The sequence below is a fragment of the Apodemus sylvaticus genome, chromosome 5 (assembly GCF_947179515.1).
Source record: "Apodemus sylvaticus chromosome 5, mApoSyl1.1, whole genome shotgun sequence".
Lineage (NCBI taxonomy): Eukaryota > Metazoa > Chordata > Mammalia > Rodentia > Muridae > Apodemus > Apodemus sylvaticus.
Window position 1 is genome coordinate 5,422,246 of NC_067476.1, and position 69,073 is coordinate 5,491,318.

Sequence of the window (69,073 nt, forward strand, 5' to 3'; positions counted from 1 at the left end):
TAACCTCTCTGAGCTGCAAAGGCCTCAATGGGAGAATGGAGCCATCCACCTCACAGGGCTGCTTTGCGCATGCCCTGGCCTCAGTCAGACCTGGCAAACAAGCATCACTCTGCATCTAGGAGGTTCTCAGGAGCTGTTTCTCTAGGGTATCAGAATGGAGGGACCCAGAGGATCTCAGAGCAAGCACCTCACTGGCCAGAGGGAGGGTCTGCTGGCAGCTACATCCTGTCCCCATAGCAAGGATATTTCTCTCCAGCCGCCCCACCTGACTGCATCTCCTCTTCTAACTCTGAGAGAGCAGCTAGACTGACGTACAGACCACTTAAGGCTTTTTCTGTCTCCTACGAACCTCCCTTGAAGCCTGTCCCTGGTTCAGCCCCCAGGAACTCATCAGGGGGGCTTCACTGTATTTCAAGAAGGGGTTCAGCTCTAAGCTAGAAGAGCCCTCTGGCTCTCAGGAGCCTGGAGTACACACAGGGTGAAGGCTTCCCACAAGCTTAACTCAAGGATGGATTCTACCTGGCACCCCAGAGACTCACCCATCCCTACTCACGGCTGCTTTGGGGATACTTTGAACTATGCCCTAATCATTACGGCAGGGCCACCTCTGCTGAGGTGGACAGCTGGCCACCAGAGGCCTGAGTGGGAGTGCCACAGCCTGGACATCTCTACCAGCTATTCTTGAGGCCACAGTAGCTCTTACTCACACGCTCCCATGTGTGCCCCGCCCACCCCACCCCCGTGCTCTCAGCAGGGGGGAATGTGGGCGCAGGATGCAGGGGTTTTGCTGTCTCTGTCCATAGAAAAACCTTTCTCACATCTTTCTGAAGCCTTTGGGAGTCACGTGTTCCAGAGCCTTCTCCCAGAGCCCCTAACCCTCTCTATGCCCTCCCTATTTCAAGGCCAGAGCCCCCCCCCCCCATCAGCTCACCATCACTGTAAGACACTTCCCTCCCTCTAAAGGCTTCCCACAGTACTGTGCAGCTGTCCACACAGCCTGCAGAGCCACCCGGGGACACTTTCTACTGATCTCACCCTTCCAACCTGCCTTCCCAGGCTCTGGGCTGTGGGATCAAGGTAGGGGGTGGACAGAACTTCCTGTGTGGTTGGAGTGCTGTCTTGTCTGGGGAACCCATCAGTTCTCTGTGTCTAGGTTTTAAGAGGAGGACAGAGGAGGTACCATGAGGACCCCCTCGGGACTACAAAGGGCATAGGGGAACCATGTGCCAGTGGGTTTGTGAAGAAGGACCAGTGGGGTTTGGGCTTCCTTAGGCTCTAGATGTGAGGAGCCCAGCAGGATGCCAGGTCTGGGAGCTGTGCCCAGGCTGGACTTGACACAGGTTAGTGGATGGGGTGGCAGCAGCCCAGTGGTTTGGGAGATCTTGCCATATGCCTGCTTCATAGATGTCCTGTGTCTCTGCTGCAAGGCCCATGTAGGATCAGCTCATGCCTGGTGTGCTACAGGTTATGGGGCTGACAGTGACAGAAGGGCTGGTGAAGGCAGCTGTGTTTCAGTGTTCAGGGAGGGATGAGAGATAAGGTAGCACTAGAGGAGGCTCAGACCACCCTCGAGGGAACTTCTTACTCTCTGGGTCTGAGTCTAATTTGTGAGTCGCCTGGCAGCTGCGTGGGGGTTTCTCAATTTTGGCATAATCAGGAGGAGGCTGCGGGACAGAGCTGTTCTCAGACTCTTCCTAGGGACTCCTGCGCTCGGAGGCTGAGCCAGGGCACCTTCTGACAGGTGCAAGGAGTCAGGCCACAGCTGTGCATAGAACCTGCGTTTCGGGGGCAATTAACTCCCCAGCAGCCGAAACCTGGAGGAAGATGAACCAGCCTCTGCCCAGGCCTGCTCAGGCCCAGCCCAGCATCACCTGGGCAGCCCCACCCCGCGTGCTGGAGCCCACAGGTGACTAGAAAGGCCTTGGCTTGCAGGGCTGAGTGACGCAGGGAGTTCATGAGAAAGAGGGTTGAGGCTGAGAGGGGATTCACTTTCTTGTGGAAAAAGACAATCAAGCAACAAGTTCTGAAATAAAAAATGGAAAAAGCTGGCAGGGCCTCACCTGCAATGGGGACAGTTAGGTTCTGTGAGACCTGTTAGAGGCCCGAGACAGGCTGCCAGGCCAAAGGGATGTCCTGTCTTTCTTTCTTCCCTCTGCATTTGCCAGCTTCCCCACATCAACAGAACCTGATGCTTGTAAGCCTTTGGCCAAGCCAGTTCTGCATGCTGCAGGCAGTACCTGTCTCCAGACTTGGCTTGGGTGGCAAGTGTCAGTGTGCAGGCTGGCCCACACAGTGCCCTTGCCTCCTACACCTCCTCTGAAGTATACAGGTGGCCCCAAGGCCAATTACCCGAAGAGATCACTCAGCAGAATGGGGCCTTGTGGGCAGAACTATGGTTGACCCCTGCTCTACAGGACCTGTACTGGTGGGTACCCACTATTTGGTAATTGGGCCAAACCTGGACCAGCCTCAATTCATCTCCTGTTTCTTCGCCCTGGGAAGAAATTGCCTAACAGAACAGAACAAAGCAAAACAAAACCCACAAGAAAACCACAAAGAAACAACAACGAAAAACCAGGCTAGTCCTCTGTTACATGGCCAGCATGAGGGCGACCCCACTCAAGTCACTTTGGCATTGGGATCAGGTTCTGAATTATGTTCCAGCCTCCATGGCAGGGGCCAGGCTGCTGGCTACTAAGCAGCTGGACACACAGGCCCTGGACACGGGGACCATAGCATTAGGCAAGAGCAAAGGCCTCGCCAGACTGTCCTGGCTCTCCTCAGCTCTGCTGTCTTAGACCAGACAGATCTGACTGTGTGGTAAGAGAGAAGCTGTCGGTGCCAGGACAGAAACAGCTGTCTAGGTAGAGAGCAGACACTCGGTTAAAGGATGTGTTAACCAGAGGAGGCAACCCTTAAACACTTGGGGAGTACCTGGTGTATACAGAATGCAAGAAGTTAGGGAGACAGACACCCGAGGAGACAAACACCTCTGTGGGGAAGGTTGCCGTCCAGAAGACCTTTCTGACAGCTGAGGACTGTTTCTGGGGTCTTCAGAGACTAAGCAACCCTCTGTGTGACGGGAGCAGAGCTGGTCCTATCTGCCCTGGTGGCTTCTCATGAGGGCAGACGAACCTTCCTAGTGTGTGCATCTGTCTCTGTGTTCTGGGACAGGTCTGAGAGACATTGTGCTTGGGCGTTCTCTGGGGACCCAGGTGATCTAGGGGGCTGAACCCATCTCACAAAGCCTGCAGCTCCAATGATTTACTACACACATGGGCTCCCTGGATGGGCAGGATCACGGCAACTGGGCCTCTGCTTGCCCCTGGCTAAGGCCTCAGCAGAGCGAAGAGGAAGCAGATGTGCGTTCTGGGCAAGAAGGATGTTGTGTAGATGACCCATGAGCTTGTGCAATGAATGTGGGCCCGGAAAGCTGGCTGCCTGTGGCTGCGCTGCACGCGAGGGGCGTCCGCCGGTCATCAGGAGTAACCCGAGGGCCAGGGTGTCTCCATCAAGCCACAGGCTTGCCACGCCTCGGCTCTGCACCTACCCTTGTTGTGACTCCTGTGCCACCTACTCTAGAGCCTGGGGGACAAGACCACACTCCTCACCACATATGTAGACACCGTCTTCCCTGCCAAACCTGGCTGAGTCCTTGGTGTCTCTCAGAACAAAGCTAGAGGCTTGGGTCAGAGCCAAACTCTGGTCTGAATGATGGTCTGTCCAAATCCTGCTCTCAGAAGCCTCTGTGGGAACTGAAGCAGGTCCTTCCTCCCTGTTGTTGGGTGAGCACTGAAGCACCCTGGGTAGAGTAGGCAGGAAAGGTGTCAAGCAAGACGCCCTAGGATGTGAAGGGAGAGCCTGGGGAGCGTGGCTAGAGCCTGAAGGTGTAGCCTGGGGAGCCTGGAGCAGGGGCAAGCACGGTCGGTCATCACTGAGCTTGGCATCTTCCCTGACTAGCGAGATAAGCTGGGAGGAGCTACCCCGCCCCCGTGCCTACGGGGAGGTCTGGACTGTGTTGAGCACGGTGCAACAGCAGTAATAAACATAAGATGTTTTGTGGGAGCCCTGCCCCTCCTCCACAGAGAGGTTCCGGAAGGCAGGTAGGTGCCCAAGGGCCCGGTTGTCTCCGGGAGAAATAGTGTCCTGAGGGACAACCCTGAAAGTTCAGGAGAGAGAAGGGGGAGGGGTAATTGATTATTATGGTGTCCCTGATTAAGCATAGAACAGAGCCAGGGCTCCACTCTGGTCACCGCTATCAGAGTCCCTGTGCATGACCTCAGCCAGCCAGGCTAGCACGGGGAGGAGTGTGGGTTCCCCCTGTCCTCCAGGCGGCATTATCTGGGGCTCCCTTGCCCTGCCAGAGATAATTGTTTATGGCTAGAGCAGATGCTGGGAACTTGTCACAGGGCCAAGGAGAGAGATCTCATGGACATGGTCAGGGGCTGTGGGCCTGGCCAGGGAATCTCAGAGATCTCTAGGAGATGATTCAGCCATAGTGGCTCTTTGAGAGAAATGGAGGCCAGGAAAAGGGAAGTGACGTAGCCTGGGGTGGCAGGTACATTTGTGAGGGCTACACGGGGTCCTCCTCCTCTCATCCTGTGGCCACATCACTGCAGGCTCTGCTGGTTGCTCTCTGGAAAGGGGGAAATGGGATGGAGGGACAGCCAGCCAGTTCCCAAGAGTGCTCCTGCCTGCAGCGTTCCAGGGCACACTCCTCCACGGGGGTCCTGGCTCTGAAACCTCTTTGCAGGCCAAGCATATGATTCATGACTGGAGACCAGGAAAGAGACACCTGCTTCCCCACCATTATCAAAGGGACACTGGCAAAGGCATCCTAGGAGCAGATGAGGAGTTGCCTCCCCAGGTTGCGGGGGGGAGGGGGTGTCTCAGAGAAACTGGGGCTCTCTGGGATACCACAGAGCCCCTCTTCCCACACCACGGCCTTCAGTCACCCCCACCCTCCTTGGTCCCACCCAGTGCCAACAGCCAGCCTCCTCGCTCCTCTTGCAACATCATAAGAAGGCTGTGGCGGAAACCCTCGTCACTTTCAGGCCCCAACCTGCTGCCCGCCTGGGGCTCCCAGGCTCCTCTCCCACGGGGGAGGGGGTATCAGCCCAGAGACCCTGTGGAGACATGTCCCTAGGTTGCAGGTCCCTGAGAGAGTGGTGGTGGGCACTGCATGCCTCAGCTGCCTCAGAAAGAATGTCCTGTGCCAGGACCTAGGTAGCCAGAGCCCTCACCATGGCCACTGGGTCCTGCTGCCTTGGCTCTCTGCCCGAAGCCCCCATCAGAGGCCTAGGCATGGCACTGGCAGCCTGGCCCACTTCTGGGGAATGTGTGTGAGGAGAGGGACACACTGAGATTGTCTCCTCTCCCAGGTCCCCAGTTGCTCCCTACATCTTTGAGTAGTAGAATCCTCTCTCTCAGAGACCCCGGGTGCCTAAGAGTGCTATGAGTTTTGCCTAGGCATGTCTGGAAATCGAGGAGTCTCTTTGGAGTATTGACTGAGCTGGAGAGAAAGGTAGTTTTGGGTAGACTCACAGGTGTGTGGCCTGGGGCCTCCGCGTAGCCAAGCCCCAAGCAGCCCCTTCCTTGCTTGCTTCTCCCTGGCTGCAGGCAGGTGGGCAGTGCCCTCACGCCCTAGGCTTCCTGTTCACCACAGAGGCTGCCTGCGGGGAGGGGGGAGCTGGGGGAGTGGCAGGATTTTCCTTCCTCTGCACAGATGAAGTAGAGGTAGTAAATTGGGGACAAACAAGGAAGGTAATCTCCCTGCAGGACACCGCTAGAGGTGAGAGAGAGGAGCCTTGGTGTAAGGGACTGACCTTAGACAGAGGCTCCTGGAGGTAGCATCCTCCTCTCTATGCCAAGACAATGTGTCTCTGGCTATTCTGGATGTGCCTAGCCAAGCTCTCCCGTGCCATTATGCAAGCTGTACACTGCTCACAGGACTCAGCACTGCAGCAGCCGGGCTAACCCCAAGGCCTCCTTCAACGGTGCACACTGGAACTTAAACCAATGTATACCTATTACGCACCTACAGTTCTTCTGCGGTTCCCTGCTCGCCTCTTTCCTTGGCCTCTTTCTTGCCCCATAAGTGTTTGGTCATGGTACGGACCCTGTCTGACCTCTCTGCTGCACTCACTGTTCTGGGGTTTTGCTGTGTCTAGTAGACGGCTGAGTAGGGCCTCTCCAGGACCTCTGCCCTTAGCGTCCAGGTCACAGACACAGGGAAACTTGCAGGGGTGGGAGGTGGGGAGAGAAGGGTTCAGAATAGGTGAACAAAGAGGGGTAACAAACATCCCAGGGGAGGCCCTGGTCAGGGCCAGGAAGGTCTCTTGCAGCAAGTGACAGTTGACACCTACCTGCCCCTTCCTGCCTTGTAGGGCACCCAGGCTGCACCTTCATGGCTACAGCCCCCTTTCTCATGCTTCCCCCCAGCCTCTGCTCCTCAGGATGTATCTTTTCAGCCACTGTAAACAGAGCCTGACTCTGTGGTCCAGGGCATAGCTACCTCTTCTAAGAGCCTTCCTAGGACTCCTGGGCCTTGACTCAACTCCTTCAAGTCCTGTGACCTGGAGAGGCTCTGAGACTACATCAGGGTACAGAGGCTGGATGTCCTGGGCAAGCTACGTGTTAGTGCCAAGGTCAGTGCCTGAAGACCACTATTTAGCTCCTCTAGCGGTAAGATGCCTCTCAGGGCAGCTGCTGTGTCAAGCAAGGCACATGCCCGGGCAATACTCACTGCAACTAGATGCTAGAGACGGATCTCCTGGCCCCTAGAGCTCGCTCCTACCCCCAGGGAGTCCTCTCACTGTCTTTCAGTTATTGAGTGGCCCCTAAGGGACCAGAGATCACACTATGGCCCCAGAGACCGTGTATCAGTGTGCCAAGCCCTGAGTGTCCCCAGTGCAGCAGTTCTTCGCCTCCATCCCGAGCAGTCACAGTGGCCCTAGAAGACTCTAGACTCAACTCTCCATCCTCACACTAGGAGACAGTAGCCTCAGAGGTATGTAGACTCCATAACTCTGAGTTCCAAAGCCCTGGCCAGGCACCTGTGGCCTTTACTGATCGTGTGGTCAAAGTTACCAGTTCTATCTAGCTCTTGACAGAAGCAGTTACTGAGTGCCAGCTGTGTACTGTGCAATGCCACTGTGGGCAGAGAGAATGGGGTGGATACGGCTGCGGCCTGGTCACCTTGGGAGTATAGAGGGAGGGTCCCTCTCCAGCCCCAGTGGTGCCCTGGACAGCCAGCCAGGGAGCAGTTGGGGCTGGACAACTTCTTTGTGGCTTCCCAAAGGACACTTGCTGGTACTCACACCTGGCCACCTGCCACTCCTCCTCCTCTGCTCAGTATGTTCTCACGCTCGGAGCTGGCACAGAGACCAGGCCACGCTGAGACTTGTTGTCCTGGTCTTGGGAAGGTAGGCGAGGCTCTCCTCTGGGCCTGGGGGCAGGAGCTGTGGCAAGTCTGGACACGGCAGGAATAGAGAAGTTGTAACACGGGCCAAACAGCTCTAGGAGGCCCCTGAGAAACACACCGCCCAGCCCCCAGGCCAGCTAGGGCATAAGCTCCTGTCTGTCCTCCCCAAAGCTAGTCTAGAGGCCTGGACCAGGGTCCTGGCTCTCTCTGTTCCTATTCCCACCTCTTGAAGCCAGGGTGATGAAGTTGGTTAGGACACATATATATGGGGCCTTGCTCAGATGCATACTTTATCACAGACAGTGGCACCATCATTGTAGGCCCCAGTGAGACTCTGGAGAGAAACGCAATCATGGGAATGGCCACCTGGGCACACAGATCTTGTCTCCACACCAGGTGGTCATCTCTTTGGGACAGAAAAGCTGGAATCTTAAAGTCCTATCACTAACAGACTGGGGAATGGTGGTCATGGGTTCTGCTTCTCTGATCTTATCTAATATTGGACTCAGTCCCTGGATATGTCTAGCTACACTGGTGGATCCCCTTGGCCCCACAGAACCAAGAACTGTCTTGCTGCCTGGCCTTGGGTTTGCACCTCCTATGTGCCTTCTGAAAGCTAGCTGCACTCCTTTGGTAACAGAGCTGAGGGGAGTGAAAATCCAGTCCAGGTCAGGCCAGGGCCTGTAGTTTTAAGGACATACTCCTCTCTGGGAGTTCCCAGGCTAACCGAAGTCCCTCTAGGAACAAATAAAGCCCCTGTACATCCCTGACCTGTCAGAGCTGCCCCAGCAGAGAGCCCTTGGATAGATTCTGTCCTAGTTGTCACCTGTCCTTACTCTTATCATTTTGGGAAACTGAGACCCAAGGAAGCACAGTCCCACACTCAACCTCAAGAACTACTACTTCCCTTAGGGCAAGTTACTTGGACTTTTAGCTTTTGGAATCAGACCTCCCAAACACTCCATTGTCTGATCCTTGCTAGGGAAGGAGGACGACGGACCCCTGAGGAGGGGGTTTTCTGCAGGTGCCAGTGGCAGCACCTAGGAGAGTAAGACACAGGCTCTCTAGAAGGCAGCCCCCCAACATTTCCCACCCACTGGCACCTTCCCAGGCAAGCGTGGGAATGTGGCTGGCAGGAACAGGCCTCTCCCCCGGGAATCAGCACCTGGGTGGTGGCCAAGAACACTCTGATCTGAAGAGGAAGCACAGTTCAGTTGCCCAACATGACCCGAGACCACTGGAAAGTGAGGAAGCCTTGGGTGGGTGCACACTGTCCGAGACCACTGGGAAATGAAGAAGCTTTGGGTAGATACACACTGTCAGGCTCAGGCCCAGACTGAGCCCCAATCCAAGCCTTGGGATGATAGTCAGAACCTGGATCCCAATCATAGTGTGAGTTCTGATCCTAGCCACAGATGGAGACCTTGCACAGGCACAGACCACCCTAGCCATGAGCACCCCTGCTGATCACTGATCCCAGATACAGATCGACTAAGGTGATTTATACACTGAGGCCTGATTCTATCTGCCTAACAATTTTTGACCCCAGCCACAGACAAATCCATTATATCAGGTACAAGTTTGTCTTTGATCCTCGTCTCAGCCTGAGCCCCTCAATAACAGTCCAAGCTGAGCCCTGATTCTAACCCAAGCTGAGCCCTAATCAAAGCCATAGACAAGTCTCTGATCCTAGCTACAAACTGAGCCATGGCCCTAGCCATAAACTGAGTCCTGACCCCAACCACACACACTGACATAGTGCTGACTAAACCTCGATCCCAGCCACACACACTAAACTTCACAAAGCACAGAATGAGACACCGACCAGGACCTCAACCTGAGCACCACTCCTGACTTTAAGCAAACTGATTCAGACTCCTAACAGCTTGCTTTCTCTTTGCAAGTCTCCAGCTCTAGCTGTGCATGTCTCAGCCCTGTGTCCCCTCATCTCCTAGACTGTAGCCAATGTGGGTTAGTTGACTCAGCAGAGCGAGCAGTGGAACACAGAAGGTGAAAACCATCCCCACTGGGCTCTGAACCTTCCCTGGGTGTCCTGTTCATTTTCAAAGTAAATTACGGCAACTAGTATAGAGTTAAGGGCAGATCTGCAGAAAGGCTGAGGAGCAGGGGTGGGGGTGGAGGGGTAGGGGTTGGGGGATGAGTGTAGGTGGGGGAGGGGGGAGAGCTGCACGGGGCTACCAGGTCTTCTGAATACTTGCTGTATCCTGGCCTTTCTGGGCTAGCACCAAGGAGTAAAGAGCATTCACTGGGCTTTGCCCAGGCTAGTCCACCCTGTGCTCAAGTATGTACAACTGTGGATGGTTTGCTGAGCTCTGACTGGGTCAGTTACATGCTAGAGACAGGTCCAGACATGTGAGGCAGGGTGCCTGGGAGGGGTGCTCTCCAAATGGGGGTGGCCAGAAGAAATAAAGACAGCAGAGGGCAGAAGCATCATAGGGACTCAGCCAACAGACAGCACCAGCCCCCACACCCACCCTGTGCCTATCCATCTCCCTACACCTGTCCGAGTCCCGGCTAGCAATCTTGTACTTACTTAGGGAGGAAGCTGCTGTCAGGGATGAACTACTCCTCTAATCTCTGCACCTTATCTGCCTCCTATTTGCCCAGTGAGAGTTTAAACACAGGGCCTGGAGGTCAAGGGGAGTGGGGAGGGACAGCTGATGTTTGCCCAGCTACTCTCAGCCGTGATATAAATAGCCTGGGGCTTCTTGGCTGTCAGCGGTTGCAGGGTCCCCTACAGGCACTGCCTAGCACTTGGGCACCAGATGCCAGGTGGCAGGCCTGAGGTACTGACATTCCTCAGCTCTGTGTTTGGCTTGTGATAGAGGCCCTGACAGCGGCAAGGCTGGAAGAGCCTTTTCTCATAGGAGAGCCCCCTGCTCCCTAAGGGTACCCCCCAGGTTGTCAGGGACCACACCTGAGCCATGGGAAAGCCCCGAGGTTGTGTTGTTCATGCTTAGAGCCGAGCTCAGGGAGTCCAGGGCTGGGCTAGCTTCGGACAGGGGCTCTGGCTCTCTCTCTACAACTGGTTAGACTTGGGGAGTGACAGGAAGTAGAGTCCTGCCCTGGGTCAGAGCCCTTCCACAGAATGCCAGACTCCACCTGACAGAGAAACCTGCCACTGATTATCCAGAAGTTGTCACTGCCAAGGGCAACGAGTAACTAAAGAGCCAAGCCTCAGGGTTCTGCCTATAAAATGAGATGCTTTGGAAGCTGGGCAGAGTGGGGCACACCTTTAATCCCGAGGCAGAACAGGTGGATCTCTGAAAGTTCAAGGCCAGTTCAGTCTACATAGTGAGTTCCTGGACAACCAGAGTTACATAGTGAGACTGTGTCTGGAAAAAACAACAAAACAACAACAAACCCACAAACAAACAAACAAACAAACAAGCCAGGGAAATGGTTCAGTGGATAGAGTGTTGCTGAGGAAGCATGGGAACCCAAATTTGGATTGCCAGTAACAGGGTAGAAGTGGAGCCCATCAGTAAGTCCAATACTAGGGACAGACAGACAGGCAGACCCTAGCGCTCTGCTGGCCAGTTAGCCTAGCCAAAATGCTGAGTTCCTGGTTTGGTGAGAGTCTCTGTCTCAAAACATAAGGTAGAGAGCAATAGAGAAAGACACCTAATGTTGACCTCTGACCCTCACATATACATACATGAGTGAGCACCACTGTGCATACATATATACACATGCATATTGTACGTACACACACACACACACACACACACACACGCACACTAGTTCTCTCATGGTGCCTCGTCCTAGCCTTGTGGAAGAAGATGGTCACTGTCAAACCTTCAGTACCCCTCAACTATATGAAGAACTATACGTTTTGCAGAGCCCTGGGGCCACCCTACAAGCCACAAGCAAGAGAGCGCGAGGGCCTCAGTAAGGCACTCAGACCTGTGGCTGCCACGGCCTTGGAGACCTGGCCCTATTCCCAGTACAATGTCCATCCTAGAGAGTGGCATCAAGGTCGTCAGGCCGGGATGACAGCGCCCTAGGGCTGCTGAATGTGGCACACAGTCATCTCCACTTTCCACCATAGAAAGTCAAACATGGAGTCCCAGCACTCAGGAGGCAGAGGCCGGCAGATCTCTATAAGTTTGAGGCCAGCCTGATCTACAGAATGAGTTCCAGGACAGTAATGCTTTACAGAGAAACCCTGTCTCAAAAACCAAAACCAAAACCAACCAACTAACCAAACCAAAACCAACCAAACCAACAAAGCTCATTGTCCTATCTACTGGGAGGATGAAGACCTTTCTCAGCGTTAGACTGTCCCAGACAAGGTCCACCTCACTCTGAAGGGGCACAGTGACTGTGAAGAGCCCCAGGGGGACCCTTGGGAAGGACTTCAATCACAATCATGTAGAGCTGTGTCTCCTTGGAAAGAAAAAAAGGGGGGCTCTGGATTGACAAATGGCGGGGTAACAGAGAGGAACTGGCCACTGTCAGAAGCATGTGCAGTCATGTTCAGAACACATTCAAGGGTGTTACACGGGGCTTTCGTCCCAAGATGAGGTCTGTGTATGATCACTTCCCCCACCAATGCCCTTATTCCGGAGAATGGATCTTTGGTTGAAATCTGAAATTTCTTGGATGAAAACAATGCAAGGGCAGGGCCTGATGGAGGGAGCTGCTTGTTCTTTTCCTCAGACCCAGAAGGATGAATTAATCCTCGAAAGAAATGATAGTGAACTTGTTTCAAATTCGGCGGCTTTGACTCAGCAAGTCATAACAGTTAAAAACAAGGACATCAGAAAGTGCTTGGATGACATCTCCGTCTGAAGAGGGGACAGCACAGCAGCAGATGAGTGAGACCCAAGTCACCCAGCTCCAGAAACAAGACGCTGATTACCAGTGTGATTTGGGGTATCTTTTGGCACAATAAATGACTTATATTTAAAAAAGAAGAAAGGAAGGAAGGAAGGAAGGAAAAAAAGAAGACAGAAAGATAAAAGAAAGCCAAACCAGCAAAAGCAACTCTATTAACACTATAAGTAAAACATTTTCTTACCTCCAAAGGTTACTTTTCTACCTTGTTTTAAAAGAAATTAAGATAATTTATATGATGCTATAAGAGCATCCGGCTATTGTTAATGATTTTCAGCTATAGTTGCAGACAGGTGCCTAGCATAACTGTCATCAGAGAAGCTTCACCCAGCAACTGATGGAAACAGATGCAGAGACCCACAGTCAGACATCGGTAGAGCTCAGGGATCCTGTGGAAGAGGGAGAGGAAGGATTGTAGGAGCCAGAGGGGTCAAGGGCACCATAAGAAAACCTACAGAATCAACTAACATGCATCCACAGGAGCTCACAGAGTTTGAACTTCCTACATGGAACTGACCTAGGCCCTCTGCAAACATACAACAGTTGTGTATCTTGGTCTTCATGTACTCCTAACAGTGGGAGCAGGGGCTGTCTCTGACTCTCTGGCCTGCCTTTGAGACCCTTTCCCCCTACTGGACTGCCTCATCAGGTCTAAATAGGAGAGGATGTTCCTAGTCTTTCTGCAACTTGATAACCACGGGAGGCCTCCCTTTTGCTGAAGAAAAATGGGAGGAGGAGTGTATGAGGGGAATGCAGAGGACTGGGAGGAGAGGAGGGAGGGAAATTTCAGTAGGGATGTCAATTTAATTAATTAATTAATTAATTAAATTGATAAACCACATGCTATGTATGTCTATTGGGTCATGTGACCTGGGTCTGGCTGGGCATGCTGGATGTCAGAGAACAGAGAGGTCTGTCAGGATATAAGGGTAGGAAATTGAGGGTAACCTGAGTAGCAGGGGACAGAGGGGCCCAGTGGCCTTTGTGACCCTGGACATTCAGTGAGTTTAAGCCCCGGTCTGGTCTGAACCTAACAGCACGTCAGACTGGACAGGAGGTCTGGGGATAGTGAGGAACTGAGGCCATAGCCTGGGGCCTCGGGGAGAGGCTGCTGGGGTATAGAAGGCTATGTGTGTGCCTGGTCCTGTGCTTCCACAGGCTCACTGAGCAGAGTTCACTAGACAGATCAAGAGGACAGGCTTCAGTCTGCGCAGCAAAGATAGCCTTGGAGAGCTTACTTAAAAGCCAAGGAAGGAGGCGTGGGCTGAGGGACAGCGTCTTCACCAGCATCTCACGCTGAGGTCCGGGTAGAGCTGTACCTGCACCGACAAGGCCTCTGTACATGTTTCTCCCCTCTGGCCACCTGGGCTGCCTGCCCAGCCACCACACTAGGGAAGCCTCACCTCATTCTCTACTTCACTTGTGATTAACAGCTCTTCCCATCCCAGGGAGACTGTGGCTACCAGTGACACCTGCTCTCTCCCTGTTCCCACAGCCCTTGCCCTCCACAGTCTGTCTTGACACCTGACTGGGACTTGTCATCCTCCACTGGCTTCTGAAGGCTCTTGGGGACACTGAGGCTGCAGCCCCGGGGCTGCGGACCTGCCTTCAGTCCTGTGAATGCCAGGTGAGCAGCTTGAAGCCTGCAGCTAGGCACCCCGAAGTTACAACTGTACCCTGAAACCTAGACACCACAGATCTCTCGATAAAGCCTGTATGTAGGCTGCCCTCCCCAGCCTTTGTGCCCGAGTGCAGAGTACAGAGCCCTGAGCGGCCTTCCAGTGCTGTGAGGGAGGACACAGCATCGTGCCTCTGTATGGGCAGGCTCGGGTGTGGCCTGCCTCTTGTTAGGGACCCTGGAGACGGTTAGGGACAGTGAGAGTCAGTCCCCACTGGACACTGCACCCACCCACTGCCTGTTCTGCACCCTGGCTTCTCTGACAACAGTTACCTGTTGCTCTGGGCCAGCTGGGAGCCACACTTGGCTGTCACCGGGGCCAGGGATGGAGCTGAGCTGAGGCACTAAGGCGGAACAGGGATGGGCCTGTGACGGGACAGACCTTGGCAGCGTCCCAGCCCACTTTTCTGGGCACACAACGGCCTGCTGACCATACGCTGCTGCTCTGATTCTTCGGGGGCAAGGGCTGGAAGCGGCTGACACAGTCCCCCTACCCACTTTGGCACAGTGGAACACCCTGCAGGCAGGCTGTGCATGTCCTTGTGCCCCATTGCCCTCTCAGATCCCCCCCCCTCAACTGGGATGCAAGCATCCCAGCTGCTGCAAGCCAAAGGAGTCACAGCTCAGGGCCCAGGCTTTGCGGGCTGAGAGGAGGTACTCTGTGAGGGGCTAACAAGGGGGTGTCAGAGCAACATCAGCCCTAGAGGATGAAGGGCGCTCCAACTCCTGCTGGCCTGAGGAGCGCCAACACACGTGCCCTGTCCTCAGCCTTGTGTGCCTTGCCTAAGGCCTCTCCGTTCCACAGTAGTAGCTCTGGTGTGGACCCACCTGTGGGCCTGTGCTGACTTCCAGTCAGGACCATCAAGTTTGTTGTCTCTGAGAATGGGGAGCATCATCTGAGGGGAGGCTGGGGAGGAGGCCTGGACTAAGGGTGGGGAACCCTCCTTGCCTCTTTCAGGAGTGCTCCCTCCTTCCCCTCCACTAATCACATCTTCTCCCCTTCCCCACAAACCTTCCTAGTCCTCAAGCGGCTGATACCCCTTGGTAGGCCATGAGGATGCCGAAGGGTTTTCAGAGGCCTGGATGTTGAGGACCATCAGGTCTGGGGTGGGAGGGGAGCTGAGGAAGGTACGGAGTCCGACGAGACCAACCACCTGGAAGAGTGGATCACACGTTCCCATGAACACGGCCCTGTCCGTGACCATTTCTAAAGTCACACTGTCCCCTTGTGGTCACCCGTGGTTCTGCATCATCTGGGTTTCCTCCCAGACCAGAAGTGTGATCCATACAAGATGCTGAGAGCTGGCTGGCAAGAACTCTGGCCACTTGGGCTCTACAGGGGCCAAGGAAGGGAGGGAGCTGGGGAGCCCCATGCTCTAATCGCTGGGGTCTGGATCCAGAGCCTGTGTTTCTTGCCTGGAAACCTACGCTTCCTTCATGTACCCCAGTGTTGACAGAAGAGGACTCAGGACTTCTGCAGAGAAGCAGGGCCAGGATCGACCGAGGTAGGTAGGGACCTGCTCCTTCCCATGATCCAGGCCTGTGGCAAAGGTATGGCAAGGCTGTCACCTCCAAGGACTGTAGACGAAGAGATTAAGTACCAATAAAGCAGAAGAAAAATGAGTAGATAGAATTAAAATTAGAATGGACCAACAGGGGGCTGGAGAGGGGAGGACCTGGGTTCAAATCCCAGAGCCCACATGGCAGCTTACAGCTGTCTGTTACTCCAGTTCTGAGGACCCGGCACCCTCACACAGACATACATGCAGGAAAAACACCAATGCACATAAAAATAAACAAGTCACCCGGGCAGTGGTGGTGCATGCCTGTAATCCCAGCACTCTGGGAGGCAGAGGCAGGCAGATTTCTGAGTTCGAGGCCAGCCTGGTCTACAGAATGAGTTCCAGGACAGCCAGGGCTATACAGAGAAACCCTGTCTTGGAAAAAAACCAAATCCAAAAAACAATACAAAACAAAAATCCCAAAAAACCCCAAGTCTTTAAAAAATGAATAAATAAATAAAATGGACCAACCAGAAAGTTCTGGAAAGACTTGTAAAAAGATAGCTCTCAAAACAGAATAAGCCAGGTGTCTTAGTCAGGGTTTCTATTCCTGCACGAACATCATAATCAAGAAGCAAGTTGGGATTCCACTTCCACACAGCTGTTCATCACCAAAAGAAGTCAGGACTGGAACTCAAGCAGGTCAGGAAGCAGAAGCTGATGCAGAGGCCATGGAAGGATGTTCCTTACTAGCTTGATTCCCCTGGCCTGCTCAGCCTGCTTTCTTATAGAACCCAAGACTGCCAGCCCAGGGATGGCACCACCCACAAGGGGCCCTCCCCACCCCCCTTGATCACTAATGGAGAAAATGCCCCACAGCTGGATCTCATGGAGGCATTTCCTCAAGGGAGGCTCCTTTCTCTGTGATAACTCCAGCTTGTCTCAAGTTGACACACAAAACCAGCCAGTACCCCAGGGAAAAGACATACTTCACCAAAGTCAGGCTCCAAAGACAGAGCATTGGCTCACACTCAGCAGACACTGGGAAAGCAGTATTTCAGTCAGGAGCCACCATGGGGTCAGCACTCAGGAGGGAAGGGCGAGAGGAGAGCTCGTGGTTAGTCTGGGGGCCTTATGGGATGAGGAGAAAAAGTGGAGACAGGGAAAATAATGTATCAGAGTTCTAAAATACCCGATCATCAAAAGTTTGGCAACTCAGATGACATAAAAATTCTTCAAAGGGCCCAGTGGTGGTGGCGCACGCCTTTAATCCCAGCACTTGGGAGGCAGAGGTAGGCAGATTTCTGAGTTTGAGGCCAGCCTGGTCTACAGAGTGAGTTCCGGGACAGCCAGGGCTACACAGAGAAACCCTGTCTCGAAAAACCAAAACAAACAAACAAACAAACAAACAAACAAAATCCTCGAAGGACAAAAATCACTATCACAAGAAAAAAAGCAACAGAAAAACTAAATTGAACTGTTCAATTTATAGTCAAAAGCCCTTGCACAAGATTGGGGACGAGGCCTAGTTGGTACAGTGCCTGCCTGGCATGAATGAAGCACTAGGTTTGACTCCCAGTGCCACATCACACAAAACCAAAACCAAAACAAGCAGAGGACAGGGTGAGATGACTCAGAGGTTAAAGGTGCTTGCCACTGAGATCTCCGATCTAAGTCTAACACAGTTGGAAGGATCCTGTTCCATCCCTGAGACCCACAGGATGGGAAATTAGAACTGACTCTCAGAAGTTGACCTCTGACCTCCATACACACACACACACACACACACACACCACACACACACACACCACACACACACACACACACACACACACACACACACACACGATAAATTTGATTGATGTAATGGCATAGCCCTGCAATCCCAATGTCAGTCCAAAGGGAGGACCAAGTGTGGGCTACAAGACCCTGTGCCAAAACAGGTGGGCATAGGATGGTCGCACCGAAGAGAGGGGGCTGTAACAGTTGCGAGAGTATTTCAGTCAGGGGCCACCGTGCCTTGCTTGGGAAATACAGCGAAGCCGGCCTTGGAGAGCAGGAGAGCTGGCCCAGCCCCTCACAGGCTGCGGCACTTGGGAGTGTGGACCCTGAACCTTGACTGTGCAGCACAGTGGAGCTGGCTCTGGAGATGTGGGTGCAGGTGAGGTGGCCCGAGGGCATGAGCTCAGGAGAGCTGACCTGGCCTCCTGCCTATGGTGGCATTGGCTGGCTTAGCCAGAGCAGTGCTGGAGAGCTCACTCTGGTGGTGTGGGTTAGGGGAGAGCTGCCCAGATCCAGAGCCCTTAATCGACCCTCCCCCAAATCTATATCATCTGTGAAAGGTTGGGACTATGAAGGGACCGGTCCTGCTGCTGTTCCAAAGCCGCAGGATCTCCAGGGCACAGGGCAGCAACAGGGCTGCTAGGAGGAGTCCCCATGAAGATCCATTACTGATGGTGTCACAAAGCCAGAGATGCTGAACCGGACCAATGACTCATTGCAGTGGCCATTTGCAAGTGAAGATGTGTGAACAGAGGATATCCTGTGGTACACACTGTGACATGCTACAGCTTTTACAGTGAGATGTTTTCTAGGCTTTATCTGTTGTTGTTGTTTTCTTGCTTGTGTGTTTTTATTGGGGGGAGAGGTTTCAGGGTGGATATCAGGAAATAGAGAGATGAGAAGGACTGGGGTGCATGATGTGAAACTCACAAAAAAAAATCAGTAAAAAGTTAAAAGAAATCTTAAAGTGGGTTGGTGGCACACATCTTTAATCCCAGCCCTTGGGAGGCACAGGCTGGCAGATCTGTGTGATTCTAAGGCCAGCCTGGTCTACAGAGCAAGTTCAGGACAGCCAGATCCTGTCTTAAAATTAAAACAAGAATGATGAAAGAGAAACAATAGGAGAGAGAGAGAGAGAGAGAGAGAGAGAGAGAGAGAGAGAGAGAGAGAGAGAGAGAGAGAGAGAATATCAGGCAGTAGTGGTTCATGAATTTAATAAATCCTAGCACTCAGGAGGCAGAGACAGATGGATCTCTGTGAGTTTGAGGCCAACCTGGCCTACAGAGTGAGTTCTATGACAGTCCGGCTACACAGAGAAACCTTGTCTCAAAAAACAAAAGCAAGCCGGGCGGTGGTGGCGCACACCTTTAGTCCCAGCACTTGGGAGGCAGAGGCAGTTAGATCTCGGAGGTGGAGGCCAGCCTGGTCTACAGAGCTAGTCCCAGGTTAGCTAGGGATGCAGAGAAAAACCCTCTCTTGAAAACAACCAAACCAAAAACAACAACAACAACAAAACTGAAATTTCTATATTAACACCAATAAAGCACTGGGAATGTAAAGCATCTACAGGGGCTAAGGAAGTGGTTTAGCAGATGAAGGTATCTGTTCTTCGTACACAAAGAGGACCTGAGTTCCAATTCCCAGCACCAACATGAAACTTGGACATGGCTACAGATAGCCCATGTGGATATGGAGAGCCTGAGATATGTGGTTACAGATAGCCTGAGATATGTGGACCAATGAACTTGATGGCCAGGCAACCTAGAAGAAGTGAGGAGTGTCTGATTCAGAGAAAGAGTGTCTCAAAGCCACATGACAGAGAAAGATGGCCTGCTCTGGCCCCTACATGTGAATGCATTTGATACATCTGCATACTAATATGCATGCACTCCCTCACCCGCCTGTTGCTATATAAAAAATAAAACAAAAATGTTAATGAAACATTTATAACAACATCCATGCCAAACCCCAGAAATGGTTGGATGTCTGTCAACTGGCTGCAGATCAGTATCTTGGGGGTCACTACTGTAATTAGCTGTATAATAAAGGAGACAGTGCTGTATACAAACCAGTGGGTGCCAGGAGTACCCCATTAATATAATTATTCCTATGAGGGAGTGGTTGACCCTGGACCTAGCATTCAGGTGGACAAGACAGTTAGGAAATGACTGTCCTCACTGCCACAGAAACTAGAGACTAGCCAGAGAGAGGGCAGGGACCCACGCACTAGCACCCGGGGCGCGGTCAGACTCAGACTTGACTTCAGGCAGATGGCAATACATTTAAACTTGTGTCACTACACAGGCCACACCCAGTAATGCAGTGACTTCCTTTTCTAGGGACAGGTTGGGATGGTAGCTTACCACGGAGCAGTCTAGCAAGGCTCTGCCTGGGCATCAAGGCTGACAATGGTGACAGTCTGCACTGGTGTGTGATATGGGTGGCCTCTGCAGGTCAACACCAGAGTCACAGCAGTTGTAGGCCACCAAGGGGAGTTAAAACACCCACCCGGCTGGCCTCTGAGCGGGCAGGGCCACCAAAGCACTGAATGTCTGAGATGCTGTCACAGTCAAGAGGTCCCAAGTGAGGCATAAAACATGAGGTGTTCTGGGACAGAGATGGAATGTCGGTCAGGTCAAAACAGGGAACCCTGGGTAAGTCTGGGCATGCAGGCAGTGTTTCTCACTTTGTTATCTGAGATGGAGCCTGTCGATGGAACATGGGCTCAACAGACACGGCCAGCATGACTGGCCACTGAGCCTCAGGTATCCTTCTGTGTCTGCCTTTCTAGTATTGGGGTTAGAAATACTCTGTACTTTGTACTGTGCAATTTTTGTGTATGCTTTGTGAATCGTGAAAATCTGATTCAGGGCCTAAAGCCTTCACAGCAAACACTTTACCAGCAAAATCCATTTTCTGTGTGTTGGTTTTTGTTTTGGAACTTTGTTTGTTGGTTGGTTGGTTTGATTTTGTTTTTGTTTTTTGAGACAGAGTCCCTATATGTAGCCCTGGCTACCCTGGAACTTGCTGTGTAGACCAGGCTGGCCTTGAACTCAGAGACCTGCCAGCCTCTGCCTCCCAAGTGCTGAGATTAAAGGCCAGCACCACTACCACCACTACCAGCTTCCAGTTTTTTGATTTTGCTTTAAATTAAAAAGATTTGTGCATATCATTTAAGAATTTCCCCAAGATGCAAAGCAAAGCATCGTACATTGCTCCGTCCCAGGAAGTGAGCATCGAGTGGTGTCACCATTCTTCTCGCCGTTCCCTCTTGAAGCCTTGGAAGGGCAGGGAGCTCACCCACAAGTCACACCACATTCAGCAGAACTGCTGCTCCCGGAGGATGAACATTTGCAACTCCATTTTCCACGAGCATTCATGCGTCAAGTTGATGCTCCCTAACTCCCGTGTACTCAGTATTTGACACCTATTATTCTGGACAAAACTGTGGGATGTTTCCAGGTGACACTCAGGGACCTCGTCTAGTCAGCTGAAGGCCAGAACAGAGTGGAGAGAGAACAGGCTTGGAGATATGGCTCAGTACAAGTGAGTGTAGGGGGGGTGGTGCTGATGCTAAGGTCCTGTTTCACAATTGGTTCTTGATGCATCAATAAAGATGCTAGTAGCCAATGAGCTGGGTGGAATAGGCAGGATTTCAGGGTCCCTGCAGGTAAACTAGAGACGCAGGGAAAATAGAATTTTGTCAGGCTTTCGAGGGAGCAAAGGTGACCAGCCATGTGAGATCTCAGACAGAGCAGCCATAGGCCATTTCTCCAGGCAGGAGACTGGAAGCACCCAGCAACTGAGCCATTAGGCAGGTTGAAACTTATATTAGTGTGTGTGTGTGTGTGTGTCTGTGTGTGTGTGTATGTGTGTGTATGTGTGTGTGTGCTTCATCCTTAGATCTGAGGGAATCTTGGTGGGGGCAAGTAGCGTGGCTTATTCCTGGAGGTTACAGCAGGATTGCAAAACCTACACACTAGACAAGAGTGCTTGCTTACTATGTGAAAGGCCTAGTTGGGCTCTCTCTTTTTTTTTTTTTTTCGAGACAGGGTTTCTCTGTGTAGCCCTGGCTGTCCTGGAACTCACTCTGTAGACCAGGCTGGCCTCGAACTCAGAAATCTGCCTGACTCTGCCTCCCAAGTGCTGGGATCACAGGCATGCACCACCACCACCCAGCCTAGTTGGGCTCTTAGCACTGGGGTGGGAGGGTCAGTGGAGAGCGGCTGGCTGTGGTGGTCACCATGCAGCTGGAACACTACCTGCGCTGTGCTGACTGTCACCCCCAGTCATAAGTTGGGATGGGGAGGCGCTGGAGGGCAGGACAGCAGAAGTGTGTGAGCAGGGGGAGGTGTGAGGAGAGAGATGTGAACCTTAAGACCTCATTCTCCACCCTCTGGTCAGCAGCTGACTGGGAATTTCAAAGACTAGCGTGATGAGCCAAAGCAGTGCCAGAATCTGGGCGTCCAGACTCCCCGTTCCAGCCCATTCTCACCCAGACCCCTGCCTAGAAGCAGAAGTCGCAGCCTCCTCCAGACAAACACTCCTCAGCCTGTGACCTGGAGACTCTGCCCTGGCTCTCCCCATGACACTTAAAACCCACACTGGGAGTCATTGCTGCTCTAACCATGGAAGTAGATGGCTTAGATTCTAGGTTCGAGAAGCATCTGCATCACTGTAGCCCCAGAAAAATTAAAAGGAAACAAAACATAAGGGGCTGGAGAGATGTGTTGTGGCTGCTTTTCCAGAGAACCTGGGTTCAATTCCCAGCACCTACATAGTGTACCACCTGTATCTCTAGTCCCAAAGGATACAATGCACATACATACACATACATACATACATACATACATACATACATATGAAACACGCACACACAAAATAAATTAAGAAACTAACCAAAACCTCATAAGAATCCGAGCACCGGACCCTCCTGTCTCCTGACACCGATGTGGCTTCTGTGTCTAGTCAGGATGGCAGTGTCACAGAGTCAGGTCACAGAGTGAGCAGACCCAAAAACTGGAAATACAAGAGGCAAGCGGCACTCCTAGGCCTTGCTTGGAACCCCCTTTATCAGGGTTCCCACTGCTGTGACGAAACACCATGACCAAAAGTGATTTGGCGAGGAAAGGGTTTATTTGGCTCACGTGTCCTGAATCACGGGCCAGTGAGGGAAGCTGAGGCAGGAACCCAAACCTGGCAAGAGCCTAGAGGCAGGAGCTGGTGCAGAGGACATAAGGGATTGTTGCTTACTGACTTGCTCCTAGTGGCTTACTCAGTCTGCTTCCTTATAAAAACCATTAGACCAGGTGGCACCTCCCGCAGTAGGCTGGGCGCTCCCATAGAATCCTAATTAGGGAATGCCCTACAGCCCAATCCTTGTTTATTTGATTGGTTTTGTTTTGAGACAAAACCAGGGTTTGAGAGAAATCAGGGTTTCTCTGTGTAGCCCTGGCTGTCCTGGAACTCACTCTGTAGACCAGGCTGGCCTTGAACTCAGAAATCCACCTGCCTCTGCCTCCCAAGTGCTGGGATTAAAGGGGTGCACCACCATTGCCCAGCTACAGCCCAATCTTAGGGGGACATTTTCTCAGTTGAGGTTCTCTTCTTTTAGATGACTCTAGCTTGTGTCAAACTGACATAAAACCTCTATTGTGCTGGTTCATCCCTCAAATGCTGAAATCCAGCCCAGGCCAGCTGCTCCCTTGGAGGAAGCAGAACCCTAAGAGACCTCCTGTGGGCAGGGCCTGGCAGGTTTTCAGGGAAGTGCTGTCTCCAGGTTAGCTCCCTGGGGAGGTGCCCACCTTTCAGAACAGAAGCTGTCAATTAGGATGTTGTGTCATAACCTAATAGTGAGGTCCTCCATCTTTGCTTCTCAGGGACCTTTTGAAGGAAGTTATGCAAAGTTGCCTCAAGCTATTAGCTGGCAGTGTGTTGCTTGTGCTTCCCACACTCAGTGGTCTGGAGTCCATCCATGACTGGTGCCAGAAGTTCTGAATTATTCCTGAGTCAGGATCTTTGCCTACATGTAGAAATACCGCCCCCATGTGGTTGGTTGGTGAACTGCTGCATAAGGGGGATCTGTTTGCTTTTTCCTGATGCTTACAGATCCCAGTCGCAGGAGTCATGAGACCAGACTCTGCCCAACTAAGTCCCTGGAGGGTTCAGGTATTGGTGACTTGGAGGCGATGGCCTCTGGGCAAGTAGGCTTAGGCTATGTGTCCTGGGTGGAGACTCAGAGATACCTGGGGTCTGAGCCCCAGTCTCAGTAAACCTAGTTCAGAGATGAAACCCCAAGTATTAGCCCAGTCCAGGGCTCCAGCAGGCAAGTCTGGTAGAGTGTCGTGTTGGGCCAGAGCAACAGTGGTCAGGAGCCAAAAGGTCAGGCCTCCACAGCACAGCCCTCACTTCCTGGGGGCCTGTGAAGTCAGCAGGGAAGTTAGAGGCCACTGGGACTCCCTCTGGTTCTGAGATTCGTGGAGGCAGGGCCTTCAACAGGCCAAGCCAGGCCAGAGCTAGCATGCGCACGAGTTCCAGACACGAGAATAGGCCTCTCCTTGGGCCACGTCCCATTCTTCTGTCACCACAGGCCCTGCACCACGGGGTCAGAGCAAGTACTACTACTCAGCAAAAACCACACTTGCTGGACAAGAAACCGTGGCACAGCTGGATCCAGCAGTTGTGACAGACCTGGTCAGCCACTGCAGGCTGTAGGCGGCAGGCTGGGTGTTACAGGGTAAAGAGGAGGTCACATTCCACGGCAGAACCAGGGTTCCAAAGTCTCTCCAGAATGACTGAGCCTGCAGCTATGCCCTGCTGGAGGAGGCTGTCGTCTCAGTACTCAGGAGAGGCGGGCCGTTTTCAGGCCAGCCTCAGCTACCTAGTGAGACTATATCTTAAAAAGAAAGGAAAAGAAATAGAAAGGGTGTGATGGCTCATCAGATAAAGGTCCTTGCTACCAAGTCCACAGACCTGCATTCCATCCCCATAGTGGAAGGAGAGAAATGTGTGGTCTTCTGACACAGGTACTATATAGCACATGTGTATGCATACACATGCATTTGTACAGACATACACACAACAAATAAACTGTCCTTGATCAAAGTGAAAAACGAAATAGAAAAAGGGGACTGGTGAGATGGCTCAGTGGTTAAGAGACTGCTCTTCCGAAAGGCCTGAGTTCAAATCCCAGCAACCACATGGTGGCTCACAACCATCCGTAATGAGATCTGACGCCCTCTTCTGGTGTGTCTGAAAGACAGCTACAGTGTACTTACATATAATAATAAATAACTCTTAAAAAAAAAAAAATAGAAAAAGGATGGGATTTATGCCAGGGTGGAAGACATGAGATCAGGCGGCTGATCCTGTTTTACAAGCCAGCAGCAGCAGCATTAGAGAGACAGTCCAAGAAGACTCTGAGCAATCGGCGGGGTTTCCAACCTACTGCCTAGTTTCCCAGGAGAGAGGGCTGGCGGTAGTGCGGGCGGGAGTGTGGTGTCCCCTGCCACAGCCTAGTCCGCCCAGTGCTGTGCCACGTCCACTAGAGGGCGCCAGGGGCCTCGGCTGGCACATCCCTCATTCTCAGCAGCTTCCGCTGAGGAGGGCAGAGCTCTGGCCTAAGTGTGGGCTGCGGGAGCTTGTAGGTGTGGAGCCCCCTTCCCAGGTTAGTGCAACCCGCAGAAGCCGCAGCTTCTCCAGGCCTCCCTTGTTTTCCTCATCTGACGAATGTGGATGGTGTTGGCTGAAATGATGCCCATGCACAGTGGGGATCTTTCCAGAGTGGCTGCCAGCTGCCCTTTCCCCTTCCCTGCTGGGAGTAGGTGTTCCCCTCACAGGCCTCCCCTTTCTCCTGCCCCTGGTAGCACAGGGGACAGACAGGAAGGCGGGCAGAGTAGAGCAGCATTTCCTCTTGGGCCAGGGGGAGCAAGTGCAGGCCCTGATAAGGCGCACATGGCCCTCCGCACGTCCGCCTTTTGTCCCAGCCCCACCAGCCTTTCCTGCTCATGTCTGCCAGGGCGGGAGGACTGTGGCCTGCCTGTGTCTCCCTTCCCTCTGCATCTCGCAGCCTGGGGTGCTAGAGAAGACATGGCAACTCCTGGGACCAGCACATACCACAGGCACAGCGACAGGCCTGGGTGGGGGAGGAGAGTGCCCACACTATAGGAGCTGCCCAGGCCCACGGAGAGCCGAGAGCACAAGGCTCTGTGTCCTCCTCTTGCATGGGGTCAGGTGTGGGAGATGACAGCCCTCCTACTCTCACTTGCCCTGACAGCATTAGGAACCCTGGCACTCCTGCGACTGACTCCACTCCAGGGTCCCTCTGTGGCTTTCTAGACTGGGCACCCAAAGAGACACAGGCCTGAGAGTAGCCCCTAGGCTGCTCTGTGTTCCCTGACACTCCACCCCAGCCCAGTGACAGATTAAGCAACTGACATCCTTGCCCTCGTGGTCCTCACAGTACTCAGTGACCAAGCAGTGACCACCTGGATCCCCCCCAGTAACATCAATGATTGCATTGTGATCCCTTTGTGAGCATCTAGCTATCACAGTGACCACCCAATGACAATCTAGCTGCCAGTAGTGACCACTCAATGGGTACTGAGTTGACAGAAGGACCTCAGAAGGACACGCTTCACAATAATTACTATCTGCCTATGACCACACTGACTACAGTGGCCATATTGTAAACATCCAGTGACAGAGTGATCACAAGGAACACATAGTGAACTCACAGTCCCCATGCAGTGACTACAGTGGCCATGCATCACTGTGTTCGACGGAAGGTTACTAGTGGTCATTACATGGTCATCGTCATTGTGGTCCTTCCATGATTGCTATGACTGTTGGTGATTACTGTGGTCACTTGGCAGTCACTGTGCTGCTGAAATTCTGTGATCACTGTGGCCACTGGATGATCATTGTGTGGTCACTGCATAGTTGATCATTGCATGATCATTGGATGGTAGCGGTCACTCTGTGGCCATTGTGTGGCTCCTGTGCCACTTTTGTGGTTATTGTGGTTACTTCGCAATCACTGTGTGGCCACTGTATAGTCAATGAGGTCACTTTGCGGTCATTATGTGGTCTCACCTGGTCTTTGGGTGGTAATTGGATCACCAGTGTAGGGCACTACATGATCACTACCTAGTCATTGTGTGTTCACTACACGCTCAGTGGACTGTGTGGTCACCCATTGAGTGGTCACTGTAGTCACTCTGTGACCATCACATGGCCACTGCGGTGACAACACAGTCACTGTCAGTACGTGATCACTATGGCCATCGAGATTATCATGTGATCACTGCACAGTCCTTGCAGTCACTATATAGTCACTGTATGATATATGACTGCCGCATGGTCACCATGCGGTCACTACGTGACTGGCGGCTGGTTGCTGAGTGACCACTTTGACAACTGCGGCCACTGTGAGAGTTCAGCTGTCAGGCTCTGCGTGAGTGAGGTCACGGAACTGTCTCCTCTGCCTGGCTCACTCTGCTGGTATGAGTGACGGGCTCTCTCTCTTCTGGGCGGTGCTCCAACGCAAGTGCATGTCCTCCCCATCCATCGTGGATGGACTGCTGGGCTGACAGCTGTCCTGGCTGCTGTCACAGTTCTACAGTGAACACGGGAGGGTGGATGTCCCTTCCAATGCTGACCTCGTGTTCTTTCCCACACCCTTTAAGGGGGCTGCTGATCTCACAGGGTTTCTCCTTTGATGTCGAGAGCAGCCCACACTTCTTCCAGGATGCTTTTACCATCTTTAAGGGTCTTTTGGTAGAATAAATGTACTCACAATGTGATCGCATAGTCACTCGTTCCAAAACCTTTTCCTCCCTCAAGCTGAAAATTTCCCCATTAACAGCCATCCCCTATGACCAACTCCTGTGGCCACTGAGAAACTATGTTTCCCACACCGGACCCTCCAGGTACATGTGTGTGTCCTACACCACTGACTTCCTCCCCTGGGTGCTTCCTGGGCAACTCCCCCATGCTATAGTATAAACCAGAACCCATCCCCCACCCTCCAAGGTCTCACTATGTAGCTGAAACTGGCTATATAGAGCAGGCTGGCCTCAAACTCACAGAGATCCACCTGCCTCCCCAGTGCTGGGATTAAAAGCTTGCACTGCCACACCTGGGCTCTTCCTTAAGTTTTACTTACTTGTTTGTGTTCTGGGAACAGAAGCCGGGACCTTGTGTGAACTCTTCAAGGCATGCTCTGAGCTGCCCAGTTTGAGCTAACGTTCTTTGTTCTGATTTTGCTACATGCTACTTTTGACCCGTCTGTGGTGCTCTCCTCCCGGCTCTTGTAAATCCTAGTCCAGACCATGCAGACATGAAAACCCACTTCCAAGCCTTTTAGAGGCTACCTGGGAGCAGAACTGCTGGAAGGTATGGTAATTTTTAGAAATCGGAGCCGTTTTATTCTTATCGAGACAGGGTGTTGTGAGTCCTTTGCTCTGAGGAGACTTCCTCAGTCTCCTGCCTCCACCCAAGCACCAGCATTTCACGTGTGTGGTTCTGTAGCATCAGAGATGGAAGCCAGGGCTTCGTGCTTACTAGGCAAGCACTCTACCAACCGAGGCACCGCCCTAACCACAAGACTCTCCCTTTTCATAAGTGTTTTTGGAAAATTATGGCCCCCTCAACCCACAGGTTCCCATTCCACGCACGGGCTCTCTCGTGGCAAGCAGCATCTCAAAGGTGACGAAGAGCTGGACAGCTCCAGGGTCATGGAGATCCAGGGAGCAGTGGAGACTTTTCAGGGGTTTCCTAAGGACTGTGTGGGGCTTCGGGGTGCTTCTGTGGGACAGAAGAATGTCTCACAATAGGTCCATGGTGGTGGATTCCCCAAGCCCAACAGCCCAGAGCTGGAACCTGCTGCTTGGTGCTCCTGGGACAGAGAAGTCTACAGTAGCCAGGGCTACACAGAGAAAGCCCTGCAGTGGATAGGCATCATCTTACTTGCCCAAACCCCGAGAATGCTCAGCCCCTAAGCAATCTTTAAGCACCAGGCAAGATCCTGATTGTGATGCTGAGGCCCTGTGGTGAGGGGCAGGTACACAGAAATCTTTTCACTTGGCTCAGTCAGTTCTACTGTGAACCTAAAACAGACCCAAAACAAAGCATAAGACCTCTTGATTTAAAAATCCTCTGCTGCCGGGCATGGTGGCACAGGCCTGTAATCCCAGCACTTGGGAGGCAGAGGCAGGCAGATTTCTGAGTTTGAGGCCAGCCTGGTCTACAGAGTGAGTTCCAGGACAGCCAGGGGGGGGGGGAATGTAGGGGTGGGGGTGGTGGGAGGTGGGGGTGGGGTGGGGAGGCCTGGGTGGAGCTCACTGCCTTTCAGCCCTTAGGACCTCCTATCTGTCATCGAGGCGTGTTTGACTGGTACCACAACCCCACAAATGCCAAGTTTGGGGGCGTCTTTTTCATGCTTGTGAGCATTGATCCAGGCATCTCTTCTGAAGATTTCAAACTACTTCACAGTCAACAAACAAATATTGATTCTAATTTTCATTTTAAAAGGAGACAGAAACAAGTAGTCCCTGTCCTGGAGTAGCCCTTTGCAGCCATCTTCTGGGCACAGGCTGGGGGGGCTTCTCGTAGGAGGAAGCAGCTGTATCATCGTCTTCAGGGACAGGGCAGGACAGCTTGTTCGTCCAAAGGCCTTGCTGGGCTGTGACCTGGTTGGGCTCTGTCTGTCAGTGGTTTGTGAGGCTGGAGCAGTGACCATTTCTAAGACAGAGCAGCAGTGTGGGCAGAGCTCTGGAGGTGGTGTGGATGCCAGTTCTCTAAAATTAGCCCCTGTGCAGACGGCTAGGGCTGTGGCCCTTCTACTTCAGAGCAGAGACTTAGAGGAAGGAATGCGGGACAAGGTTGGCTCCTCTCCGAGCTCAGTGGCCTCTGAATACTCTGCTCTCGGGTCTCTGTACGGTGGTGTCCACATGTGGCCTGGACACACAGCAGCAAGGTCCCTTAAAGATAGCTTGGAGGGCCTGGATAGCTCCTTGGATTCCCTGATCACCAGTTCTACCCCACAGCTAATCAATCCCTCAATCAACCTTCTACCACCCACCAGCCCCTATCATCCTCCAACACACTCCTACTAGCCCCACCCACTCATCAACCCCCACTCACCAGCCCCAATCCACTTATCAGCATCTCCCTCATTTACCAGTCCCCCACTCACCAGTCCCCCACAGCTCCCGGACCAGTGTGCCTGGCCCTGAAGGCGGAGCCAGGAATTTCCGGCCATTGTCCAGACTAGAGCTGGCTCAGGAAGCCATGATCTTCAGAAAAGGGTGATAGTGGGGGAGGGGCTCTGGGGACATCCTGGCTGAGTCCAGAAGGGGCCGTGTGGGATGGTATGGGGCTTGGGGGTCAGGGGATCCTCCTTGTGCACCATGACTTAAGAAGGCTGGACGTTCCACTTCTGCCTGGCAAAGTCCGGGGCCATCTTCATATGGTCACCCTCAAGGCAAGGGGCAGCCCAGGAAGCCATGCTGGAGACACAGAAGAGACTTGGCCTCAGAGCTTCTGGCTCACTCTAGCACTTGGACCCTAGAACTGGAGTCAGGAGCTCTGAGAAGTCAGAGAACAGCACTAGCCACACACGGCTCAGGGACTTGTGTTCTAATCTGGCTTTGAACGTACTGCTGAGTAAACACTGGCCTTTTCCTCAGCCATGGTTTCCTCCTGGCGTGACAGGGTTGGGAGAGTCCCTACCTCCCACGTGGTATAAAGACTGGGTGACCACGGACTTGGCATTCCCTAAGACAAATAAAGAGACTACACAGGGAGCTGGGGTTGCCAGGGGCCTAGGGAAACCCTGAGCACAAGCTTGATTGGATCTGGTGTTGTCCTGACACAGGGTCTGGGCCCCCATCCCAGATGAAGAGACCATGGAAAGCAGGGTCAGCTGCTCTGGAACACTGAGGCAGAATGGAAAAATCGATTCCTAAAGGCAAAAATTCCAGGACTCATCCTTGGAGGCTTAGGATAGCCAGCCCAGCTTACCCATAGCAGTCCCCTGCTAAGATTTGTCCCCCTGGGGTCTGTAGAGGACAGTCTATGTCTTTGGCCCTTGGAGCTATGACAGAGGCTGGTTCTCGGGCCCTGTTCCTAGTTCACTCAGCCAGGACTCTGGGCTGGCTCCTGGGCCGTTACGCTTACCCAGGTCAGGTCAGAACCGTCTCTCCCACCAGGATCTGGGTGCGGGGATTGCTTGCTGTGTGGGACACCTCTCCTATAGTGGACTTGAGGTCACAGGCACTGCCCAGTTCGCTCTGCCTATCCCAGGCCAAGGGCTCAGGCCAACTTCTCCTCTCTATACCTTTGTGCCCTAGTTACAGCAAGCTGAGAGATCTGAGCCAGGCTGAGGGTCAGGCCTCAAGAGCTTTACAGGGGTTGCTGGGGTTGCTGGGGTTGCTGGGGTTGCTGGGGTTGGTGGTGGAGCATGGCTGAGATCTGTGCCTGGTCCAGAGGAGGCCACAGCAGCAACAGCTCCCACATGTTGTTCACCCTAAGCCCTGGACAGGCATTCTGACAGAATTGTGTACTGTCCCCGGCAAATGCCCCCATCCTCACTTGCTCCTCCAGAGCCCCTGGAGTTGGCCAGAGGCTGTGGAGAGCAGAGGGGGTAGTACTACAGAAAGCAGCCCTTATGCACTGTCACAAAAGGTCTGCGGTCTGAAAAACCACAGCACCAGGTTCAAACCAGCTAAAGGAGGGCATGGCCCGCAGATAAATCGGCGCTCACCATGCGCTCCAACCATACAATGGAACACGGTTCAGTCACAGTGAAAGCTGTGATCTACGCTGTGACTTAGAGGAGGCTCAAAACTACACTGAGTAGAAGGCAGACACAATGAGTACTGTCCCATGGGGCGTGATCCCTAGACACAGACAATACATTAGAGAGTCACCCGGGGGCTGGGAAAGGCCTGGCAATTGTCACAACTGAAGCTCTCTTGAGGTAGTGACAAGACTCTAGAACTGACTCTGATGCCACTCACACAAGCTCTGCTTGTCCCCTGCACACTGAATGTTACACATTGGTGGGTGGACTGTGTTTTGTGAACGTCCTCTTAGAGGTAAGCTGTTGTACTCCATAGAGGAAGTTCCCTGCTGAGCCCAGCCTGGACCCTGGGGCTTTCTTCCCAGACTTCCCAGGGCTATGAACCCTGTTACAAGGAGCCCGGGACTCACTCTCTGTTAGTATGCTCACCCCCAGAACCCGACACACAATGGCAGCCAGAGTCGGAGGCATCCTTGAGGAACTAGGAGAGTGGGATTGGGAGGTGATGCGTGCTGCTTGTAGCCATACTGCTACAGTGACAGAATTGGGCTACTTTGGGAGCAGCAGCTCCAGGAGGCTCTTGTCTGACTGACTCTTGCTAGTGAAGAGGTGGAGAGAGAGGGTAGTTAATGCCTCAGAACCCAGAAACCTCAGCTTCGTCTCCCGTCTGAGCCTCCGTTTATCCATAGCTGAAGGGAGCCCTGACTTCCTCAAGACTGAGGTCAGCTTCTCCGGCCCTGCCCCCATCATGGAGCCTTTGAGCTTTTCCTCAGGAAAAGAACTCAAGCTAAATTTATGCCAGGCCCCCTCAGGCTCACAGGAGGCGAGGTCAGGCTTCCTGCAGCCCCAGGCCCTGACGTAGTTCCCCTTCCTCTCCCTGGTGCTTCCATTGTTCTCAGGGGCCTGATTCCCCATCACCCACCACACACACACTTCCTGTTTCCTGGCCCAGAGGAAACAGAGATTTCTGGTGGGCCACAGATGCCTGCTCCCCCACCTCCAAGCTTTTAAAGGATATTAAAAATAACAAGAGCAGACAGCCTCAAACTGAATAGCATGGGTGCTTGAGGCAAGAGGAATCTTAGAGCCTCCACCCAGCGTCTGGAGTTGGAGCCACGCGTCTGTTCACGGCAGTGGTGTTGAAGATCTGCGTCCTCCCCAGTACTCCTGATCCTGTCTAATTCTGTCCTGGAATGTGGGGTGACTTCCACGGAAGCCCAAAACTGCCCCTCCCAAGGTGGACACTAACTCATCTTCTCCCAGAGATCCGTGCCTTCACTGACCACTGTGACCAACCGATGGTCACCTGGGAGAGAGGGGTCACCCTTACTCCACCCTCGCAGAGCCTGGCGAAGCTTCAGCTGTGGCAGTCTCGACCCTATGGTGACAGGCTTTGTGACCTTGAACAGATGTTCCCTTGGGGCTTTGGTGGGGATACTGAGGCAGCCCTTCCCCTCTAGACAGGGCCAGTAGCACAGGGCCTGTGTGACAGGCCTGACTGCCTCTCTAGCTTCTCTTTCTCTCTGCTGGAAGTGCCCACAGTGGTTCTCTCTACCAGGGGGAGCAGAAGAGGGCAGGATGGCTCTAAACGGGGGCTGGGAGGTCGACCCAACACCGACTTCCATGGACCAGGCCTAGGACCTGAGATCTTCGGACCTCCCTTTGCACCCTGGCGATAGAGAATGCTTTCCCTGCTGCTAAGGGCTGGGCTTCCTGTTCATAAAGCCCAGCAAATTGGGGTAGGAGGAGCCTAGATCCCAGAAAGAAGCTACCCAGACATATCCCCCACTTCTTCACGGCCCAGTCCATGACACCTCTCCCCTCCCTTGGGGCCCTTATGATGCTTCTGCCAAGGGCTCCAAACCCTGGCCTGCTCCTCCTGGGTCCCCAGCATTGAGTTAGGAGTCACGGAATCTTAGGAAGTGAATCTTTCCCTAGGGTGGAATTCTGTTGCTCAAGACCTGACACCGATAAAACAGTAACATGCAGTGAATGCCACAGTACACTCACCAGAACTGCTAAAACGATAGCCGTCTGCAGGCTGAGGGTGCGAAGGGAGCCAAGCACCTCTGAGGTCACTGGCTTCCTGCCTTTCCTGGAACCAGAAAGCCCTCAAAGATGCCTAGCTACAAAGAATGCATAGCTATTCAGGTCTGGGAGAATCCTGGGTCCCACAGAGTGTGGCAATGCATATGGCTAATGTTGGGCTCCCATGGGTTACAGCATGGCCTCAAGTGGGCAGATGCAGCAGCTACAGTGACAGCAGTACCTGTGGGTCTTATGACATACCATGTGCCTAAAGTGGTCAAGATAGTGGGCAACCTGGGCTGTGTCCCTGGGGCTCTGTCTCCACCCTGAGTTGCTCACTGGTAACAGGACTGTGTATAAGTACTCATGCCTGTAACAGGACTGTGTATAAGTACTCATGCCTGCACTCTCCACACCATTAATACCCTATAGTGCCAAGTGGCCACCAGCCAGGTGGGGGCTCTATTTTTTTCCTGTACCTGTCCTGAACTGTCTGTTTCCCCCAAGGTGCTTGTTCTTCTTCTTGGAGGATGGGGAAGGACCCATGCATGTCGCCCCTGGGACCTTGTCCTGTATGTGGAGGGCAGCTTTAGAGGACGGTCTGCTCTCACGCCACCCCTGTGAAGCTTTATGAACATGAACATGCTGGGCGGGGACTGATGTCCCGAGGGCCTCGGAGGCTTATGGGATGGGGACAGTGGTGGGAGAAGGGTGGCAATTCCTGGGTCATTTTAGAGGGAAAGCTTTTGGGGAGACCATGGGGGCTGAATGGGGAGCAGTCACGGACACCTCCCAGCCATGGGACACTCCGAGGGCCGAGCAGGGAGGTCATGGAGAGTTCTTACCTTTGGCTTACGCACTCAGTGGCGAGCACGGCAAAGGTTGGCAAGGATGGATGGTGGTCTCCAGGAAGAGGGCTGCGGGGAGGCAGGGCCAGGTGTCCCCCAGAGCCTCCACTGCTGGTGCTTGGGCTCTGTGTGGGGCCTTTGTTCGCCATCTCCTGGTTTGCTCTGTGAGCTTCTGAGAACGGATGTCTCCCTGGAAGCTGGATGCACTAGACATCCATAACGCATGAGGCCTGCTGGGGGGAGAGAAGAGGGAGGGGAAGGGTCAGCTCCTGCGGTAGACCCCATTTCTCTCCATATAACCCCCCTTTCCACTGTTCAACTCAGTGGTGGACTACCTATCAGTCCATGCAGTACCTGACCCAGTCATGTCCTTTAGAGCCCCCAGTGAGGACTGGTCATTCAACCAGGCTCATCCTTTGATGGGAAGTTGGGCCCAGCCTTGGCTGACAGAGCCATCCTGTCCCCAGGCCAGCCACCAAGCTGGGAGATAAACAGGAAGCCCATCTCTCTGCTGTGCAGTGTGCTGCTCTTTCCTTCCTGAGGTGCAGCTGGCTCATACGCCTGGGCCTGCTGCCCCTCAGCCTTGCACTGTTCAAGATGCCCATGCGGGTCTCTGCTGGGACCTGGGTCTTCCCTCTCCTGGAGCTGCAGAGGCCAGAAGTTGAGTGGTGAGGGGTCCGAGGAGAGTCCCGGGAGACCAGGGAGGCTCTGTCCACCCCTGTCCCTGTTCTCTGTGGGAAGGTAAGGCGACTGTGTTCCTTTAACCATCAACCTCAGAGCATTGACAGGTGGGCTAGAATGTAGTTGAAATACATGGGGAAACTGAGGCACAGTATAGGGTGAAGAACCTTCGTTTCCTGCTGCAGCGGTTCCTGCCTTTAGTGCCACTTCAATCAGCGTGGGGCTCTTGGTCTAGAGTCCATCTGGTCTCCAATCTGCTGTGGGAAAAGGAGGGCATATGGGGTGTCCTAGTGGCAATGGGTGACAGCTGCCTGAGTAGGAAGCGGCCCTGGCTCCTTCCAAAGTGCAATGACAGTAAGCAAGTCCCACCAGTGCGGTCGGCCCTTCAGGGGTGCAGAGGAGTCTCTCTGAGCACCGCCCTAAACCACTGCTCCTGTAGCTCCAGAGACTGCAAATCAGTGCCCTCTCCCTTTGGAGCCCCTCCTTCTTCTGTCCCTGACGTGCCCAGTGTCAAGGTGAGACTCCAGCCTGCCCTCTGTATCTGTCTCTGGGATTGAGGGATGCCTGTGAGTCCCATGATGGGACTGAGGTGTCACTCTGAGGCTCTTTTCTTGGGTACATTTCAGTCTGGCCAGGTTGGGGCAGGGGAAGGCGGGCTCATCTAGGGATGATGACTGGGTACACTCGGGCAACTGAATAGCAGAACTCTTCCCACTGGCTTGTGGGCTCCTTAGGCCGAGCAGTGGGGCTCTGGTGTGGAGTCCTCACTCCACACCTGTAAGTTAGGCAATCTCCCTATGCACAGAGCACCACAGGTTAGACCCCAACTTTGCGACCCTCAGACACTGCTGGTCTCATGACTGGTTTCCTAGACTGATCTGAATTCCCTGAAGAAAAGAGGGCTCTGCTCCTGAGCTAACCTCTGCTCACCTGGCCAAGTCCCTTCCCTCTCTGAGCCTCAGCTTCCCTTTCAGTATGCAAAAGGATCTGAATCTAGCCAGCCCAATGTTTGTTGATCCTTTTGTGGATGAGGGTCCCCCACCTATCAGGTTAACATTTAGGACAAGAAGACTTAAGAACTATGTTTAGACCCTCAGACCAACATTTGAGTACCATGAACCCTTTCAACCACTGTAGCTTTGTTGAACAAGAACAGTCTTGGGCCCCTGGGACCTCCGGGGGAAACTGAGCTCTGGGAAAAGAAGTAGAGTATCTTAATTGGCTGGAGCCCTGTTCCCAGTGCAGTACACAGGCTGAGCACTAGAGCAGTCTCCACCCCAGGCCATGTTGGAGGGAGGGTGGCGAGGATGTGAAGCAAGGGTGGGGGGAGCACCTCCAACTCAGCAGTCCTCCAGGAAGCTCCCAGGCTACCCCACCTCCATCTTAGCCCAAGCTGCCCATCTGGGTGGGGTGGGAGAGAGGCACAGCACAGAAAGGAGGTGCTCAAGGCATCATCAGGCAGGCTGACACCACAAGCTCAGCCTCGGGTGGAAAGGTTTGCTCTAGGTACCCGGGGTACCCGTGGTTACAGAGGTCTGGTCATGGTCTTGGCACTTTATCCCTCCCATCGCTTTCCATGGGGTCTGTGTGCCTGGCCTGAATCCTCCACTGTTGGGATCATGGACTCTAGGGGATTATAGTGCCCTACTGAAAGTCCTTCTCCTTCCCAGAGCCTGCTAGGGGACAAGGGAGGGAGAGGGGGTTAAGAACACTCTTCGCTTCCAGGTCTTAGGGGTGGTCATCCCAGAGCATCATCCCAGAGCTTCACGGTCAACTGAGCCTGCAGGCTTTCAGCTCCATCTGCACACCACTGGCAGCCTGGGCCCATGCCCTGGGTTCTAGGAGGGTCTGAGCTGAGTTTGAGCTGGTGTTTGCCCCAGTCGTGGGTGGGCCTTTGGACCCACAGAGTAAACTCTTCTCCGACCATTGGCCTATCTTGCCCACCCCTAGTTCCCATGCACCTGCAGGCCACCAGCACTCCTCTGGTCGCAGCTCCAGTGGGGCAGGCTTTGCTTTCAGGTACCTGTGTCACCCACATGGATGTCTTGTGGCCCCACTCTCTCTGTGGAGTGGGAAGGTCCTGGTCACATTCTTTGTTTCATACTGTTACCAGCTCGGTTGCTCCTGAACATAGGTTGGGGCTCTGGCTGCTTCAGGGCTAGACCCGGAGTCCCAGGGGAACAACAACCCCTCCTCCCCAGTTTGGTCAGCCCCCTCCCTTAATGACCTCCTCAGCCCCTTGGCCTCCTGTTTGTTCGCTGACGGATCCCGTTATCAGCAGAGAACACACACAGGAAGTCCGGCGGGAAGGGCCCATCCCAATCCTGATTTACGCGGGATGGAGCATAAAAAGCCACCCTTCGCCGCCCTGGAGGCTCCGTGCACTCCGTGCTGTGCGGGCCACGAGGAAGGCTTCTGCTGACAGGACAGGCACGCAGACCTCAAGAGGGGCCTTGGGCAGCAGACACTCCCTGGAAGGGCAGGTGGCATTGCATGCTTGGCTCATGGAGGCAGCAGAGGCGGCCTTGGCCAGGCCTGGGTGGCATCAGGTATGCAGGATGTGGTACTGCATGGCAGAAAGTGGGTGGAGGGGGCCTTGAGTGCCCAGAACTCAAATAGACAGCTGCGGCATCCATGAAATGGATCCGCATCTGCCCCAGTATTTCTGGAGGTACCGGCCAGGAATCAGCAGCCCCTACAGTGGGAACCCTGAAGTCACCTTTGTTGCCTGGATGAGCCTGCCTCTTGTGGGCTTTAGGCTTAGGGGCAGCTTCCTGGAGCATAGTGGGGTCACCTGGTGATCTTGTCAGTTTACCTTGTCTTCGCGGAAGTCTCTTGTTCTCCCTTTCCCTATTCTCTCTGTTCTCTGGCCCTAAGCCCTCTCTGGCTGTCCCCCACCTCCTAGTCAGTAGCATCTCTGTATACACCTTTTCTAGACTAGAATCCAGTTAGGCCTCAGCCTAAGTGAAGGCAGAGGGGACCAGGAAAAAGCTACCCGAGCCCTACTCTGGCCCAACAGAGGAGCGGGAATGGCTGGCCAAAGGTTCAAGTGACCACAGCTCCAGGAACCTAAACAGGATAAGGGCAGGGGCTGTGCAGGGTGTCCTCCCTCTCAGACACAACTCTTTAGTGCTGAGACTGAGTGACAGATGCCTTGCATGGGCTTAGAGGGTCAGGAGATCCAGGAACCCCATTTACCGCAATGGACACAGGCCCATTTGCCAGGGTAGGGTGGAATCCCCTGAACGGAGGAGGGGCTTTATTCAGGAGCCCTTCCCTTCAGCGTCTGTGCACAAACAAGGTGGACCAGAGCTCAGAGCTGCTAGGCCTTTGCTGTTAGTGTGCCGGTTCACTGTGCCCAGCTCCATGGAGGAGGGGCCATCAGCTCTATCCAGCGGGGTCCCTACCTATCTTCACGGAGCTCAGAGATGCAGGCAGAGGTCACATTTGACAGATGGTGGGAAGCAGGGAGTCAAGAGTATAGCTAGCTAGGATACCCTGTAGTTTCTGTTGTCAGGGGCTGTTTCTGCAAGCAGATCCTCAATGCCAAATCAAACGGGGACGTGATGGGGATACAGAGGGGGGTCTGTAGGTCTAGATCAGGTTGAAATAGCATAGTTATATAGAAGTCTGGGCTTCAAGTTTCCCAGCCCCTGGACATGAGAGAAGAAAGCAAGGGCCCAATTTATATTCTGTCTCTGACCCACAGCCTCCGGCAGCAACAGCAAGGCGCTGGCCAGTCCACTTGCCCATAAGGACAGCTGCCACCAGTACCCAGGGGATGACCAGAGGCCGGACCACACGTGAGTACCCAGTAAACCTTCTGGGCAGCAGCCAGGAGTCCTGCCTTGCAGGAACATGTGTAAACCAAGACATAGCTAGGGTTGGAGAGATTAACGAGGCTTAGGCACCCAAAGAGCTGGGGCAGTTACAGAAGCAGCAGAGTTGCAGAACTAATTCAGAAATGGAGACTTGGAGGAGAAGACCAATCCAGAAGTCTGGGGGTGGAGGGCTGGAGCACCAGGGTGGTCCTGACGGTCCTAACTAAGGCAGAAATGCCAGCGAAAGTGGCCAAGGGGTGTCAGGAGAGAGCCCGTGGCTGCCAAGGAGGCTTGTGGTCACACTAGAGTTCATCTGTACTCTGCCCAGCCATCTCAGTCTAGTATTGTGGCTGGGTGTGTCATGATGCCCACCTTTTGCTGGCTGCAGGACTAGTCTGACTTCGTCTCATCAGGCATCTAGCTGCAGTCTCTAATACCATTCAGGAGCAAGTCATCAGTGGAGGCCCGAGAGTTAGCCACGTCCTTGTGGGAGCCATTCATGACTTCCTGACTCCTAGAACTTGTTTAGTGCTATGTCCCCAGCAGTCTCGTGATCCCACTGCAGGGCTGGGAACAGTCAGAATGCACAAAGAGGGCTCGCAAGGCAGCACTTAGAGGCTGCATTGCATCTAGACCACCAGGGTCTGGCTTACTCGCTATAACACTTAAGGAACTGCCGCTGCACAGACTTAGTTTTCCCATCTGCGAAATGGGGACGGATAGCTCGAGGAGCCAGAGGGGCAGGGGGTAGGGCTCCGGCGCAGCCACCAGGTGGGGCGGGGCCGAGGGCGGGGCGGGGCGGGACTCGGGTCCCCCACAGCGCGCGGCGGCGGCGGTGGCGGCGCGTGCGCGCCCTGACCGCGCGGTGAGTGCAGAGGTAGTCGGGGCGCAGTGGGCGAAGGTATGGAGGCAGCCCGGGCGGGGCCGGGGTGTCCCGGACTGCCGGGTGCCGAGCTCGGGGGCGGCCACTCAGGCGACTCCGAGCGATCTCAGGGACCCAGAGAGGTGAGCTCGCGGGGGCCGCGGCTGGGCCGCGCTTGGACCCCACGCCCCAGCCCAGGTCCTGCCGGCGCCGGGAAAATGAGCCCAGCGGCCATGAGAAATGGCGACCCCTGCCGGCGGCCAGGGCACCTCTCCCCTTACCCATCCTGGCTATACGACCTCCACCTGGTCACAGCACCCCGCAGCAAAGCTCAGTCGGGTCGTCCTGGGTCGGGGGTCGGGGTTGCCATACACTGCCCCTACTGCCATGGAGCCTGGGAAGGAACAGGGCCCAGGCCATAGAGAGGACGCCCCCACCGAATGTGATCACCGTGCCTGTAAGGGTCTCTCCAATCTGTGGGCGCAGATGTCCAGACACTTCTGTAGCAAAGGGACCCAGGGCCCTCTCACTATGGTGATTCCTCTTCTGCTGACTCAGTCCCCCAAACCCCCTCCCTGAACGGGGCTGTTGAGCCGTAGGTGGGGAGGGGAGATGGCTGCTAGGATCCATGATGATACTTTATAATTCAAGATTACTTGTAAACCTGCAGACCACACCACAGCCTATGCGTAGCAGGGCCACCCAGTAAGCTGAACACCAAAGGAAATGAACGTCCAGGCCAGTGCTGCTCTGGCCTCTTCTGTCCCTGGGCAAAACATGACTTTTCAAAAATTGTTTCTCTTGGTTTAAAACACAAGTCCCCGTTCTTATCTCTGGGAAGATTTGTGGGGGCAACGACATCTGGAGAGGACCTCTCCAGGCCCCAGAGGCTAGACACACAAGGTTGGTAGACTTCTGACACCCTCCTGCCCGTGCCACATGCTGACCTATCTTTCAACTCAGGACCAGTTGGTTTTTTTGATTGGCAGGGTAATTCTCCCCACTTCAGGGCTAACTCAGCTCAGACTGCAGCGCATAACCGGATATTCCCCTGTGGTCTTCTTGCCCCACACTAAGTCTCAGTTACTCATCTCAGCCCCTTGCCTTCCTGCTGTGCTTCAGCAGAGAGGAGGCATAGGAAAGAGGCTCTCGGAGGCCACGTCCGACCTAGGACTGCAGCGACCTAGGACTGCAGCACAGGGCTGAATGGACAGAGTAGCTCTGACAAGGGGGAAGGAAGAGGGGCGTGGCCGGCAGCCAGAGCTCAGGAGCCATTTAATGCCACCACTGTTTACTACCACAACTACTGATGGTGACAGGGGCTGCCCCTTTAAGAAGCACCGAGAAGAGCCTGAGTGGAACCCTGTCAGCCCCCCACCCCCGCACCCCTTGACTCTGTGTAGGACAGTGAGATATCTGTCCCTCCCCTTTGCACATGTCTGACCCAGCCACTTCAGCACTGTCACAGACCTTAAATCTGGGCTGGGTTTCTTGCATTCCTCACCAGTCTTCCTGCCTCTTAACACAGCCTGAAGAGCGCTGGAGACAGGCTCCAAAGGCACAGTGTGTGTGTGTGTGGGGGGGGGCGGTTTCATTATGTCCCAGAGGTAAGCACATTAGGGCCGATGCCTGCCCTTGCAGCTGGGAGGTGTTTGTACATGTGCTGTAGTGCAGGAGTGGCGCCCCTGTGCGCTGCAGATCCCCATGGTGCCCCTGTGCGCTGCAGATCCCCATCGTGCCCCTGTGCGCTGCAGATCTCCGATGTGCCCGTACACTGCGCACTGCACATCCCCGTGCTGCTCAGAATGTTCGCAGCCCACAATGGCCTTGCCTGTGTGCACCTACAGGTAGCTGGCATCTGTACCCGTAGTGCCTGGGGCTTGCCAAGCATTTGGCAAAGAACCCCAAGCCCCAAAGGACCACATAGGAACGCTCCATCCACAGCATTCCATCTCAGACAGTGAAAGATTCCAGAAGCCCTGAGTCCTGCTCAGGGTTGGGTTGGGGAGGGCTGGCTTTGTTGCTAGCTCCAGGCCCCTCCCAGAACCTCAGGGTTTGCCCCTGACCCTAGCAGGATTCAGGTTCCTCCTGCCCCAGGAGTCCTGGTCAGCAGGCCTAGCTCTCCGTGGTTGGTAGAGATGGGCCAGAGACAGGAGAGAGCTGTCACTGCTTTTAGATGCTATCCCTGGGATAAGGGTGGCCTCAGAAACCAGGAAGTGGCCAAGGGTACAGACTCTGCTGGAGGCCTGGGCCACGGGGTTCCCTAGGAGATTGACAGGATCCAACCTTTTGCCTTAGGCCACAAAAAGAAGAAGGCTACCCCACTTACGTGACCATGTGGGGCTCCGGAGAGCTGCTTGTGTGGTTTCTAGTGCTGGCAGCAGATGGTACTCCTGAGCATGTCTACAGACCCAGGTGAGCAAGGTCTTGGGCCTTGGGATACTGGGGCCATGACCAGAGGCCCTTAGCTCTGCCCACAGCAGGCCCTAATACTTGAAGAGAATCCCCACATTTCTCTATACCTGGGCTGGAAGAGACCTGGCTGTAGACCGCTAGCTGACCCCATCCCCTGTAGCCGTAGAGTGTGTACTGTGGGGGTTTCCGGAGGCTCCATCTCAGAGACCTTTGTGCAGCGTGTATACCAGCCTTACCTCACCACTTGTGATGGACACAGAGCCTGCAGCACCTACCGGTGAGTACCCACTCTTATTCCGCCATTCCCAAACACTGACAACCCCTGGGGCCCAAGAGCCTGCTCACCCTGAGCTGGGCAGCTGAGGCCAAAGCCGTGAGGTAGCCTTGACATCAGGGATCAAGGAGGCCTCTCTGAGTTTCGGAGGCTGGTACCCAAGGTGCCGTGCAATCACACCCAGGATTGCCCTGAGAGGGCATCCTCCAAGGGCATATCCCATATGGACAGGGGCTTCTCAGCACATCTGTGCCCTCCTTAGTGTTACTCCTGCCTTCCCATCAGTGCTGACTACAAAGTCCTTAGTCACGGGGACAATGCTTACCTTCCCCAAATCCTTGTCATCCTGGTCCTATCCTGGAGCCCCATCAGGAACCCCTTTCTCCATAATAGCTCTAGGCGGATGCCCATGTGAACCTTCAGATGTCTCATCGGGCTAACAGGACAGTCTGAGCAGCCCGTGGCTTCGGGACACAGCCAGGAGGGCAGGTCCTTGTTCTGATGTGGAGATTTCAGTCTCTTCCCTGCCTACAAAGTACTCAAAAAAGGCCTAGGTACATGAACTCCTTCCCACGCTCAAAATGCCAGATTTCAGAGGCTCCGAACCTCTAACGTTAGGGGAGTGCTAAAGTCAAGAAAGCAGCCTAAGCCCCAGGGGCCCAGAGTGCGGGGAAGGAAAGCAAACTGGCTCTGAAGTGGCCATTGCAGGAAGACTGTACTCCTTTAGTCTGTGTGTCAGAGGCCAAGGCATAGGGAACTTGATAGATCAAGTGGCACACACAGGCCTGTATGCTGACCCAAGCTAGCTGGGGCTTGGGAAGGGAACCTCTGAGACCCCGGGAGTGATGCTAACCTCAAACAAATGATGTGGGCAGGGTGCATGCTTTAAGGAAGGCTTGACTAGGGTCACTCCATTTTGGACCCCTCTGAACTACCCTTACTTACCACAGAACCATCTACCGGACTGCCTATCGCCGTAGCCCTGGGCTGACTCCCACAAGGCCTCGCTATGCCTGCTGCCCTGGTTGGAAGAGGACCAGCGGGCTCCCTGGGGCTTGTGGAGCAGGTGGGGCGGTGTGCCTGTGCCTGATGTAGGGACTCCACTCCCCACTGCCCAGCATTGTCCCTCATGCCTTCTAGCCCTCACGCAGGGCAACCCTTCCCTGGCTCTGCGGGGCCTCCTGAGTGGGTGACACACAGGTCTCTCCTACCCACAGCAATATGCCAGCCTCCGTGTGGGAATGGAGGGAGTTGTATCCGCCCAGGCCACTGCCGCTGCCCTGTGGGATGGGGAGGAGATACTTGCCAGACAGGTGAGCACCACTCTTCACTCTTCAGGGGTTGTCTTGGTGCCTTGTATATCCTGGTCACTGCTGGCTGGAGTGGGTTTTCACCAATAGGTGGATCTTTTTATTATTATTATTATTATTATTTTTTGGTTTTTCGAGACAGGGTTTCTCTATGTAGCCCTGGCTGTCCTGGAACTCACTCTGTAGACCAGGCTGGCCTCAAACTCAGAAATCCGCCTGCCTCTGCCTCCCAGAGTGCTGGGATTACAGGTGTGCGCCACCACCGCCCGGCAACACCTTCATTTCTTACAGATGTTGATGAATGCAGTACAGGAGAGGCCAGGTGTCCCCAGCGCTGTGTCAATACTGTGGGAAGCTACTGGTGCCAGTGTGGGGAGGGGCAGAGCCCATCTGCAGATGGGATGCTCTGCCTATCTAAGGAGGGGCCCTCCGCGGTGGCCCCAAGCCCCACAGCAGGTAAACTTGCCTCTCCGACCCGCTATGACTGACCTGGGCAGTTGTTGGGTTGAGCACTGTTGTGTGGTTGAGCTGAATATGGAAGACAGAGGGGCAGCTAGCCCTGGGCGGAGGCCAGCACTATGCTGAGGGCTGATTCCAGGCATCCTGGACCGGAGGGAGATTCCTTGCCTGGGTGAAAGGGGCCACTTTCCCCCGAAGAGGTTTCTGGAAGGCATTGTGGGGGCATAAAGCATACCCAAGAGCTTCATCTCAGTTGAGTGAAAGAGCCCCGCCCTGGCTCTGGCAGCCTGGAGACGCCGCGTCTTTGCCGGTGACAGCACATTATTACTTTTGGTACGCGCTGTGACACTTCAAACTCGTACCGTGAGTAATAATGCGCCGTCAGCAGCCCAGCGCCAGGAGTGCATCGGACCTGGGTAAGGACCACTGTTGGCACTTGGGGTGGCCTGAGGCTGCTCTGAGCTGTGTGCTTTGGTGGGGCCTGAGACTTACAGCCAGAGGCTTTGAGTCTCCAGGCTGTACTCCCACAGCTGTGGCAGCTGACATAGCCCTTTGTCAGGCCTGTGTGGGACCGGAAACTCCCCTCCCTAACTGGCACCTGGATCTACCCCCAGGAGTGGACAGCATAGCGCGAGAGGAGGTGTACAGACTGCAGGCCCGGGTGGATGTTCTAGAACAGGTGAGGCTTGCTTGGGAGTGGGTCTTACCGGTGTCCACAGACTCCAGTCTCTAGGGCTGTGGTTCCAAATCATGGGATGGTTGGGAGTTTTATGAGGAAGGGTTGTAGGACGCTGGCTTTCTTACTAGGCCAGGTAGCACTGTATGGGATTCCTCAGGCTGGGAAGAACATAGCCTGCTATACAAGTACAAGGACTCTGGCAAGTCTCAAGCCTCAGGGCCCAAGACTCTCCGAGCTTCTTTCTCTGGGATCCCAGGACCTTATAGCTAGATTGTGGATCTGTTCCACACCCATGTCTCCTAGACCTTGGGGTCCCTCTCTCCTGCAAGCAGGGCCCTGCTGCTACAGCTCAGCAGAAGCCTTATTTATCACACCCTTACCAGTCTTCCTCACATTCCCATGGTATAGAGGTCCAAGAGGTCACTTGGCCTTTTGCAACCTTCCTTCCAAACAGAAACTGCAGTTGGTGCTGGCCCCACTGCACAACCTGGCCTCTCGGTACACAGAGCATGGGCTACAAGATCCTGGCAGCCTGCTGGCCCACTCTTTCCAGCAGCTAGACCGAATTGATTCACTGAGTGAGCAGGTCTCCTTCTTGGAGGAACAGCTGGGGTCCTGTGAGTTCCACAACACACCACTCCACCCATGGGGATCCAAGGGAACCCACTGGGTGGATCCCAGGGCTGGGTGGATCCCAGGGCTGGGTGGATCCCAGGGCTGGGTGGATGAAACTACCTTTGGGATAGGCAGATTTGCAAGTTTACACCTTTTTCCTCTCCTGCCCTAGGTTCTTGCAAAAAAGATCTGCGATAGCATCTCACTGCTCAGGTTGGATTGAGCCGTCACCCCGAGATCCCTTCTAGCCAGAGTTCAGGCTCCGTCTGGTGGTGCCTGTGAGCAGAAGGCCCTGCTCGTTTGCCCCTTTCTTAGGAGGTTCCTAGGACTTGGGCATGGGGAGTGGGGTGTTGTGTGACTCTTCAGTGGGGCTTCCAGGAGAGGTCTAAGAGTTCCCTGTCTAAGAGGTAAGGTGGGGACTGTCTCCATCTTTGTCATAATAAAGCTGGGACTTGAGCCGCTGTCAGTGGGTGAATCGGGACTGCGCGGACACTGTAGGGCACTCCTGCCTTGTAGGCTTCAGGTAATGAAGCTCCTGCAAAAAGGAGCTGCAGTGGGCAGTGCTGAGGCCCCAGTTCTCCCTTGGTGATTTGCTGGTTCCCCACACAGCCAGAGGCTAAAAGACGATCTCCAGTCTATGGCCTCAGGCCGAGCCCATGGTCTGCACACCCTTCTGTTCCGTAGACCCCGCATTCACTGAGTAAAGCAATGCTGACTGATCACAGCTCATCGGCAGGCAAGTGGGGGAGGAGGGAACGTACACACTGCAGCCCCAGAGATGGGCAGTCATATACCATCATTACTACCCTTTACCTCTGGATGGGGGCCTGGAGAAGAACTCTTACCCCCCTCTGAAAGAGACCTCTGGTCTCTAGGCACTTCTGAGAGTTCATTTATAAAAAAAAGAACCAAGTACAGCAGTGTTTTGTGACCGAGGCTGTCGGACGGTGCGGGTGGCAGGCTCTGCCCTCTAGTGCTATGTGAGCCAGACTTCCTTGAGACTGGGAGACCAGGTTCCTCCTTCTTCCTGATGGCCTGATGCAGGCCACTGCCTGGTTTCTGAACGTTTGTCCTGCACGATGGGGTGGGCCTTGAGTAACGTGTTACCCACCCCTAGGTGCCCGTGGGTCTTGTGGGTCAGCCCACCTGCTGGATTCTGGAGGCACAGGCTCGAGGTGGGAAGTTACATGGGGTTCAGGGTCTAAGGCCTGCGCTAGAAAGGGCTTCCTGATTCCAGGCCCCAGTGAGAGCCAGGCCAGCAGGGGAGCAGGATAAGGTGATGTTGGTAAGTGGGAGGCCGCGGCCTTCTGTCTGTCCGTCGGCCTCTGCTTCCCGCTTGCCCATCCCCAGCTCCCCTGCCCCCGTAGCCTGGGCTACTGGGCTGCCAAGACCCCAGGCTCCTTAATGGCAGAGTTCTCTTGGGGAATCTCAGAAATCTGTAGAAAGGTGGCCCTCATGGATTGGTAGCAAGTGTCCACGAGCTTGGTGACATCAGCATCCGTAAGGCCACTGGTAGGGACGGCATCCAGCACTTGTACCCTGATTGTTCCTGGGGAGGAGGAAGTGGATGGTGTCAGTGACCTGCTCACCCGGCTCCCTCTGCCCAGCCTGTCCTCACCAGAGCCTGGACATCCTCAAGTCCTAGGCAGCGTACATGTTTGAAATTGAGGCAACGTGTGCCCAGTGAGCTTTAGCAACTCTGCCCTCTCCTGAAGCCACTCCCTATGACTCAGGCATCTCTGCCCCCAACACTGCACTCAGTGACCCGTAATCATCACCTATCACACGTGCTCCCTTGGTCTTCCTTGGTACTGCGCACTTGGGGCTCAGATGCTGGAGACAGAGCCTGCCGTGTCCCACTGCCCTTAAACCTCTGACTCCACCCTGACTACCACATGCAGACTCGGGGTACCCGCTCGGAAGCTAGTGCAGAGAGACTGCACTGGTGAGCTACCCCATGTAGGGAGCCCAGACAGCTTAGAATTCCCACCCCTCACCAGCAGAGGGCACTTGTAGGTCCTCTGTTCTGTTGTACAGCCTGGACTAACAGTGCTCTCAAGAACTCTACCTTGTTTGGAACCTGTTTTTCAACCTGAAAAACCCCATTAAAGAGCAATGAGACGATACAATGGTTGTTCCATATTCATTCATTCATTCATTCATTCATTCATTCATTCACCGCCCAGAAGTGGGAACTCTGCTAGTAGGGGGCCCAAGTACTGCTGAATTAGGGGGGTTGGGAGAGTACTTGTCTAGCATGTATGAAACCCAGCGCCACATAAACTAGGCATGGTGGTTCAAACCAATCATCAGTCCTAGCACTGGGGAGATGGAAGCGGGACGGTCAAGGCCATCCTCTGCTACATAAGGAGTTGTAGGTCAGCCTGGGGTACATAGAGTAAATAACAGAGAGCATGGCAGGCTTGTGAGCTCCTGTGTGCTTGAAGGCTCACCTGAGGTGAAGAGCTTCGTCTTGACATTGTAGAAGGAAGAAAAAGAGGAGTACACCACAGGGATGATGGGCACCTGCAGACAGGGATCAAGCTGCAGGACAGCAGCACAGGGAGCTGTGCCTGGCCTCCGCCCAGGTGGCCTGAAGTGCCACAGACTCATCCCATTTGCCACACCACCTCCTCCAGGAAGCCCCCTGGGCTAGTACTTGTTTGTTATGCCCCCCCAACCCCTGGCTGGGTCATAAAATATCCTAGAAATCGTAGTGAGGGGCTTCATAGCACTGGGAAGGTGGAGGATGGACCCTTCTCTGCCCTCCCACCCCATCCCCAGGAAACTAGTGGAGAGGGGCTGGGGCCTGTTGGCATTCCTGGAAGGCCCCAGGGTCAACTCCAGTGGGAGCAGGCGGTACTGGGGGTAATAATTAACCCTGGGCGCCAAAGCCTGGGCAAGAACGCAGGTAGGCTGCACCCTAGTCAGGCCCTGGGGGAGGGGCAGGAAACGATAGGTCTGGATTCTTCTGCCCTCACCACAGCCCCTAGTTTTTCTCTTTCCCAAGAATTTACCAATACCTCAAAGCCAAGGAAGACCATGACTTCAATCCCAGGCCCAAGGACCACCTGGTCACTAGACAGATCAGAGGTCACAGTGCAGTCTCCTGTTCCAGCCTGAGTTTCCCAACCCCCCTGGAACCGAAGGGAACCCCAGGGGAACGGTACATGCCACCTTGTATAGGCTTGGGTACAGCAGGGTAAAATTCCTTCCCCTGTCCACCCAGTGGCTGCTTTCCCCACACAGCTGGGACGAGGGGCATGGCAGACACTCAGGGATACACACTTCCTTCCCCTACCACAGGCTAAGGGCAAGGGAAGTCCAGGGTCCAGGACAAAGGTCATGGGTACTACTCAGAACTGGGTTTGCCTTAGCCTGTGCCCACTCCTAGCCTCGCTATGGTCAAAGCCCAGGGCCAGGGCATCAGGGGGCTTCAAGGCACATCTGCCTTAGTACACTGACCACCCACTGGCCGCCCACCTCCACTTTCCATGAACCCCTAAATGAAGGGGGCTACCTACCTGGGCAGCTAGAGTGTGGGGAGGCTGGTGTTCAAGCTCTTAGAGCTGCCAGTGGCCACCAACCTGTCCGAGTGGTAGGGGCTGAGCTGGTGGGGAGCCCTTTCCTAATAGGGAGGAGGTGTCCCTGAAGGCCAGCAGTCCCCAGTCTAGCTAGGATATCATCTGCAACCGTTAACCACCCTGAGCCATCCCAGCCCCCACCCCAGGAGGGCAGAGCCTGGCCTACCTGGGCCTGGATAGCCAAGTAGAAGGCGCCCTTTTTAAAGGGCAGCAGGTCCCCATTGTCGTTGCGCGTGCCCTCCGGGTAGATCCACACTTTGAGCTGCCAGGAAGAGAGGAAAAACCATCCTGTGTAACCACCCCAGAAAGCCGTGCTGCTTCTTGCAGTAGGCTATCCTGCTGTACTGTGCCTGTACTCACGTTCTCCTTGACCATGAGGTCACCCAGGTCGGCCATCACGGACATAGCAGTTCTGGCTTGCTGCCGGTTGATGAAGTAGACACCCCCAAGGTACATGATGAGGCCCACGGGCCCTGTGAACATTAGCTCACGTTTGGCGATCTGTACACAGCGCTTAGGGAGTATTTCCATGAGACCTATTTGGAAGAGAGAGGGAGAGAGGGAGAGAGTGTGGGAGAGGGAGACAGGAGAGAGACATAGGAGACAGAGATAAGACACAATGAAAGAGGATCAGAGCATAGGAGAGATAGACAGAGACAGGGAGAGAGACAGAGATAATGAGAGACAGACACAGATGGAGAAGCAGAGACCAGAGATGGAGATTGAGGGACACAGGAGAGAGAGAAGGGGAGACACAGAGACAGAGGGGAGGATGGGAGAAAGAGATAGAAGGAAAGTCACAGACAAAATGGAGAGAGAGGCAGGGTTTGGGGAGAGGGAGGTCAGTTGGGGGAGGAGGGGCTGGTGGCCCGCCTGTCAAGTCCCCTGCCTCAGGCCTGGCCTTTGCTCTGGGGAGCTTGTTGCTGGCGCCCAGCTTGGGGAGGTCTTGTCCTGCACTAGCCCCAGGCGAGACTGCAGCCCTGGGCCCAGGCTGAGAACGACGGCGTCTGTGGCCAAGCCTTGGTGGCACCTACCCATCATGTCCAGGATGCTCTGGTGATTAGAGATGATGACGCAGGGACCATCTACCTCCAGCTTCTTCTGTCCACTGACCTCAAAGCGAAGGCCATACACGTACTTGAAGGACCGGACGAACCTGCTGATGATGCTGAGGGCAGAGAGATCAGTGACCAAAACGAACGCCTGTAGCGAAGGGAGGGCAAGCTGGGGAGAAGGTAGAGCATGGGACGGGACACTTGGGCAGACAGAGTCCTGGGCCAATCGCCCTGCTCCCTACCCCCAACAGTACCTGATTAGTTCTCTACTCAGCCCCAGTCATAGAGAAGCCAACTGTCGTCAGCAGGTAGCCTAGCTCCTGCTTTTACTGTGACAGAGCAGAGGAGGTGGACCTCAACACACTCCGTTCTACATGTACATTGGGACACCCCATCCCTGAGACCCCGTCAGTCCTGAGGGAAAGGGTCCTTTCACAGGTTATAGCTATCTATAGACAATGTAGCAGATTCACACTGGTTCTTCACAGCTACTTTTAAAAAAATATGGTAAAATCCATATAGCTTTAAAAAAATCCATTTTAACAACTTTCATGCACTCGCTTAGTGTGTGAAGGCACCAGTGTTGGACTGTCTGTCCACAGAACTTTCTCTTTCCAAACTAATACGACGTCCTGAGAGCCCCTGACCCCACCCGGCCGAGACCCAGGAAACTCTTGCTGCTCTGTGTCCCCATACAAGTGGCTTCCGGCAATGCTTGCCCCATCAAGAACCCAGGAGTGGAAGAGCAACTCTCACTGATGAGGAAACTGAATTCCTGGAGAGGAGAGCTGCTAACCCGATGATGACAGAGCCATTGCTTCCCTGGGCCCGGAACCCGGGCCTCCCTCAGGCCTGCCGGCCTCAGCTAGCTCCAGCCTGCTTGTCTTCAGGTGAGACCTCCCCATTACTGCAAGGACAGGTAGACAGATCCTACACCCTCACGAAAGAGTGGTCACTGCTTGGGATGCCTCCCACCCCAGAGGGAAAGGGAAGTTAATGTGGAGAAGGCAATGTGTCAACACAGAGAACTGTCCAGCCTCACCAGCTGACAGAGGGCAGAGGCAGAGGCAGGAGAGGAGCCCGGCCCCTTACTCAGACGCACACTAGAAGGACTGGACCACAGTCCTTTGCTCCCTCTCTCCTTCTGGGTTAGAGCCAGATGTATCTGGAGGGCAGAGGTTGGCAGCTAGCTAGATTCCCAGGAACTCTCTTTAAGGCAGCACCACAAAGGTGTGGATAAAGATTTCAATTGGGGAATTTGGAAACACCTGCACCATGAGGCAGAGGAAATGCACATGGAGCATAATAGACTCACTGAAAAGAAGGTGGAGGGTGTGTGTGTATGTGTCTGTGTGTATCTGTGTGTGTATGTGTCTGTGTGTGTGTCTCTGTGTGTGTGTGTGTCTCTGTGTGTGTGTCTCTGTGTGTGTGTCTCTGTGTGTGTGTGTCTGTGTGTATCTGTGTGTGTCTGTGTGTGTATGTGTGTGTTGGGGGTGAAACCCAAAGCCTCTGGTAGCCACACCCCCAAACTCAGGATGAAAGTGGAGCATCCCTATAGGGCTGCATCTGAAGTGCTCCATAATCCCAAACTTTCTAGACATGGTGTCACAAGTCGCAAGCTCCATGTCTGAACTCAGGTGGGGCACTACAGTCAAAGGCAGGCACACTACAAATGCTTTAGGGTATATATACTCAGCACATTTGACACATTAAAAAAAAAATGAGGTCAAGTCTAAGATACCACATTAGATATGTATAAATCCTCTTCCAAACCTCGAATCATCTAAAATCTAAACAATTCTATTTCCACGCTTTCTCTGCACCCCCCACCCAAACCCACATTTAAAAATTTAAGATAGGATCGTAGCCAAGGATGACCTTGAACTCTTGTCCCTCTTGCCTCTATAATGCTAGTGCTGGGCTTACAGGAATGCACACTACGCCTTGGCTTTATGCAATGGTGCCTTCACGTATGTGTGTGTCTGTATGTGTGGGACACAGGCAAGTAATCTACCATCTGAGCAGTCTTCCCCATGAGTATCTTGGATGAGGAAGTCAGCCAACCTGAAGTGGTCACTACAAACTCACACTCCCATGTCTTACTGCACAGGGAAGAGTGTCCGGCCACACCCAGCCTGTGCCCATTGTTAGGGGTATATACATGCGCCCTCTGTCTGTCTGTCCCTCCAGCACTGGGGGTGGGTTAGGGTGATGGGGCCCAGGGCTTCATGCAATACTAAGCAAACACTCTACCACTGAGCTACATCCCTCAACATCCCCATTTTTAGAGACAAAATACACATAACATTTATCATCATGGGTTGGGAGGATGGCTCAGTGTTGGAAAACTAGATCAGACTGCATAAGGCCCTGGGTTCCATTTATCAATTAATCGATAAACGAGTTTTTCCGAGATAAAGGTGCCAGCTAAGCTATACAGAGGTTATGAGGCTGACAGACACCAGAAGTCTAAGTAGCAGTCCTCATTCTAACAGGGGAGACACCGTCAAGTACTGTGCCTAAGACTTCAGGCTTAGACACAGCTGCTTATAGGTCCTTATACCCACTCTGCACAGGCTACACAAATTCAGGTCAGCAAGGTTAGTGACCTGTCCCCAGGAACGAGGAAGCCACGTGGACCCAAGTCCACCTCCTAACTCCTGGCTTCCAGCCAGATGAGGTGTATGGTCAGAGGGCACCCCGGGGCGGGACCATGGCTTCCTATGCTGCCAACTAAATTTGCTGGGTTCCAGAAGTCCATCCTCTGTCCTGTTTGCCTGTTTTGTTGGCTTCGAAGCCTGGCCCCACCCAGAAAGTGACTCCCCTGAAGGGATGTGTCATTCCTAGTATGACAGCCTCCCTGCCAACCCAGTCTAGTCCTGAACACCCTACTGCTCGCTCTCCCAAAGGGGCTAGGTCCCAAGCCCTGCACCTAGCATGAGCTGCCATTGCCGTGGGCTCTAGTCCCCACTGCATGCTGGGACTTGCTGCCTCTCTAGTGTTCCTAAGTAGGGCAGAGTCAAAATCGTCAGAAGCTCAAGAGGCCTGGGGTTAGCCTGGAAGCATTGCTGTCCCCCAGCTCCCTGGACCACTCCTGAGCTCCTGCTTTGGATCAGACAGCCTGTAATTCAGCCTGTATCAATGCATTCCATCTGTGACCTGACCTCCATGTCTCTGTTACCACTTGTGCAAGGGGATGGGTGCACAGAGCCACCTTGCATGGGGCTGGCTGATGTAGTAACTCTACTCTGCGGGTCTGTACCAACAGTAGTCTACTGATTGGGACACAGGCAGAACTAGACCAAGAGTAACTCCAGGAGATTGGCCCTCTGACCTGCAGGGCACCTCCCATACCTGCCCCAGGCAGCTGAGAAGCAGTTCAAGGTCAGGGCCTATTCCACAGGCTTGGTTGTCTTTGTGGCTGACCCTTGCCCTGACTTCTGGCCTTGGGTTTGATGGGTGAAGACCTGCTAGATAAAAATGGGAGCTTCATGGGCCAACCTGGGCTACCTTGCTGGAGATAGCAGGTAGGGGAGCCACTGAAGGGCATGGCTTAGGGGATGGGAGTTCCTACTAGGGCCACTTGGCAGAGCACTTTTCTGACAAGTGTCCAGGAGTGAAGAATAAGATAGGGGCAGGAGATTGGGGCTAGGATAGGATTTCTAGCCTGGGCAAACACCTCAGAGAATGAAGGTTGTAGGTGCCAGGGGTCAAGACAGAGAGCACAGAGGAAGGAGGAATGGGGACTGAGCAGCCTGAGCTAGGCTCTCTCAAAGGTCATTGTTCTCAAAAGGTCAAGATGCCACCATTGAATCAATCAGGAGAGGAAGGGGGCTGTCATGTTAGCAATGCTCGATACTGCTTCTGCTAATCTGCAGATACAATTCTGTTTCTGCTAATCTGCAAATGGCCAGGACTTTTCAGCATGATGCTGACTCTTATGGCCTAAGCCAGACCTAGGCAGCAGAGAAGGGGCTTGGTCAGGGCTCAAAGCTAAAGTTCAGCCTAAAAACATGTTCCTGCAGGTGCTAGGTATCCAGTGTCGTCTCCCCCACCCCAAACCCTCACCTTCTACAGATGCTTGGGTAAGATACAGTGTAGTCACAGGCTGCAACACTAGAGCTCTGCATTGGGAAGAAGGCCTATTCTTGTTTTACTGGGGACAAGGTCTGTCTGTCTCTCTCTCTCTGTATCTGTGTGGTTTATGGCTAAGTTGTTCTTGTTAAGGTTACCCACCTCTGCAGCTGAAATAATTCTATTCAGCCTCCCATTTATACTGTTCCCTTGGCATACAGTGTAAGCAAGGCTTCTTCTGCCTCCTGCTACCCAGCTCTGGTGTGCACACAGGGTAGGGCCCCCCATCTGCCTCCTGCTACCCAGCTCTGGTGTGCACACAGGGAAGAGCCCCCCATCCTTGGCCTTGGCCCCTAAGCCATGTCTGAAGTCAAACTTGGTCTCTGTGTTTCTAATGCTTTTCCTTGCATCTCAGAACTCTACACTAAATGGCAAAGGCTTCCTCTAGAGACCAGGTGCAGACCAGGGCTGCCCCTCCAGGGGCTCAGGATCTGGCTTACAGCCCTATAGTGCCTTAAATTAAGAACAGCACTCGAGAGGTAGAGGCAGGTGCATCTCTGAGTTCGAGGCCAGCCTGGTCTATACAGAGTGAGTTCCAGGACAGCCAGGGTTACACAGGGTTTTTCTAAACACTGTCTAGAAAAACAAAAAACCAAAACAGTAAGATTATGGCCACAGCCCTTAGTACACCAGTTCTCATCATCCCTGTGGGTCTCAATTCCTTTGGGGGGGTCAAATGCCCTTTCACAGGGTATTTGAATATAACTTACATATATTTATGATTCACAACAGTAGCAAAATTAGTTATGAAATAGCGATGAAAAAAATGTTATGGTTGGGGGGCAGTCACCACAACATGAGGAACTGTATTAAAGGGTCGCAGTGTCAGGTTGAGAACCTCTCTGCCTTTGAGTGACTGTATGCAGCCCCCACTGGCAGCATCACCATAGCTGAGCCGGCAGTGAGGGATGACAGCAGAATTTATTATAGACTTGCCTTCTGGGGTTTGATCCCAGAGCTCCTTGTCCTGGCTGGGAGAGCTTGGCCCTTACCGCCCTTCTTCCAAACTCACCCAGGCCCCCAAGCCTTTCTCTCAAGCAGCTTTTCTGAACCTCAGTCCCATCTGCTGCCCAGGCAGTGTAGCATCTGCAACCCAAACTTGGCTGACATAGCCCAGGTTGGCATGGGATGGGGATAGGTTCCTCTGTGGACTGAGAAAGCCTCCACCTCCAGACACCCAGTCCCTTTCTCTGCCCCTCCCCCCTCTTTCTCGTCATCCCTGGAGGATATCATGCCCACAGTGCTCCAAGGGCCCCGTTCTTCCTATCTCAACCCATCGCCTTATGAGGATTTAAGACAGGGTGGGGAGGTGGGGAGGGCCTCCCCACCTGTTCTGTGCACCCTGAAAGTGCATAGCCCGGGGTACCCGTCTTCTGTGCAGGCGTCTCCCCTGCCTGTATGCTCCTGGAGTCTGCTCCCTGGGACACTGGATAGAGGTGATAGATTCCCTATAAGCACCTGAGAAATGAGGACTGGGATCCACAAAATATGGCTGGTCAGGACAGCATCCTAACTCCAAAGACTGCCAGATACAGCAGAGAGTCGGGAAACCACCATTCACAGTCCCTGTAACTACTGCAGGGGAGGTGGGGCTTCAGGGGCCACAAGGTCCGAAACACCCAGCCAAGGCCAAGGCCAGGACATTGCAAAACCCACCGGCTCAACAGTCCAAACGGGGCAGAGAGAAATGGAGCAACGGTCTCCTGCGAGTGTGACAGGGAGAAAGGCCTTTTCTCTCTCGGGCAGCCCCCATTGCAGGACAACCTAACCCGATCCCCGTACCTGTCCCTTAAGCTTGTTCGCTAAGCTCCCCTGCTCTGGGAGATGGACAGAGGAGGATTCTGGCCACAGCCTCCTTTCTTCTTTGCTAGCAAGTCAGGTCCAAGGACAGCTCAACTCCCACCTCCAGAAGAGGAAGTTAATGACAAGGAGAACCTGTGGCTACACCTGGGCACAGGAGTCTTCTAGCCGGCGGAGAGGTGGAAGCACGGACCGGAAGCCTGCCTAGGCCTCGGTTTCCCTGCTGGTGAAATGGGATCGGGCCTGTCTCACCTTCGCTCGGCCCCCTCCCTCTCCCAAAGCTAGCGGCACGCGCAAACCCCACACTGTCACACTGCGCGCAGGGGGCGCCGGAGGGCCCAGCCCTATTGCCGTGCACATTGTGACGCGCTCTCCTGGGGAGCCGGGACGGGAAGGCGCGTCGTCGGAGCCCCGTGCGGGCGGGGCAGGAAGGAAAGAACGCAAGGAGCTCAGAAGTTAGGGAAGCGGAAGCGCGCGCCCATCCCGGCGTCCGGCCCCCTTGCCTCATGTTATCCACGGTGCGGCCGCCGTTGCGCAGCAGGCAGACGATCGAGGCCGCGGCGGAGCAGGACACGCAGAGCACGCAGTAGAGACCGACCTTGGCGTAGAACCTGGCTGTGCGGCTCAGCTGCACAAGCAGCAACAGCAGCAGCAGCGCCGCCGTCAGCCACGGCCACGGGTCCATGGCGGCCGCACCCCAGCCCCGACGGCGCCGCCGTCCGCCGTCCGCCGCCCGCGCCCCTTTTGAGGAGCGCCGAGGGTAGAGGGCGGGCCGGGCTGGAAGCCCAGAGCTAGGTGCGGCCGTCCCGCCCCGTTCCCGCCCCGCCCCTCCGGGCTTGGCCCTGCCGGGGGGCACCGCGCCCCGCTCCGCCCCGCCGCGTCCTGGGCGCGGACCCCGCCTCCCGGGCCCTTCTGGTGTCTCCCTCTCCGCCCCGCCCCGCCCCGCCCTGCCACCCTGCCCCTTGCGGCAGGACATTGAGGTTCCCTCACTCGTCCCACGGCTCCCATCTCTGAGCAGCCGGGTGGCCTGGGCTCTGGAGTTGCCTCCCACGCCTCTGCACCGGGGCCCACGGCCACAAGTCCCCAGCCGGGCACCGCAGCTCCCCAGGGGCGTGCAACCGGCCTACTACGTGCCCATTATGCCAGTCTTGTCACCACACAAAGGACCACTGACCGGCTACTGAGTGACCAATAGTGACCTGGTTAGGCTACCTAGCTGGTGGACTGGGCCCTTTAGGTTCCCTTGAGCAGGGAGACTGAAGCCCCACCCCCATGATGCAACGAGCTGGAGGAGGCAGAAGGAGTAGTGAGAGTTTTGGAGCAGGAGTGGGGGGTATCCCTGGGGCAGTGTGTCACCGGCCGGCAGTGTGGATCAGGCGATTGTGTTCCCAAACTCTCAGCTCATCTCGGCAGTCGGCAGTCGCCAGCCGCCAGCCTAGCAGGGCCCCTTGTGGTTGACTCTCACTGGGACACTTGTTACTCTTGCAGTAAGAGGATACCTGCCTTGGGTTTGCAGGCCAGGCATAGACACCCTTCCAGATCGTGTTCTCAGAGCAGATGTCAATGACAAAATGCATGCAGCTTCCTTTCTGGATGGCTGTAGATCTTACTGTGCCCACGGGCTCCCCTGTGTCGGGGCATGCTGAGGGAACCTCTGGCCCCTGGTTTTCTCAGATACCGAGATGATAATTGTAATACCTACCCACATAACTGTGCTTAGCTTTTAAAGCAGGGCCAAAGCGGTGCCAGGGCTGCTAAGGAACCCCCTCAGATAGGGCTTCTGTGCTCATGAGGTCGCTGGAAGCTCAGGGATTTTCAGAAGACGCTCAGAGGAAGCTGCAGGGTTTTCAGCTTCTCTGGAAGTAGACCCAAGTATGCTTGGAGAGAACGCTGTAGGATTCCAGCTGGGAGCACTGAGATCCCCAAAGCATCCAGTCCCCACAGCCTGCAGCCCCCTCAGGAAATGTATGCTGCCTCCTTCCTGCCTCTTAATTCTGACCCATTGTTTTTTTTTTTTTTTTCTTTTTTTCTTTTTTTCTTTTTTGGATTTGGTTTTTTCGAGATAGGGTTTCTCTGTATAGCCCTGGCTGTCCTGGAACTCACTCTGTGGACCAGGCTGGCCTCGAACTCAGAAATCCGCCTGCCTCTGCCTCCCAAGTGCTGGGATTACAGCGTGCGCCACCACCGCCAGGCTCCACCACTGTTGTTATTTTTATCGCTCTACTGTTTATGTCTTTAAGTTTTAAAGGTTTATTTTTTGGGGTAGGATTGTTTTATGTACATGTGTGTATCTGGGTCCTCTACAAAAGCAGCAAGTGCTCTTAACCACTGGGCATCTCTCCAGCTCCTATTTGGTTTTGGAGCAAGGCAAACCAGCCTTCAAACTGCTTACCTCGCTGAGGATGACCTGGAGACCCTAAATCTCCTGCTCTCACCTCTGGAGGGAGTTTGCCACCATGCCAACTGGTGGTGGGGGTCACTCCTGGGGCTTTGAACATTCGCACATGCTCGGCAAGGTTATCGATTGAACCATATGTAACCCTAACCCTGACCACTACTTACTATTTTGAGACAAGGTTTTACTGTTTGCAGCTGGTCTTCTCAAGCGCCTGGATTTCAGTGGCCCTGGCCTCTTAGTTCCGGAGCAGTTGTCCACACCTGGATGTGGCCTCCACATTCTTGGTATTTCATTTACCCTTGGGAGGGTCTCCATTGGGGTTCGTCATCTCCTCCTTCCTCCCCCTGCACGCTTCTGCCCTAGCATATGTAACAATTCTCAGTAAAGACTCCTCACAAGAGCTAAGGTAACCCCATTTTACTAATGTGTAATGAGGTAGGTTACCAGCCAGGGAAAGATGGAGGAGGAGGCTGGCTCCGCAGCCCAGCCAGGGTTTGGAGACTGCCCTGGCCTTCTGGTCCCAAGGGAAGTGGTAGCAGCTTGAGGAAGGGGCTGTGATTGAGTCTGTGTCATCCCCAGAGGCAAGGCAGTTTGTTTGCCTCTAAGAGGGGCAATCTCTTGACTTCTCTTCAGTCTCTTCCCCCTCTTAGCCCACTACATGCTGAAAGGCGGTATCCAGTTTTCATCCTATGCAAGGGAAAGGGTTGTTGCAAGGAAACTTCCAATAGGGTCACATTCCATTTTGCTTTTACAAGTGAAACCTCGAGGAGTGGGACTCTGTTGGAATAAGCTAAGAGATTTCCCTTAAGGCAAGTGCTTCTCAGCCACTTGGGCTACTGTTACCCAAGAGAGGGGTAGAAAGGAGGGTGGCCCCCACTACCCTGGAGGTGCTGGAGTGTGTCAGGCAGTCAGTGCCAGACAATTCTGTGTCCCAGCCTGAGGACAGCTGAGAGCCCTCCTGGGCGTTTGCTGGGAGGCAGCCAGCCAGCACGTGACACCAGGTGGCATTGTCAGGACTGAGTTGCCTTCCTTCCTAAAATTCCGGGCCCAGAAGGAGAGCCTTTGCTGGCAAGGGGGTGCCTGGGAACCAGATTCGGGGAATGCTTGCACAGGGAGTAGACAAGCAACCAGAGGTTGAGCCCAGCCCATCTGTCCCCTTCCCCCACAGTGTCCTCCCCAGGATCTGGTGAGGCACCGAGGTCTTTGCATTTCTTCTGGGGAGCAGGGGGAGGAAAGGGGTATAACGAGGAAGAGCTCTGTACTTCCTGAAGCTGAGGTACCAGGCAGGGCGGCAGGGTAGCAGGGTGGCAGGACAGCAGGGTACCCACTTGGAAGTCTTGTTAACCTGCCTGCCAGCTCCAGGCTATCTAGTGCACAGGCATGCAGTTTCCTCCCGTGTGAAATGGTAGCTCCACTAGGGGCTTGGAAGAATTCAAGCTTCACTGTGCTGCCGGAGCTTCAGGTGGGGATAGGGGCACTGTGACCCCTCCTGGGAGAGAGGAGAGCCTAAACTGAAGCCTGGGGTGGGACCTGAGACAGAGTGGGCTGCCTCTGTGAGTCCGGACACTCCAGGGGTTTTTGACTCCTTAAGGGGAACTCAGAGCAGAGGAAGCTGGAAGATAAAGAAGAGGAGGAGAAGGAGGAGGAGGAGGAGAAGGCTAAAGAAGAAAGGAAGGAGGAGGAGGATGGGGAGGAGGAGTGGAACGGCCATGAGGGGGAGAAGAAAGAGGAGGGGAAGAAGGAAAGGAAGACTGACAGAAAGGAGCATGGCAAAGGAGAAGAGGGAGGGGGAGGACGGGGAGGACGGGGAGGAGGCAGAGTGCACTGCGGGGGAACTGGCTCTGGCCTGTTCCCTGTGGGTCCTCTTGAGTTCCAGCCTCTTGGCGGATGTGTCACAAGAACACTGAAGCCATCCTTGCCACCTGTAAATAAAGCAGCCTGTGAATGTTTCATGGGCCGTGCTTAAAAATAAATGAAGCGAGGAGGTACAGAGGTTCCTGCCTTGGCAGGGAAGTGGGTATCCAGATTCCCTAGGGAACAGAGGGTAAGGGAGGGTCGGGCCAGGGGACACGGTCACATCCCATCCGGAAGATCATACCTCTGGAAGTACTGGTTCAAGCTCTGGGTCTCCAGGCTGGGAGTGTGTTACTTTTCTCATTGCTGTGGCCACAGTATCTGAAAAGGAATTTAAGGAGGGAAGAAATGATTTCTTTGCTAATCGGAGAAGATCTAGTCGATCATGATGACATCTGGAGGGTCAGGCCGCTGTCACATTGGTTCTGCAGCTGGAAGCACAAAGAGACTGTTGTTACCCAGCGGCCTTTCTCCCTTTTATTGGGCTTGGAGTCAAGCCTGAGGGGTGGGTCTTCCTGCCTCAATTAGCCTAATCTAGATAATTCCTCACAGATATGCCTAGAGGCTTCTCTCCTAGGTGACTGAGAACCTGTCAAGTGGATAATCAGTACTAACCTTGGGAGTTGGGCAGAGTGGTGCTGAGGGATTGGGAAGAGGGACTGGGCTCAAAGAGGAGCAAGAGCTGGCCTGGGAGGAGGGCGATGCAGGGCCCAGAGGAGTCGGAGTCTCCCTACTGCTTCCAACTTGCATCTAATGATACCTTCAGGTGGCTTACAGGAGCTGGGGTGAGAGGGGACCTGACCAGTACACAGGCCTTGCTGCTCCTTGAGCCAGCAGCTTGGGGCTCACTCACCCAGCACCCCACTTGGCCAGGTAAGAGAGGCCTAGAAAGGTGAGCATATATCCCTAGGGACCGCAACAAGTTGGGGCGGGGGCGGGGGGCGGGTTGTAGGGAGCAAGCCCAGAGCCAAGCAACTCAACCCTACATCTTTCCCCTAGTCCCCCTCTTTGGCCTTGGGGTTCAGTCTGTGTAAAGGGGACAGGGGCAGAGATGCCTTGCAACACTGCACTGGATAAGAGGTGAGATATGAGGTTTCCAGTATGTGAGGGAGGAGGCAGTGGCAGATGTGCCAAGGCTTTGGCAGAGTGTCTCCAAGTCCTCAGACCACCTGACCTCTAGCCCAGCTGGCGTTCACACTGTAGTCAGCTGGATGGGCTGCTCCTCGGGCCAGCTGGAGAAGGACAGGAACGGAGCCCAAGCAGGCAGAGCTACCTCACCCCATGCTGCCCGTTAGGGAGGGGCTGTCTCTGCCTGGCTGGTTTTGGGTACCTGCCTTGGGTTGTCACCTGATAGGGCAGAGGAGCCCCATTCTCTCTCCTCTATGAAGCTGGTGATGGGTTTATAAAAGAGAGAAAGGTATTTAGGGAATGTGGCACATGCGGTGTGGGGAAGGGGGTGCCTAGGCGGGGCCATGCCCAGGCATCCCTTCCCCTGAGGGACCAGGCACACAGAGACTGATTATAGAATAGAGTTTATTCAGGGTAGAGGGTGGGAATCAATGGGAAGTGGAGGCAGAGAGAGAGAGAGAGAGAGAGAGAGAGAAGAGAAGAGGAGTGGAGGCCGGACGTGACCACGTGGAGGGGAGGGGAAGAGAGCCCAAGAGAGGCAGAGAGATGAGAGTGCCAAGAGGCAAGAGCGATTTGAGAGCGAGGAGGGGGCTAACAGCTCCTTTTATAGTGGGCCAGGTCTATGGGGCGGGGCATACCTGACTTGACAGGGAATTGTGGGGTGGAGCTTAGAATCCTGACAGCCAGCACCCTGCCTGGTGGGTTCTGCTCTCTTGCTTCCTATCATCTGGGTTTTAGGGCCACAGTGGAAGCTCCCCCAGGCCTGGTCCCACTCTGTGACTGAGGCGGGAGGGATGAGATGGTGGAGGGCCCTGTCTGGCAGGTGTGAGGTTGTTCCTCTCCAATCCCTCCAACATCCCTGGAGCCTGCTTAGGGACAGACAGCAGCCGTTTCCCAACCCTTAGCTACAAGTGGTGCCTTCAGCAGCTCTGCCCAGAAGCCTTGTCAAAGGACTCACGAGCTCGGTGGGAACCACCATCCTGGCAAGATAAGGTACACACTGGCATCAGGCTCTCAGCCACACAGGCTGAAGCACAGCTTGGATCCTGCATACCTCCTTCTTCTGACTAGAAGCCCAGGAAGGCAATTCCTCCCAGGTCACCGTCCCCTCCTTTGTCAAGTAGGAGGAATCACAGTGCTGAGGCTATCCTTGTGTGAGCTGTTACTCTGGTCTTTTCCCAGAGCCCATTTTGTTGTGTCCCCAAGAGGGCCATACAAGCCTTCCCTGGAGTCCAGAGGGGGCAGAGTTGGCCTGCTGTCTTTGTTCCTCTGGTAAGCTAGGTCAGGCTTTGGGCTGTGGGACCCATGAGGCCTGTGTAGGTAGGGGAGAGGTAGCAGCCCTAGGATCCTGCCAGGCCCTGTGGTTAGGGGCAGGTGGTTTCTTACCCACTCTCTCTCTCTCTTTCTTCATCTGGTTCTAATAGCTGCTTCCTGCCTCTCCTAAGAAGCCTGTTGGAAAAGGACTGAATGAAGGACCCTCCCTCCCATTTACGGCAGACGGAGAGGTTGTGAGCCTGGGTGAACCTGGGAATGTGAGGGTCCAGATTGCTGAGCTAAGCCCAGGGTCCACAAAGAAGGATGCCTGAGGGATGAGGCCTAGCAGATGAGGCTTTAAGATGGGTGGTGTGCTTCTGGGATCAGATAAGCATCCAGAGAATGCTAAGCCAATGTTCTCTAAAGGGGCTTGGGTGTGGGGCAGTGGTGGTGCACGCCTTTAATCCCAGCACTCGGGAGGCAGAGGCAGGTGGATTTCTGAGTTTGAGGCCAGCCTGGTCTTCAGAGTGAGTTCCAGGACAGCCAGGGTTACACAGAGAAACCCTGTCTCAAAAAACCAAAAACTTAAGTAAGTAAATAAATAAAGGGGCTTGGGCATAGAAGCTCCTGTCTGTTATTCTTGTCTGGTCTTCCACTTCATTTTTCTGCTTTGTTCTACAGAGATCCTTTCTTAAGATCCAAGGATCTCCAAACTCATCTTTTTTTTTTTTTTTAAATTTATTTTATGTGAGTACACTGTCATCGGATCCCATTACAGATGGTTGTGAGCCACCATGTGGTTGCTGGGAACTGAACTCAGGACCTCAGGAAGAGTAGTTGGTGCTCTTAACCACTGAGCCATCTCTACAGCCCCAAACTCATCTTTTTCCCCTTTGTGAGAGGGCAGGTTGTTCAGGTTGCAAGTAGCAAATCCCAAAGGCTATAAAGGTGACTCACATCAGAAACCTAGCAAATTCCAGATGGATTCATGACATAAAAGACCAGGGAGACTTCAACTTCAACCAGAGGACACACACACACACACACACACACACACACACACACACACACACACGCATACCCCACATTGGCTTTAGGAGCCCAGCAGGCAGAGATGAGGGCAGGTGTCTGGGGAGAGGCGGAAGCTGTATTACTTGAGCTGTGCAAGCTGTGTGCTGTTCAAGTCTAAGAGCTGTTGACAACGTTAGTCTGTATGAGTGCAGCCACCCGGGAGTGGAGCGGGCACACCCACCTTTCTGGTCTTAGACCAGCACCGCACCCTTCACAGCAGGAAGGCCTCAATCGGAGCGTCTTTGGTGGGAGCCAGTGAGTCAGGCAAGGTCCAAGAGCTCACACCACTTTGCCCCACCCCTCCTGAGCACGCACTGGAGTCATAGCTAGGACAGGTGTGGCCTCCTGGTTTGCTAACCCAACTCCAACTTCCTGTCTCCTGCTGTCCTTTCCCTAATTCCTGGGGCCCACCTTCAATCTTTGGAATTGCCTGTGCTATAAAAAAAACAAAAAAAACAAAAAGCAAACCTGGTATGGCTTTGGTTCCAGATGAGCAGACCTTATGGCATTTCTCTGAAATTCAAATCTAGCAGACACACCTTGTCCTTTTCTGGCAACCCCTTGGTTGGAGCCAGAGCCAAGACTAAGGGTCACAACACACTGCCCTCTATTGGCCCGGTATAGGACAACAGGCGCAGAGTCCACCAGCCTTTGAGAATTCAACAAGTCTGAACTGTCTCCACCTCCCAGAAACATCAGAGTTCAGCATTGCCTTGAAGCCAGAGGGGCCTGGATTCTTGGTGGCTACTCTGGAGCTGCTGAGACAGTGGCTAGAAGTCGCTATATAGACCAGGCTGGCTTTGAACTCACAGAGATTTGACTGCTTTGTGAGTTCAGTTCCAAAGGGCTTATTCCTATGTCCACACAGGAGGATGAAATGCTGCTGACCAGGGTGGCGTCCTGCACCCCTGCCCTCCCTCAGCCAGCTCCCTGAGACACTGGGTATGACCTCTGTCCTAGTTTTTACAGCTCCTAGGAGTCACCTCTCCTCCCCCCTTTCTTTCCTCCTTCCTTGTCTTTACCCAGCATGGCCAGTGTTCCCCATACTTCAGATTTTTGGCTGCCTAATAGCCAGATGTCGTGAGTCTTCACCTTCATGTTTCCTCATGATTCTCCCCCCACAAAACAGCAAGAGTGCCTCACTGACCACAGAGGTACCAAAGTGGGTGAAATCTTCACCTCTAGGTCATCATTCCTTCTCCTCCTCGCTGACTCTCTCTTTCTCTCTTCCTTTTTCTTTGAGACAGAGTCTATGTAGCCCTGACTGTCTTAGAACTCACCGTATAGACCAGGCAGTCCTGGAACTCACAGAGATCAGCCTGCCTCTGCCTCCCAAGTACTGGGATCAAAGTTGTGTGCCACAGCACCAGGCCAACCTTGACCTCTGACCCATCTGCTCCTACCTCCCAAGGGCACATGCCATCACTCTTTGATTTTAAGAGAGGAAAAATTCCCATCTGTTCTGGGTTTGAATATAGCTTAAATTTGCTACCGTCCCTGGTCCCTGGAGTCAATCCGGCTCATCCCGTCAGGCCTACCAGATGATCGTGTGTACCTCTGACCTGCTGTGCAGTTCCCCTGTGTCTGGGTGTCTGGAACCCCACCCAGTCTGGAGATCTGGCTTCACTCTTCTTCCTGGCTGGATAAGAACAGCTCCTCACTCGCTGTCCCCCTCAGAAGGGCCTCTCTACAACCGTGTGGCGATTACCGGGAACTCCAGTAGGTCTTCCAGTCTCTGCCTGCCCTGACCACTTGGGGTAGGAAGATTGAGTGGTCCCTACACCTGCCCCTGCTCCTGCTGAGGGTGGCATCTCACAGTACCAGTCTGCTCTCTAGGACTGGTGACAACAACCTCAATGGAATTTGCCCAGTCCTTAGCTCTCAAAGGCACTGGCTCCCTGGTAGCCAGCCCTAGCTCAGTGGGAAAAGTGGAGCTCAAGGGTCGGTCTCTTGGTTGTTAGACCCAGGAGCCTATGTACGGCTCCAGACAATCATGACCTGCTGCCTGTAAGTCTTTGTCTCCTAGTCCTGCAGTATCACAAGACAAAAGGAGGTCACAGTCACAGGAAGTCAGTCTCTTAAGTACGCTCAATGGCAAATTCCTCATAAGATTAACTGGGATTAATCCTCGAGGGGTTGCCTTCTTCCTTTGTTTCTTTATTTTTCCCTTCCTTCCTTCCTTTCTTCCTTCCTTCCTTTCTTCCTTCCTTCCTTCCTTCTTTCCTTCCTTCTCTTTCATATGTATGTATGTATGTGTATGTATGTATGTATGTATGCATGCATGTATGCTTTTTTGAAACAGGGTCTCACTGTGTAGCCCTATCTGTTCTGGAAATCTCTATATAGACCAGGCTGGCCTTGAACTCACAGAGATTCACCTGTCTCTCTGCCTCTGTCTACCTCCATTGGGATTTAAGGCATGTGTCACCACACCAAGCAGTCCAAGGCTTTCTCACCTGCTTCTTGACTCAAACGTGAAGATCCTGTGCATTCCTCTGAACTGTATTAAAAAGTTGTTTAGCAGCCGGGTGGTGGTGGTGCACGCCTGTAGTCCCAGCACTCTGGGAGGCAGAGGCAGGCGGATTTCTGAGTTTAAGGCCAGCCTGGTCTACAGAGTGAGCTCCAGGACAGCCAGGGCTATATAGAGAAATCCTGTCTCAAAAAAATCAAATCTAAAAAACAAAACAAACAAACAAACGAAAAGTTGTTCAGCTAGGCATGGTGGTGCACATGCTTAATCCCAGCACTTGAGAGGCAGAGGCAGGTGAATCTATGGGTTTAAGGTCACCCTGGACTGCATAGTAAGTTCCAGTTTAGCCAGGGATACACAGTGAGACCCTGTCTTATAAACAGAAAGAACCTGCTGTGGGACTAGGGCTGTAGCTCCACCAGTTAGGGCATGAAGCCCTGGGACTGATCCCTAGAATTGCTTGAAAAAGGTGTGATGGTACACATCTCAACATTCAGGATGTGGTAGCAGGAAGATCATTCTTGGCTACACAGCAAGTTTGAGACCAGCCTGGGATCCATGAAGTCCTGTCTCAAAATGCATCTTTATAATGGGGTTAGTTATGTCCTCTACTCTAGGGATGTTGGGCATTCGTGACTGAAATGACCTTGGTCATGAAATGAAGCACTCATCTTTGACTTGGGGACATCAGTCTTGGGACCTGTTCTGGCATGCCCCGTGTAAGCACCGGAGTTCTGACTTCTGGGCAGGCTGCTAGCACTTCCCAGCTTTCTCTTTGGTCCCTGAGCCAGGCTGTGTTATAGATCCACTAGAGCTGTGACTGCCTTTTAAAAAATATGGTCATTTAGCAGAGGATGGTCCCTCACAGTGTCTGAGAGTGGCATCCTGGGCTAGCCACCAAGGGTCCCTTCTGTTATTCCTCCACCTTGTCTAGGACATCATTTGGGCTCAGAGAGAGGCAAAGAGACAGAAGGAAAGGTTGGAAAGAGAGACAGTAAGACCCAAGACCCTTCCCGTGTCTCTCGCTGCCTACGCCCAGGACTGAAGTGGCCTCTGCACTTCTCTCTGCTGAGACCTCAACTTACTTTTCTTTCACCCCCAGCTCCCCAACCCATGCCTGCCTATTGTCTGTCTCCAGTGGCGTCGTCATGACTTACTGATGAGAATTCCTGTTTGCTGCTGCGTATGTAGCTTGGGCACTTAGGAATATCCAGACTAGAGCTGCTCACTTTACTGCCCTTCCACCTGCTTGTCCCCAGCCATCCCTGGCCTTCCTAGACACTCCCATTCCCACTGCCTGCTGGGAAAAAGTAGATTCCCAACTCCTGTCAGGGCTGAGAGACCAGTGCATCTCTGCAGAAGGTGCCCTTGGCTACTAGATTGATGGATGCTGGGACGCAGGGGCCTGGAATGGTTTGTCTCAAAGGATGGAGACAGGCCAACTGGCAAGTGCTGCACAGCGCATGGCCAGGAACCCGGGTCATTTAGAGGCCCGAGGGCCTGCAGAGAGCTGGCTTATCTGATCCTACCTCTCTTGCCTGCCTCCTTTTCTTCTGCTTCTCCTCTCCTTCCCTTCCCCCTTCCTCCTTCCCTTTTCTCTCTTACCCTCTACACCCTTATCTTCCATGGCTTCTGCTTCAAAATCAAAATCCAGGTCCCTTAGCTTCTAGACTCTGGGGTTCGGGGCTCTGATCACCTGCCAATCCCTTATTGAAAGGCCTTCCCTGGTCCCGCCACACCCTGTAATCTGTCTGGGGTGACTGGTCATGGGCTGGGCCTCAGGTGCCTTCTTTCTGGCTGTGAGAATCCCACTTTCTCTGGTCAGGTAGAGACACCTAGTATGCTGACAGCACCTGTACAGATCTTTCTCACTTGTGTCTCCACCACAGAGGTCTTGTCCTTCTGTATTACAGTGAGCCACGGTACTGGTGAGCCTGTTTTTAGGAGTTCTCTTCCTCTCCTGTTGAGGCTCTTTCTTTCTTTCTTAGGGGCTGGGTTGGGGGTAGGGAGAAGAGATTGTCACAGAAGCCCTTTGTGTTTTCTTTCTTTCTTTCTATTTCTTTCTTTCTTTCTTTCTTTCTTTCTTTCTTTCTTTCTTTCTTTCTTTCTTTCTTTCTTTCTTTCTTTCTTTCTCTTTCTTTCTTTCTTCCTTTCTTCTTTTCTTCCTTTCTTCCTTTCTTATATGTAAGTACACTGTAGCTGTCTTCAGACACCAGAAGAGGGTGTCAGATCTCTTTATAGATGGCTGTGAGTCACCATGTGGTTGCTGGGATTTGAACTCATTGCCTACAAGAGCAGTTGGTGCTCTTAACCACTGAGCCATCTCTCTAGCCCCCTGTTTCTACAGCTACTGTACCACTGCAAAAAAAAAAAACAACAAAAAAAACCAAAAAAAAAAAAAAAACAAAACTCTCTTGCCCTTTACAGTCAGCGGGGACACAGTTCTTAGCGACAGCATGGAACACTGACTTCCATACAGGGTCTCTCTCTAAACTTGGGGCTCAGCAATTTGGCAAACTTGGCTGGCTGGAGAACCCCAGGATTCTGCTTCCCAGTGCTGGTGTTAAAGGTGTGTGCTCCGTGCCTGGCTATTTCCATGGGTGCTGGAGATCCAGACTCAGGGCCTTTTGCTTGTGTGGTAAGGATTTTACCTTTTTCAACAAAGCCAGCTTCTGTGTGTGTGTGTGTGTGTGTGTGTGTGTGGTCCCAGGGGAGACTGCCAGGAGCAGGGATATTCTTGGGGGAGGGGGTTACTCTGAGGCATGGGAGGCCATACCTTCCAGACAGGCTGGGGAGGAGTGGTTTGCTGTGAGCCTGTGCTTAGAGGATGGATGTGAGCAAAGCAACTATTGAGCCGGACCCTGAAGTCCCTGTGATCTTGATAGACCGATAGGGTTTGTTTGGAGTTAAGTCGTTTTGGGGACAAAGCCCAGTTACGTAGCCTCAAACTGTCAATAGTCCTCTGACCTCAGCCTTCTGAGTGCTGGGGTTTCAGGTGTAAGGCAGCATGCCCAGCTGTGATCCTTGCCTTAGAATTTGTGGATCTCCAAGCACATGGTTGTGGTCCCCTGTTCTGTTAAAAACAAAAACACACTAGATCAGAGAAGAAAGGAGAAGCCACCTGTAACTCCAGTCCTCAGGAGCCTGAGGTAGGAGACCGGCAGCTTTGAAGTTCATCCTGGACTGCAGAATGAGAGCTCATCTGAAGCCAGTCCTGGGGAGAGGGAGAGCACGGCCCCCTTTGGGTAGCAGCACCTCCATAATAAACTGTCTGGAATGTCCTG

General features: G+C 53.8%; 2 protein-coding genes and 1 long non-coding RNA gene across 10 annotated transcripts; 1 reads left to right on the forward strand and 2 right to left on the reverse strand.

Moving 5' to 3' along the window:
* Positions 1–29,398: 29,398 nt before the first annotated feature.
* On the reverse strand, positions 29,399–34,410 carry LOC127685099 (uncharacterized). 3 transcript variants are annotated; one of them, XR_007977789.1, is made up of 3 exons: positions 34,280–34,410; positions 33,923–34,155; positions 29,399–29,754 (listed from the first exon to the last, which is right to left on the reverse strand). It is a non-coding gene; the product is annotated as an uncharacterized LOC127685099 (long non-coding RNA). The 3 variants fall into 3 exon arrangements; XR_007977787.1 differs by having other exon boundaries at positions 33,923–34,158; XR_007977788.1 differs by having other exon boundaries at positions 33,923–34,158; positions 34,261–34,410.
* Positions 34,411–34,452: 42 nt separating this feature from the next.
* Egfl7 (EGF like domain multiple 7) lies at positions 34,453–45,497 on the forward strand. 5 transcript variants are annotated; one of them, XM_052181909.1, is made up of 10 exons: positions 34,453–34,666; positions 38,316–38,409; positions 41,588–41,704; positions 41,865–41,981; positions 42,929–43,044; positions 43,130–43,291; positions 43,580–43,744; positions 44,362–44,426; positions 44,881–45,043; positions 45,214–45,497. In XM_052181909.1, the coding sequence occupies exons 3-10, from the start codon at positions 41,625–41,627 to the stop codon at positions 45,237–45,239; spliced, it is 894 nt and encodes a 297-aa protein (XP_052037869.1). In that variant the 5' UTR covers positions 34,453–34,666; positions 38,316–38,409; positions 41,588–41,624; the 3' UTR covers positions 45,240–45,497. The 5 variants fall into 5 exon arrangements, with proteins under 5 accessions (XP_052037869.1, XP_052037868.1, XP_052037871.1 ...); XM_052181908.1 differs by lacking the exon at positions 34,453–34,666 and adding an exon at positions 36,968–37,155; XM_052181911.1 differs by lacking the exon at positions 34,453–34,666 and adding an exon at positions 36,969–37,155 and having other exon boundaries at positions 43,196–43,291.
* Positions 45,498–45,909: 412 nt separating this feature from the next.
* Positions 45,910–56,445, reverse strand: Agpat2 (1-acylglycerol-3-phosphate O-acyltransferase 2). 2 transcript variants are annotated; one of them, XM_052181913.1, is made up of 6 exons: positions 56,118–56,438; positions 49,660–49,793; positions 48,986–49,161; positions 48,792–48,887; positions 47,495–47,567; positions 45,910–46,590 (listed from the first exon to the last, which is right to left on the reverse strand). In XM_052181913.1, the coding sequence occupies exons 1-6, from the start codon at positions 56,297–56,299 to the stop codon at positions 46,415–46,417; spliced, it is 837 nt and encodes a 278-aa protein (XP_052037873.1). In that variant the 5' UTR covers positions 56,300–56,438; the 3' UTR covers positions 45,910–46,414. The 2 variants fall into 2 exon arrangements, with proteins under 2 accessions (XP_052037873.1, XP_052037874.1); XM_052181914.1 differs by lacking the exon at positions 45,910–46,590 and having other exon boundaries at positions 47,494–48,669; positions 56,118–56,445.
* Positions 56,446–69,073: the final 12,628 nt, after the last annotated feature.

Coding starts and splice junctions, on each gene's coding strand:
- Egfl7 (XM_052181909.1), top strand. CDS start 41,625: ATGTGGGGCTCCGGAGAGCTGCTTGTGTGGTTTCTAGTGCTGGCAGCA. Junction 43,045..43,129: donor CCCTGGGGCTTGTGGAGCAG/GTGGGGCGGTGT, acceptor GCCCTCACGCAG/GGCAACCCTTCCCTGGCTCT. Junction 43,745..44,361: donor GGCCCCAAGCCCCACAGCAG/GTAAACTTGCCT, acceptor ATCTACCCCCAG/GAGTGGACAGCATAGCGCGA.
- Agpat2 (XM_052181913.1), bottom strand. CDS start 56,299: ATGGACCCGTGGCCGTGGCTGACGGCGGCGCTGCTGCTGCTGTTGCTG. Junction 49,162..49,659: donor GAGCATCCTGGACATGATGG/GTAGGTGCCACC, acceptor TCTTCCAAATAG/GTCTCATGGAAATACTCCCT. Junction 47,568..48,791: donor ACTTGGCTATCCAGGCCCAG/GTAGGCCAGGCT, acceptor CCCTGTCTGCAG/GTGCCCATCATCCCTGTGGT.